The sequence below is a fragment of the Lathyrus oleraceus genome, chromosome 5, assembly GCF_024323335.1.
Source record: "Lathyrus oleraceus cultivar Zhongwan6 chromosome 5, CAAS_Psat_ZW6_1.0, whole genome shotgun sequence".
Taxonomy (NCBI): Eukaryota; Viridiplantae; Streptophyta; class Magnoliopsida; order Fabales; family Fabaceae; genus Lathyrus; species Lathyrus oleraceus.
In genome coordinates this window covers 278,600,955-278,673,043 of record NC_066583.1, presented here as the reverse complement: position 1 = coordinate 278,673,043, position 72,089 = coordinate 278,600,955, and the positions used below count along the sequence as shown (strand labels likewise).

At 34.8% G+C, this 72,089-nt stretch overlaps 3 protein-coding genes and 1 non-coding gene across 5 annotated transcripts; all 4 read right to left on the bottom strand.

Annotated features, from left to right (window-relative positions):
• Positions 1 to 7,169: 7,169 nt before the first annotated feature.
• On the bottom strand, positions 7,170 to 10,189 carry LOC127083869 (wall-associated receptor kinase-like 20). Its single transcript, XM_051024226.1, has 4 exons — positions 9,159 to 10,189; positions 9,002 to 9,064; positions 8,034 to 8,486; positions 7,170 to 7,956 (listed from the first exon to the last, which is right to left on the bottom strand). The coding sequence occupies exons 1-4, from the start codon at positions 9,976 to 9,978 to the stop codon at positions 7,349 to 7,351; spliced, it is 1,944 nt and encodes a 647-aa protein (XP_050880183.1). The 5' UTR covers positions 9,979 to 10,189; the 3' UTR covers positions 7,170 to 7,348.
• A 15,897-nt stretch (positions 10,190 to 26,086) lies between these two features.
• LOC127083867 (ultraviolet-B receptor UVR8) lies at positions 26,087 to 31,353 on the bottom strand. 2 transcript variants are annotated; one of them, XM_051024224.1, is made up of 11 exons: positions 31,042 to 31,351; positions 30,777 to 30,850; positions 30,607 to 30,691; positions 30,309 to 30,440; positions 29,851 to 30,069; positions 29,480 to 29,719; positions 28,944 to 28,987; positions 28,028 to 28,210; positions 27,865 to 27,955; positions 26,671 to 26,714; positions 26,087 to 26,490 (listed from the first exon to the last, which is right to left on the bottom strand). In XM_051024224.1, exons 1-11 carry the CDS (start codon positions 31,229 to 31,231, stop codon positions 26,368 to 26,370), a joined length of 1,425 nt encoding a protein of 474 aa, XP_050880181.1. In that variant the 5' UTR covers positions 31,232 to 31,351; the 3' UTR covers positions 26,087 to 26,367. The 2 variants fall into 2 exon arrangements, with proteins under 2 accessions (XP_050880181.1, XP_050880182.1); XM_051024225.1 differs by lacking the exons at positions 26,087 to 26,490; positions 26,671 to 26,714 and adding an exon at positions 26,742 to 27,628 and having other exon boundaries at positions 31,042 to 31,353.
• A 5,221-nt stretch (positions 31,354 to 36,574) lies between these two features.
• LOC127080196 (zinc finger BED domain-containing protein RICESLEEPER 2-like) lies at positions 36,575 to 48,958 on the bottom strand. Its single transcript, XM_051020527.1, has 7 exons — positions 46,876 to 48,958; positions 46,743 to 46,805; positions 46,333 to 46,441; positions 46,155 to 46,213; positions 45,494 to 45,557; positions 45,373 to 45,406; positions 36,575 to 36,733 (listed from the first exon to the last, which is right to left on the bottom strand). The coding sequence occupies exons 1-7, from the start codon at positions 48,956 to 48,958 to the stop codon at positions 36,575 to 36,577; spliced, it is 2,571 nt and encodes an 856-aa protein (XP_050876484.1).
• Positions 48,959 to 70,312: 21,354 nt separating this feature from the next.
• Positions 70,313 to 70,419, bottom strand: LOC127088377 (small nucleolar RNA R71). Its single transcript, XR_007790215.1, has one exon. It is a non-coding gene; the product is annotated as a small nucleolar RNA R71 (small nucleolar RNA).
• Between the last annotated feature and the right edge of the window lie 1,670 nt (positions 70,420 to 72,089).

Sequence of the window (72,089 nt, the reverse complement as noted above, 5' to 3'; positions counted from 1 at the left end):
CAACTGAGTAAAGAGTGTAATCCTTAAAATATGTTTTACTACTTTAACACAATAAGCGTCGGTCACACGTGACAGTGGACGATATAAATTAGAGAGTTAAATCTGGTTGTGAATACGCGAAAGCGATAGTTCCTGTTTAATTAAATTCTTTTCAAAGTAGAAAATATTGTCCCGTGAAGTAATCTTATTTAGAAATAATAAGAGCACCGTTAATTGATGTGAACGACATTCTAGTATCATTTGTCCGAATTTATTAAAGTTTATTATTTCATCTTTTCCCATTCTTAATTCAATTGCCTTGGATAAACACCGTGACAATTAGAAACGATAGATTTAACCATTGACCTTTGTTGGATTGATATCTTTTAAAAACTATGCAATATACTGTACACTTGCAGTTAGATAATCCATAGACTCATAAAGTCGCGATCAAGTTGCAGGCGAGTTACTTGAGGACAAACAACGATTCAAGTTTGGGGTTGTGATGACAGTCTGTCAATGCATGAATTCGATTGAAGAAACAAATCAAAATAAGTTAAAGAGGAGAAAAATGAAGAAGAAATACCAAAGAATAAGGAAAAAATAGCTAAGTATGAAGAAATCGAACTTAGGGAAAAATCAAGTGAAAAGGGGAGTAAAAGTGTGCAGCTATTGGAATAATCATGCATAGTATCAGGCACGCAATATGGATGTATCAACTTCATCATGCGCGCGATGCAGGTCCTCACGTGCGCAATGACCCATTTTTCTGGGCTTTTCTGACGCATTATGGTCCATTCTTAAGGCTTTTTAAAGGGGATTTGTCACTTTTTCAAGGGTTATAAAATTTGGCATAACAAGTACGAGTTGTACATCATCAGAGGTGATTTGGAGACCATTTGAAGCTATTGGAGGACAATCCTTCAAGGAATCTCATATGCAATTCTTCTTGATTGTTTTTGGTATTGTATTTTGAAATATGAGTAGCTAAATCTCTCTAGGTTAGGTTGTGTTTGATGAACCTATTTCAATATTGTTGGTACACATGTTGATTTGACTTTGCATGAACTCTTTGATCTATAATTCTATTCAACTGCTTCTTGTTTGTAATGCTTTTTATGTAAGATACCTGTTTAATATGATTTTTGACACATAGGGAATACTGACCATTAGTCTATATGTTGGACCTAGGGCAAGTCCCATGCTTACGTTGGTTGACTAGGGATAAGAAAAGCATGAGTAGTGGCTAGTAAATTAACGCTCTGTTGCATCGCCTAATCCTGCTTACACCAGTGGACTAGGGACAGGAAACTCCGAGTAGTGATTAGTTATAGCGATTTTGTTAATTCGTCGTGGGATTATAGTGATAAGATTATTCATATAAGGCATCATACATCAATAATAAAGAAATAGGAGATACTATACACAAGCCGATCGCTTTCTTAATTCTGTCTGAACACTTTATCTTATTTTTGCTTTCAAACCTAAAAACCCCCCATTTACTATTTTCTAAGCATTACACACTTTTTGTCTTGTTAAAAAAGAGTCCCAATGGATTCGATATTTTATTAATACGACACTATCAGTACACTTGCCGAGAAGTCATCACTTACAAACCTCACTCTGATGTCTTTATGTCATTAAACCAAGTAAAAATTGTTTATCAAAATATATTGTTTTGTCATCATCAAAAAAGGGGAGATTGTAAGAACAAGATTTGGTTATGCATTTGGCCTTATGTTTTGATGATAACAATACGTAGATTCATAGAGAACAATTTTGTACCCTAATGATTTTGTTTAGTGTGCAGTTACTAGATATAAGTTCTGACTATAAAGGAATGACGTGTGACGCCATCAGATTCTGAACCTAGTGCATTATGACTTTGGGATGTGTGTTATACAAGATAATCAAGCTCTGGACTACTTTACTCAATAATTTTGAACATTGCTCGTCCAAAGTTCTATGTCTCTGAAGCTTTTGACGCTGTCAAGCTATAAAGTTTTGCGCCCAAATAACTCTGATGAATTATGTCACCAAGCTCTGAAGACCAGGTTTAGATGAACTGGATCAAGACTCTGCAAACCAAGTTTCTCAAGATTCTCTCATACCGACTCTGATTCTTCTCCTATGCATGCTTCATCAACTCTCTATATGAAGCCCCCTAAATATTTGAATATATAATCAAAAAGGTTTTATGTGAAAAAATAGTACACAGTACAAGATCAAATATTCCTTTCATTACACTAATTTTGTGGAGAAAGGATTATACTATTGTACCATTGTGTCTCCCATTTTCACAGACTGTTATGCAAGGATACAATTATATTTATGTATTCCATTTCTATCCTCCAGCAGATCTTTTCATTACCCATATAAAGGAGTCTTGGAAGAATGGAACATTGCTCAATACTAAGAAAATATCATTTACGTGAACATTGTGTACAATGAAATATTTGAGAGAAAAGAAACATACACACAAGGAGCTTTTGTTCACACTCTTCATAGAATATATTTTGTGTGAAATAATTTGTAATTCATTTGTGTATTATGCTTTCTTAGAAGAATTTTATAAACACACTTTGTATCTCAATCTTTATGATTTATTTCCTTGAGTGACTAGGGTTTACTCAGAAATAATCAAAAAGACATTGACAATTAGTCTTTGTGATTGTAATCAAGTTTGGTTATAGTGTATTAAGTCCTTGTGATAAGGCAAAATTATCTTGGTGGGTGGACTGGAGGTAGCTTTATTACTAGTGAACCAGAATAAAAATAATTGATTTCATTATTTTTGTTCTTAGTTTTCTCATTATCTTTTTGGGTTAAAAAAGTTTTCATTCTTGAAACTCAATTGAAACCCCCCATTTCTTGTGTTTATATTATCTTCAATAACCATGTGTCAAGCCTTACCATAGTCGTTACATAATAAATTGAGTTATAAGAACCATAATTACAACCCTAAAAATGAAGGCTCCAATAATTGCGATACATCATAACCTTGCCGATAATTATGATGAGAATATACCATAGAATACCATGGATGAGATAGAAGTCCGTATTATGAGGCTTAAATATAAAAAGATTTTAATTGGGAATAATTAGAAGTGGTGAGACAACTCATCCTTGGAAGATAGAGGTTAAAACAATATCACAAGTTTAGAGTCATGTACTAAAGCATCTTTATGAGGTGCGCCGAGGAAAAAAGAGAGATAAAAAAAGTATGTCACACAATTTATTTCACATATGAAATCAAAAATGAAAATTTCTACCACAGATGTTATGACTCCCTAGTCCTCACTACAAGGGAGTGTGGTGGAAAGATGGATCCATAGGAGTGTCTAATCTCCTTCAATAAGTATAAATGCTTTGAAGTGCCTTGTGCTTTCATGCACCTTGAAAAATGTTTCTCTTCAATGATTCTCACACCTCCCACATAAATCTATTAAGTAATTGAAGCAACTAGTCGACATGTTCATGTCCATATTCACCATAAGTTGGATAATGTAAAAGAGTTCAACATGCCTGGTTGGATTAAGACCGAATATGCAATGACATCACGTCTGAAGCCACTACCATTTTCTGACTCTTTATCATGCAGACCCTCAGAGATACGAACAACCTAGGAAAAGAGTTCGATGATATATAGTTATAAAAGATATAATTATACAAAAAGAGGATAATGTAAAAAAGAGTATCCTCATAATGATCGACAAGTCGAGGAGGAAAATTGGTCGTAGAAAGGACAAAAGAAAGGAGGAATTAACCAACGTCACTTCATTAATGGAGAGACATATGGGAATCTTCTGAGATGTATATTACTCAACCCTAATCAATTTACCTTGTCAAAAAGAGTCAAAACATGGTGTAAATAGAAGTACATATTGTGGATACTACAAAATACATGGTCACTCCACAAACAATTGCCAGAGGTTAAAAGTCTAAACTAAGATGTTGATACAAAAAGGCCATTTGCCAAAGCACAATGAAAAGAAAAATCGACCTAGAGATTCAAGGATGTCTTGACCTCATAGGAGGGGCTCAGGATTAATTTAACCTCAAAGGAAGTTAATGAGTCTTGAAAGAAGATAAGAATGATGACGCAAGAGGTAGGATGTCAAAACCTCAACCTAGAGAGATCAAACTTATACAACAAGGATTCTCCAAGTAACGTAATTCCTACAATGCTAGAAAAGTACACTTTCAAGCTTGAAATTTAATATACACCTTGATACAAAATAATTATCAAGCTAACAATTCATAATAGATAAAAAATTAAATTATAAAATAGATAACTTCTTGACCTAAGTACATTGAACATTTGGGTTTTTGTACAATTGTATCTCCTGTATTTCAGGTATATGTGAAGTTCATAATACATGAGAACTCAACAACTAAAAATCCAATGCACATTACAAATAAAAAAGTTCATAATACATGAGAACTCAACAACTAAAAATCCAATGCATATTACAAATAAAGAAGAAATATTATTAATTACAACTTATCACTGATCCAACTTCTTTAATATTATGTAACCAATTATGTGCACAAATGAGAGTATATGCACCAACAAGATTATACAAACCAAACTTCACTTTTTTACCTTCTCTTCATAACCATTGTATTGTGTAAATTTCTTAGTAAAAGTTCAAAAGGACCAAATTTGATATTGGGTCAAGAACTTTTTCAAGGGCAAGAGTAATTGAATATTTGCTCCAATAGTTATCAAATTTATCGTTCATCCACTTATCCATATATTTGATGTTGATATTGTCATTATTCAAACATTTATTCAATTACATCTCTATAAATACAAATGGCATGAAGTATGAAATTAAGGTTGTGTAAGATGACCAAAAAGTTAAGTTTGTAATGTTATAAAATGGGCCCAAGAAGCTCTACTTTCTTTCTCAATCTTCAATGATTTAACACATCTAATAGTTCTTATTTTTATAGCTCAAATAATAAATGAATGTTGAAACATAAGAGCATTTTTAGGCATTAAATTTGAGAGAGAGAGAGACTATGGTTAATTCACTTTAACATTTATGTTAAACAAATCAACACAACATTTCCCTAGAAGCACAACCAACCAAAACAACATTAAAAAACTTTTAGTAATTTTTAACGAGGCCAACCTGAAGTCCGACTGACCATTTCAATCCATGAAAAATATAGGCTCAGTGGATTGGATAAAAATCTAGTTTTTTTCCATGTTTTTTATGATCAGCACCATGCTAAAGTATAAGCCCGATGAGTCTGACCAATTTTTACAGCTCTAACTGGGTCAAGTTTTATACGTCATTACCATAGTAAGTGATATTAGAATAGATGCACAAGTCACAAGATTCATAAAATTCTTATGACTTTCAAAGCCTACATTAGATCAAATTTGAGTCAGATAAAGTTGTTGGTGATCAAATGGAAGTTGACATACAATCTCATTATTAGAATAATAATACTAAAGGAACTTAGAGCCATTATGTGAGGAGGTGGTTAGGTAGTCTTACATGAACAACCTCAATAAGAATAAAATATAACCAAATCAAGATGTAAAAATCATATAGTCCGAGGCTTACTAGAAAGAATGCAAGTTCATAGAGATAAACCTCATAGAAGATTACAAGACATATCAGAACCTTTGGAGAAGTTGAAAAAAGTGGAAAGTGAAGGTTTGTGAAAGGTTACTATTCCGGATTGGAACCAGAATTATGCATGAATTGAGATGATGGACTTCTGATGTGGTGTTATAAGTCTTTAATGTGGTGAAATGTGGGATTGATGTAACACCTTAAATCCCAACTCTTAATTATAAAAGATAAAATCGCATTTTAGGATGTTACTCCAACAAAACATACAAATTTTATTTAAAAAAAGTCAACATACTCGCAGTGAAATTCAAATTATGGCATAACTTCAAATACTTATTCAATTGAAATACTCAAAGAAATAAACAAAATCCAACATCAACTCAAAGCAAATAATGTCTCATTCTCCGATGTTACAAAATCAGAGTAATATCCATCTAATAGCGAAAGATAAATAAACAAGAAAGAGAGTTACAAAGCCATCTTCCAACTCACAATAGCAATTACTGCTCCTAAGTATATGTACAACATTTCACAAAGCCACACAAATCAAACAAGAAAATGGTGAGAATACACCTTACAAATGTTAGCAGTGAAAATAGACAGCAGGATAGTAATAGTAATTACATAGATCATTTTCACACAACAATAACAACCAAACAATTCATAATGCAAGTCGAATGCAACAACTTCTCTTCCAAGTATGCATGTGGTACCAGATTTTTTTGGGATCAAGTGTATGTTACTAACTGTCCCTGTCTCTGGTTCCTCTCTGAACCATGTCCCTCTCTGGACATGAGACCGTCATGGTTTCTCTTTGAACCCGACCTCACTGGACCAAAGTCCTACCTAACTCCAATATACACGTATGCATGATTATAACATCATAAACTCAAACAATCATACAATCATCAATATCGAATCATAAGTGTGGAAAGAATTTTTTTTTTCTTTTTAATTTTATTTTAGAGTTTTGGATTGGATGCTCTAGCTATAATAAATTCTAGTAGGTAGATTTGAGAGATTTAGATTTGTTGATTTTTAGAATTTTAATTTTTTTAGAAATTGGACGATGATGGTGATGAAGAAGGAGAAAAAGACGAAGATAAAAAATATTAGGTATGGATGGTATACCATAATAATTTTATGATTGACATGTTTCATCTAAGATATTTAAAATTAAAAGTTAACCAAAAAGACCAATTTGATCAATTAAAAGTAGTTTTTTAAAGGATTAAAACTAAATGTTAAGAAATTTATGAAATTTTAAGTTAAGGAAACGCAACACTAATTAAAGATTTATTTTATATAGATGTTATTAATCCGGTATGATATCTCTGGACTCCCCTTGTAAAAACCTATAGGTAGAGTATTCAGCTGGAGATAATTGACTTTCATCGTTACTTGCGTAATACGCAAGGCTTTGTGAACACAAAAAAAGTTGGTCAACTGTGCTAAAAATATTCTTTACTTTAAATTACAGTCAAAGCCATCAACAGTTAATGTAAATGCATATATTAACCCTCCAAGTTGACTTTTAGCTTTTCCCTTTAATTGAATAGCAAGTCATCATTCTGATCATTCTGCTACATAATCATATGAATAAGTGAAAGTATATCATAATATTATTGTAGTATCTTTCAACATAATCAGTAATCTGAATTTCAAACAAGAACCTAAATTTTACCACTCAACAACAACAACAAATATGCACAATCAGTCACAGTTCATAGGTATAGACAAATTAAAATCACAAAAACAGCTTAATACAACTCAAACTACTTCACTCCTTTTGCAGATGCAATACTAATGATATACTCAATCTCCTCGGACACCTCTTTCATCGAAGGTCGATTCTGTCTCTTCTCCTCCAAACAACCCAAAGCCAAAAATGCCAATGCCTTCATCGTATCAAGCTCTATATTACTAGCTCCGTTCTTCAAAACAGGATCAATAACTTCAAAAACTTTCTCTTCATCCATCATCCTTTGCACATAAACTGCTAAGTTCACATCATCAGAAGCCCGGTTAAAGTCTATCGCCTTCTGAGACGTCAGAAGCTCGAGCAACACGACTCCGAAACTATAAACATCACTTTTATCAGTTAGTTGATAGTTTCTATAATACTCAGGATCGAGATACCCAAGTGTCCCTTGAGCACAGGTTGAGATATGACTCATATCCGTTTGAGCCAACCGTGATAACCCGAAATCTGAAACCTTTGCATTCATCTTGAAGTCTAGAAGAATGTTACTTGACTTAACATCTCTATGGTAAATAGGTGGCACTGCCATGAAGTGAAGGTAAGCAAGACCTTCGGAAGTGTCGCGAGCAACGCGAAGACGATGGCTCCAATTAAGTGATGCACGGCCCTTTGGCATTTGACCTGTATTGGAAAGAAAGTTAGTTAAGTTAGTTATCTTGTTACCTTCTTCATTTTCAAATGAGATATTAAACAGTTACCTGTTAAATGATCAAGAAGTGTTCCATTTTCTATGAACTCATAAACCAATATCGGTTGTTCCAATTCCACACAACAACCTAGTAATCCAACGAGGTTTCTGTGGTTCACTTGGCATAATATGCGAACTTCATTAAGGACTTGGTCGGTTCCTTTTGGGTTTCCAAGCTTAGCACATTTAACAGCTACGTTTGTTCCGTCTTGAAGAATGCCTTTGTAGACTTCACCGTAGCCGCCAACGCCAAGGAGTCGGTCGGCGGAGAAGTCGTTTGTGGCCTTTTTAATCTCTTTGCCGGAGAAAAGTTTGGCTGCTTTTCCTCCACCACTTGCGTTTAGAATTCCTTCACGCTCTTTGGCTAGGCGTTGTTGTGCTTCTAATATGCGTTTGTGGCGTTTGTAGAGAAGAATGACAATTGTTGCTAGGATGAGTGCAGCTCCAACTCCACATGTTGCACCTGAATTAATGTAGTTGCCATCAAATTTAGTATCAATCTCGTTTATTATGTTACAAATTATTTGAACAATTTAATGTTTGTGTATTATTATTAGTGTTGTATATAAGTTACTATTTCTAAATGTTATAAAGGATTTTATTTATTTATCAGTCTCTCCTAAGCTTTCTAAAAAAACTGTTTTTTTATGTCTAAATAATGTAATTTATGTCAAACCTTCTTTTCTTTAACTCTCATAAGAAAGGGAAACACGTGGTATGTTGTTGGGATATTTATGTTTGGCATGTCTGTCTACCTTCCCATCCAAAATAAACTTAAATGAATGAGAGTCAACTTGTTTGGTAATGTGATAGCTAGATACACCCAAGGGTCACATGCACAAAAAAAAAAGTTATTTTAAACAATTTTTCTTTCTTTCTAATCAATTTTGCCATTAATATGTTACTCCATCCATATCTAATTATAAAGTACCCAAAAACAGAAAGGAGAAAAAAGTTTTAAAAACTAAAGCACCATACCTGCTATTATAGCTGTCTTATTGTTGGAATCGTCACAGCCATCAGGGTTGAAGCAAGTAATTTCTACATTCAAAGTCAAACCAATATTAGTCAAACATATCCTCCAAACCATAGAGAGAGAAAAAAAAGAAAGGGAGCATAATCCTCTACGACTCACTTTTAGTACACACCCCTTGAACAGGGTCCCACACAAGCTCTCCATTACAGAAACACCTCTTGATCCCATTAGCCGATGAAGCATCAACCCCACAAGTCGACGTGGCAGCATCACAATCTTTCTGGGACCCACAAACGGTTTCTCTAGGCGACATCCACTGAATCTCCAAACCGGGTCTAGACCACCGGTTCACAGAAAGACTCGTGTCAAGGTTCACAAAACTAGAGTAAGCGCTACAACCCGAGTCTCTAACACGGATCATGTAAGAGTTACTCGAACCACCGGTCCGGTACGTGCAGCAGAGCGGACCGGTCTGGCAGGCGGAAACAGAAGCGGTGGCGTTGATGTAAGCGTGGCAAGCGCTAGCGGCGGAGCAGTTGAGCGGCGATTGTAGAAGCGTGCGTGTGCAGTTGAGGTAAACGATGGTGTTGGAGCTCGTGATGTTGAAGGGAAGACTGTTATTGAGTTGGATTCCTTGGTGGACTTTATCGGTGGAAGTGCATGTGTTGGGGATGAGTGGAGCGGGTTGGATCACGAACCGTTGGGTTCGTGGGTTAATGGATTCGATAGGGTAGGTGTTATTTAGTGTGTCGAAAACCAGTGAACCGGAAGAGGTGCAGCGGACTTTATATAACGGGTCACCGCATGTGGTGGTGGTGCTGAGTGGAAAAGGTACGGTGGTGTTGCCGCAGGGTGGGCATGGGGTGGCGGAGAGGACGTGAGTAGCGCATGTTAGCAGGAGTAGTGAGGCTGTTAGAAGGAGGAAGGTTGTTGTAGAGTTCATTGGTGGGAGAAGAGAGCAGTGTGTCTTGATAGTCATGCGGAATATTGCTAAATCAGCAATATTGATTTCGTTTCTTTATATAGTAGTTGTATACTAAGTGTGAACAAAAACAAGTAGCAGTAGAATAATAGTATTGTCTTTTACATATTTCAATAGTTGAACATTTTTATGACAAGTATAACTCAATTCTTATCGTTATACTGATATTTCATCTGTGAATGTTATGGTCAATTGTACAATGTCCTTTATTGGCGGCTTACGTAAAATTCTTAGACAGACAAAAGTCAAAAATATCTTATTTATGTGTTTATAGCCCCACTAACATAAAAAAGTTAAGAGAAAGTAACCACGTTATGTGAGAGCTCCTCAACTTGGATAAAACTAAATGGAAAATATTGTAAAACTAGAGAATCTAGGCAAACGTGAGAGAGCTACGTACCTCCAGTAGCGGAAAACTCATACATCACTTAAGTAAATAGTTAAGCAATACATAAAATTTGTAGTCATCGTCATTTTGACCGGTTAGGACTAATTGTTTGTCTAAAAATTACGACTTGTAAATTGTTTTCAAAACACAATTAAACAAACTATTTTATTATGCATATTTGTAATTTTTGTTTTTGTTTTGTTCTTTATTTTACATTTTATGTATTTTTAATTCACTAACTCAAACATAAAAAAATATTATATCCAAAACTCTTTGGAATGATTAAGAAATCAGAGTTGAGAAATAAAATTCATTTTTTTTACTCTCTCTCTCTTTGACGAGGTCGATTGACAGACGTATATAGATATTTTTTCGATTGACAGATTGTCGATTGCATTGATTGTTTGATCAGTATTGTTTGGATCATAATTTTGAACACATTTTAAAATTGGTGTTGTTGTGTAGATCACAAACCATTTGGTTGTGATTAGATTTCTAGAACAATAAAACCACATAGAATTCCAAACATTATTGATTGCACACTAAATGTTCGACAAATTGCCTTACTTGTGTTTTTGAGTGATTTATCATTGGAGATAGACTTATTTGTATAACTTTGCATTAAACTAGTTATGAGTAGTTGTTGTTAATCAATTTGTGAATCGTTATCATACATTTGCCTTTTATATGCATATCTGAGCTTTTTGATAACGAGTTCGGTTAGACAATTTTTTGATCCGAAATATTTGTAACTTGCTTTCGCGTCATAAACTTTTCAAACTATTTTTTGTCAAATTTTTAACTCGGGATTTATTCACCCCCTCTAAATCTAGGCCTATCGTCTAACAAGTGGTGTCACAAGCTCTGGTTAATTTCATGCTTAAGATTTTCTTATTAGATAATAGCTACCGAACCTAAAAGGACATATAATAGAGCACCAATTTTCACCGGTAAAAATTATGGCTATTGGAAAGCTTGCATGTGTATACATATCAACTCGAGTGATAAAGGTGTATGGGACGTCATCATCAATGGTCCTTATGAAATTACTATGACCAATGGTGAAGGCGTCGTCATACCAAAACTGGAAAACCAATGGAATGATAATGATAAGAAATTGTGGTCTCACGATTGGAAAGCATAAAACATTCTCATATCCATACTCGGTGTTGATTAATTTTATAGTGTTTCCCATTGTGAAATCGCCAATGTTATGTGGGACGCGTTAGAAGTTACTCATGAGGGAACTAACAAGATCAAACAAGCTAGGATCAACACATTGAAACAAGAGTTTGAACTCTTTCGTAAGAAGCATGGTGAAACCATTACCGAAATTCAAAAGAGGTTCACACATCTTTTTAATTGGTTGAATGCTCTAGGTAGTCCTATTTCCAATGATATTGCTACTAATAAGGTTTTGAGATGTCTTAATAGAGAATGGAAACCCAAGGTCACCACAATCAAAGAGGTGAATCATCTTAAAGTACTTGATCTCACTACTTTGTTTGGCAAATTGGAAGAACATGAGAAAGAACTCTCTTGCTTAGATAAACACGAAAAAGAGCATGAGAAGATGGTAAAGAAGGATAAAGGAAAAGACAAGGTTGAATAGAAGAAGTTTATTGCTCTAAAGACTTCAAGCTCAAAGCTCTCATATGGAGAAGAAAAATACCTTCAAACCTGAAACAAAGAACACAACAAAGAATGCACAAGACTATCATCTAAACAACTCTGATAATCCTGGAACTCCACTCGTGACAACATTGTTTAAGGGAGAAAATTTATGCACGTGGGTAAGATCGATCAAGACGGATGTACGTGCGAAAACGAAATTGGGTTTCATTGATGGAAGCATCAAGAAACCATCAAGTGAATCTGAAGTGTACCATGATTGGGAAAAGGAGGACTCAATGGTGACAAATTGGTTGAATAATGTGATAAAACCAAATCTACACAACAATATCTCACATGCTTCAGCGACTCGAGATATGTGGGTAGATCTTGAAGAACGCTTTGCTCATACCAGTGCATTACAAATCCATCAATTGTGGAGAAACTTGTGTTTAATGTAGAAACAACCAAAAACAAGTGTAACAGATTACTACACTCAATTCAAAAGTCTTGTTGATGAACTGAGTGAATTGCAAACACCACCTGAATGCAGTTATGGAGCTGCTAAAGTATTGACACAAAAGGAAGAAGAACAAAAGTCCATCTTTTTCTTGGAGACTTTGATAGTGAACAATACTCTCATATCAAGGCAATCATACTTAATATTAATCCACTACCCTCTCTTAGGCGTGTCTTTAATCAAATGCAAAGAGAAGAATCTCATTTTGCAGCAGGTAAGGAAAGAGATTCCAAGGTGGAAAATCCATGTGTTTTACTTAGGTGCAGATAGGAAAAGAGGACAGGAATATCATTCAAGATTAAAGTGTAATAATTATGGGGAAATTGGACATGTTAAGGCAAAATGCTTTGAGATTGTTGGATATCTAGGAAGTTGGGAATCACGAAGAACTCAAAGGCGAGAACCTAATAAACCAGGATGGCAACAAGTAGCAAAATTTGCTCAATCTGTTGAGAGAAGAGTATATCCAGAAGCAGCAACATCATGACATGCCCTGCATGGAGTTCGTCCCAAAATCATGCAAACACACATGAAAACATGACTTGTAAATTTGATTATTGTTTCAATTGGATACTTGATAGTGGTGTTTCACACCACATGTCTCCTTTGACCTTAATATTGAAGAAAATTAGAAAATTAGATAAATATTTCTACATAACTACACCAACAGGGGTTTCAACCTTAATTGAAAAATATGGGAGATCTGAATTTATTAAGTTCCCTTACGTTAAAAAATGTTTTATTGGTTCCTGACTTTAAATGCAATTTGATTTCAATTCATAAACTAACACATGATTTAAATTGTTATGTGATTTATGATCAAAATTCTTACACAATACAAGACCAAGCCTCGAAGATGAAGATTGGATCAGATGACCTGCATGAAAGGGTTTATGTGTTCACAAAGAAACATTAACAAGGCTTCACGTGTGCAGCTAAGAAGGACATGGCAACCTCATGACACATCAGAATGAGACATTCCTCAAATCAAGTCCTTCGATATATTTCATATTTAGTCAAATGCAATTTTGATAGAGCAACCTTGTTGTGATGTATGTCACAAGGAAAAACAATGTATAAACTATTTTCCCTTTAAGTATTAATAAAGCTAAAAAGCATCTTCTGAATTAATTCATCGTGGCTTATGAAAGAAATGTCATTCTGCCACAAAAAATGGATTATATTACTTTATAACCATTATAGATGACTACACTCGTAGCACATGAGTGTACTTAATGAAACACAAGACATAGACTTTACAACATTTGATTAGTTTTAGCAATCTAATCAAAATACAATTTAATATGCATATCAAGAGGGTTAGGAGTGACAATATGACATAATTTACTAACTCCGACTTCAAGTGCTTTACTAAAAAAGAATGGATCATGCATGAAACTTCTTGTGTTGTCATACTCAATAGAATGGACGTGTGGAACGCAAGCATAAACAACTTTTGAACATAGCACGGGCCTTGCATTTTAAAGAAAATCTTCCATTGCATTTTTGGGAAGATTGTGTATTGACATCAGCGTATCTAATTAATAGAACCCCTATAGTGGCAAATAAGAGAATCACTTCATACGAGTTACTTTTTAAGATAACACAAAATTATGAGCACTTGAGAACTTTTGGCTGCTTGTGCTACAAGAAAAATGACTCAAAGTGAACCAATAAATTTGATCACAGAGCTGAAATGTGTATTTTAATTGGTTATCCACAAGGACGAAAAGGATGAAAAGTTTACAATCCAAAGACTCGTGAATATTGCATATCGAGAGATATAGTGTTTATGAGCATATCTTTCCTTACCATGTGCAAGACAATAATAGGTCTACTAATTTAAAAATAACTCATCAAGTGATAACCTCAATGATGAGTCTTCATTTTATAATGATGCATAATTGGAAGTACCAAGCCTTGGAGAAATTCTTCATAATGACCAAACAACATGTCCTATAGAAAGTTTACCTATTAAGGAGTCTCCATACAAAAGTCAAATTGAGAGTGAACCTATAAAACAAAAATATGTATCCATAGATGATATAAATGAAGAAGTCACCAATGATTTTAAAAAAGAATCATAAGTAAAAGTGAAGGAGAAGTCTCAAATGAGGGGAGCCTACAACATACTACCACTACGCCAAAAAGTGCTTTTGGCAGCACCAAAAAGAAAGCGCTTTTTAAAAAAGCGCTGTAATAGCTTGAAAAAAAATTCGCCTATGTAAAGAAAGCGCTTTTAAGGTAAAAGCGCTCTTATAGGTCTCCACTTATGAAAGCGCTTTTAAGGTAAAAGCGCTCTTATAGGTCTCAGTCTCACATCTATGAGTTTCACACTTATGAAAGCGCTTTTAAGGTAAAAGCGCTCTTATAGGTCTCATGGGTTTCACACTTATGAAAGCGCTTTTAAGGTAAAAGCGCTCTTATAGGTCTCAGTCTCACATCTATGAGTTTCACACTTATGAAAGCGCTTTTAAGGTAAAAGCGCTCTTATAGGTCTCATGGGTTTCACACTTATGAAAGCGCTTTTAAGGTAAAAGCGCTCTTATAGGTCTCAGTCTCACACACTTATGAAAGCGCTTTTAAGGTAAAAGCGCTCTTATAGGTCTCATGGGTTTCACACTTATGAAAGCGCTTTTGAGGTAAAAGCGCTCTTATAGGTCTCATGGGTTTCAGACTTATGAAAGCGCTTTTAAGGTAAAAGCGCTCTTATAGGTCTCAGTCTCACATCTATGAAAGCGCTTTCATGGTAAAAGCGCTCTCATAGGTCATTTATAAAAATTATAATAAATCTAATATTACAAAATCCCTGACTTTCAGAAATCCCTCTTTCACTCTCTCTCGTTCGAAGCTCTCGCTGCCCTGGAAAAAATTCCACAGAGTACCTGGAAATCTCAACGATAAACACTGCAAATTTGAAAGAGACTGCATTCGAAAGAGAAGGATTCAATACCTAGAAATCTCATTGCGTTTTAAGGTTAGGTTTTCGTGTCTTTCTGTTTTGCCCTAGAAGTCAAAGAATAGGTGGTCGATTTTGGTTTGAATGGACTTGCATTGCTACATTATGGGTTATTTATTTGTCAGTATCGATTATTAGAGTTTGTGACTATGTTTGCTTAATATTCTGTAACTTACCGAAAGTTTCATCTTGTTCTGATATAAATGATATTCTGTAACTTGCATCGCCATTGACTTAGAAATAATGTTGGGAGTTCTAATAGAATCAGTGCCTTTTCAACATTTGTTTAAATTTGCTGAGAAAGTAGGAAGGAATGAACTGATATGTTTGCACCATTGTATCCTCATATTCTAACTATTACTGAAATTTCAGAAAGTGATTTTGATGTTAAATGTTGGATACTCAAATGGAATAACTTTGTCTGCTACAGTGATATATGTGATATGGTTTCAAGAACTTAGAGCAATGTCTCATATTTTGGCAATCCTATTACATGTTGGTTTGAATGAACAGTTAAACTTCAAAATGTACATTCATATTTTGGCATAACTTTGTCTGCTACAGTCATATTTTGGCAATCCTATTTAATGTTGTAAAATGATGTTTTAATATTATGTGAATTTTTAAGATGGTCACTGTAGTGTAAAATGAACCCTGATGGACTATATGTACATTTTTCATGTGCTTGTCTGCAGGTTGTTGAGTATCGTGGTGAGCAAATAGGAGGTCTTGAGGATCTGAGGGAACCATATATGTTGTTTTCTTCCTTTATAGATAAATTCTTGCTTAGCTTTTATTACATGGTTTGCGTCTAATTGAAAACTTCACGTCTTTGCCCATTTCAGGTTCTTACAAAATCGGTACTGCGTCTGAATCTGTTAATGCAGCTTACATATTTTCTAGAAAAGATCTTTCTCGGTATGTCTTTCAGCTTAGATATTATACAAACCCAAAGCATGTGTTTAATCATTTAGTATCTAGAATGAATCATTATGTTCAATTATTCATGTTAAGCTAATGAATCAAGTTACCAAAATATGTTAGTTATGTATGTTGCTTTATTATTTGACCTTGATATGCAGGCCTGCTATACAGATTCCCTGCGCAAGCAAAGCTGTTGTAGCTGTCCGGTTCTGTCCTATATTTTTTAATCTCAAAGCGACAAACTCAGGTACTTGTGCACTTAGTATAGTTCTGTTTACAACCAGTAACTATGTACAACCAGTTATATGTGGTACTGTTCCAATTAAACTGCCTGTGTGGGATGTATTCCGTCTTAAATCTATATGACCTCTTACTAGTAAAGATCATGAGTGGTGGCCTAGAGGTTCAAAGTGATTGGTCTGAGCTAATTAGACAGTTTTATATTATTTAGCTCTAGTTATGCATTAGGAAGCAGTTATGATATTTGGAACTGTGTTTTGGTCGCAACAAGCTCTTGAGTTCTTGGAAAGGAGACAGACAAAAGACTCAAAATAGTGGGACTTAGACGAGTTTCACCCAATAAAAGAGTGTTAGAGTTGGTATTGTTAGCACTAACCTTATATCCCCATCGAGTTGCATTAGTCCACGTAGTTTAACTATTGATATACCGGTTCGTCCATTGACACACTAACCTTATATCCCCATCGAGTTGATAATTTAATAAAATTGATAATGTGAATTGAATTTCTTGGTTCTTGAATTTCTTGGTTCTTACTTGTGAATTGAATTTCTTGAATGATCGATTACTTGGTTCTTGAATTGTTCATGTGCATCATATAAGTTTCTTGAATTGTTTTATACGTTATGACTTATCCTTGATGTTGTTTTATATGTACAGCGCTCATTCCCTGTGTTTCCGTGAGTTTGACCTTCTCGACGTTGCTGTTCGGTAAATCCGAGGTAAATTTCTTCCTCAAATTACTGGTACACTGTGATGAATTTGTCTGAAATTGCGTGAATATGTTGTGTTTTCTTGCTCCGTATTCATTCCGTGTATACTTTGGGTTTTGACAGAAACGCGTTATACCGTTTTGTACCCTAATTACTTTGCGTTAAAACCATGGATAAGACATGGATGTATTCCAATCGATTGTCGAAAGAGTACGAGAATGGGGTATCGAAATTTGTTAAGTTTGCTATTGCGCACGCCAAAGACCCCAATCGAATGACATGTCCTTGCTTGAGTTGCTGTTATGGGAGTCAGGTTGACGCGGTTCAGTTGGCATCGCATTTACTACGGTATGGAATTGATAGAAGTTATACATGTTGGAATTTGCATGGTGAGAAAAGTAACGAGAATGTTGAATCGGGGTATAATACGACCTATGCTTCAAACGACGACTGCACAGATACATATGATTATGATCGAGTCGAAGAGATTGCAGAAGCGCTTGAAGAAGATCTTAAGGACTGTCCCAAAATGTTCGAGAGGTTGGTAAGCGATGCAGAGAAACCGTTGTATAATGGTTGTACAAAAGTCACAAGATTGTCTGCGTTATTAAAGTTGTACAACTTAAAGGCGGGCAATGGATGGTCGGATAAAAGTTTCACAGAGTTATTAGCTCTTATGAAAGATATACTACCAGAGGATAATGTTCTTCCCAATCGAACGTATGAGGCCAAAAAGATGTTGTGCTCTATTGGCATGAGCTATGATAAGATACATGCCTGTTCAAACGATTGCGTTTTGTTTCGAAACGAGTATGCATCGTTAAATGAGTGTCCTAAATGTGGTGCCCCTCGATATAAGAAAAAGTTGTCTCCAGCAAAAGTCTTATGGTATTTTCCTATAATTCCGAGATTTAGACGCATGTATCGTAGTGAAACCGATTCAAGACACTTGACTTGGCATGCAGATGAAAGAATTATTGATGGAAAGTTTCGACATCCGGCAGATTCACCCCAGTGGATGAAAATTGATAATGATTATCCTGAATTTGGAAAAGAAGCAAGAAACCTTCGCTTGGCATTGTCTACTGATGGAATGAACCCACATGGTATTCAAAGTATCTCGCATAGCACATGGCCTGTGATTCTTATGATTTATAACCTACCTCCATGGCTATGTATGAAGCGTAAGTACATGATGTTATCTATGTTAATTTCTGGGCCTAAACAACCAGGGAATGACATAGACGTATACTTGACACCCTTAATCGAAGATTCATGGCCAGCAGTACAAACAACTTGTATCTTTGGCCGTATAATTCAGGGTTAGATTTTAATTCTAAGTTTATTCTAATCTTTAATTGTTTCTTTTACGTAAAAAAATTCCATATAAACTTTTGTTTTAATTTATAGGTGTCACTGGTTGTTGCTTGCTATTGATCCTTTAAAAGAAGTGGTATATTTTCTGAATTCGATAGATGGTGAATGGACAAATTATCCGGATATGAAGCAATTAGTTGATACGTAAGTGAGACTGTTCTAAATATTCATGTATATTTATGTGAGATTGTTCTAAATATATGTTTTTATTTTGTTAGATCAATAAAAGTGTTCCGATCTCAAAGACAAGCTCGAGTACCACGTACTAAATCCAGCAACATTACGTGGATAAAAGTGCAGGTACTTTAATTTTCACAATTTTGCTTATAATAGTGATGCTACTTGATAAGAAAAGATAACTATACATTCTTATTTATTTTTCTATGTAGTGTCCTCTACAGCGCAACGGTATCGATTGCGGATACTTTGTAATGAGGTTTATGAGGGAAATCATTAATATGAATCAAATAGAGATTCCAATCACGGTATGGATTTATAACTTAGGATTTGTTTTAATATTTATCGAATATTTCATATTATTTATTACTTTTAACTAAATCATGCATATTATGTTTTGTTATGTAGTACTTTGATGAATACAAGTGTGCTCATTACACGAGACTGCAGTTGGAACAAATCAAGGAGGAATTGTGTCAATATTTTATTGAGAAAAGATTAATTAGTATATAATGGTTTCAAAATAACATGAATACTTTGATGAAGAATGGTTTCTGGTTGGCAAGTGTATAGTTCTTTATATTTTTAACAGATTAGTTATGACTCCAAATAGGCCGTATAACATATTAGTTTTGACTTGTGTATAGTTCTTTATAATTTTAGTGATATCTTTAATTTCATGGATAGATTAATGTGTTCATTCTTGTGTTGGTTTGCTTTAAAAAATTACAAATGCTTGAATTATGACTCCAAATGTGTTCAGTGCCTATCTATCCTTGTGTTGGTTTGCTTGAATTATGACTCCAAATGTGTTCATTCTTGTGTTGGTTTGCTTGTGTTGGTTTAAAAAATTACAAATGCTTGAATTATGACTCCAAATGCTTGAATTAGAGAGGCTTGATTTACAGGTTTATGGGATTATTCCCAAAAAATATTACAGGTTGAAATGGTAGGCTTAAACTGAAGGTAGAGTTTTGTTATTTTACTAGAGGAAAAGACAGCGCTTTTTAGTAAAAAGCGCTGCTAAAGGTTGTCAATAGAGAGCGCTTTTTACTAAAAAGCGCTGCTAAAGGTTGTCAATAGAGAGCGCTTTTTAGTAAAAAGCGCTGCTATAGGTTGTCAATAGAGAGCGCTTTTTACTAAAAAGCGCTGCTATAGGTTGTCAATAGAGAGCGCTTTTTAGTAAAAAGCGCTGCTATAGGTGGTATATAGACAATCTTTAAGAGCGCTTTTTACTCAAAAGCGCTGCTAAAGGTTGTCAATAGAGAGCGTTTTTTAGTAAAAAGCGCTCTTAAAGGTTGTCTATATACCACCTTTAGCAGCGCTTTTTACTAAAAAGCGCTCTCTATTGACAACCTTTAGCAGCGCTTTTTAGTAAACAGAAAGCGCTGCTAAAACCTATAGCAGCGCCACCTACGGCAGCGCTTTTAAAGGTCAAAAAAAGCGCTCTCATAGGTCTTTTTTGACGTAGTGTACACATAATATATATATATATATATATATATATATATATATATATATATATATATATATATATATATATATATATATATATGATTTTTGATGTTTGATTTACCTTTGACTTAAAAGATTTCACGTCTTAAATTTATATTCAACATATTTATTAAATTTTTCATGATATGATATGTATAGGTGTAAGTGATCATTAACAAGTTAATTAATTTAGTAAAGCTATTAATCAAACACAAATTAAAATGAACTATATCTTCAGTTGATTACCTTTTTCTCACGCGTAAAGCTAGTTTGACTATGTAGCTTTGTTGAAAAAAGTTGCATATCTCTTTCTTTATGCATCATAAAACTAAATAAAATAATTGCAGCAATTGACGTGCTTTGTTCAATGCGCAATAGAGGGATAAGCTTCTCTCTTGGTAGACATTGACTTCAAACGTTTGACTTGAGGGCAACAACATATTTAAAATACAATATGACGAGGGTGGTTGCTGGTTTTGAAGACCCGTGACTCCATAAAAGGAAAGGAAAATGAGAATCTCTTGTTGTTCTCATTTGGCAATGTGAATTCTTACATTACATATATTTTTACTTATATGTTTTGGATTATACCAAATTCAACCATAATTCAAACATGTCTTTAGTACTTGTTTATGGAGAGTTGTATTTCTCACTTTTTCTTCATTTATTGAATTTAATTTCGGAGTGTTTGTTTATCAGTCACATTCTTATTTCGTTTTAAGATAATATAATATACATTAATTTTCAAAAATATTTATCTGAATAATGTATAGTTCACCGATTCGAATTAGTGACATTTCATGTAGGGGTTCAAGGTTTTCTTTCTTTAGAAAAAAATCTAAATATTTTTAATGACTCTTTGAGAAAATATTGTTGCAGGTAACACCATTTTCAACGACGAACAATTGTTTCCCATCGCTAGAACCTACAATTCAACTTAAAATGACACTACGAATGTAACTAGCAATAGCACTCCAACGACCAATGAATAATTATCCATCCAAGATCCGATGATACTAGTCTAAATAGGTTGAGACTTAAATGATCGTTGATTAGAACTGTCACATCAAACAAATGGAAAACAATTAGAATGGATCATCGACTACTTGTCTAGATGAATTTTTTATTGGAATCATGTATATTAAAGCGTCTCATCAATTTATCTATGTATATACTCTGATTTAGACTAATTTATTATTGTAATTAATCTCTATAGATCTTGACTCTCAATATATAAGTTGATTCACTAAAGTCTTTGTATAAAAGTATTTCGCTAGCTATGTATTCACTTGTTGCAAGGTATGAATGAACATAGTTTTCAATGAGTAATAAGTCATTTATATATAATATCATAAATACAATCATCTAACGATTGTAGTTAGATTGCAAATAGTTGTACTTGCACTCACAAAAATCCACAGATTTTATTGAGTTCACACATCACACAAAGTCGAAATCCAAGTAAATAGCCACTTCAAAGTGATTTGATCTTTTCTATGTGTGCATGTAATCTTTAATGCATTGTAAATATATAAGAACCTTTTTTGTGTGTTTCCAGTAATCCATTCCACGATCACTTTGATAATGATCCTACAAACCAACAGTAAAACTAATATTCAGTAAAACTAATATTCAAATTATTCCATGTTTGGTCATACATCAAACTCCACACCAAGGAGTATACTCCATTTGTTTTCTTCCGATTCATTTTTGGGACATTGTATTTAACTAAAATTGTTCCTTTTTTAAATAGGAATTATCTCTAATATTTTACTTATAGACTTTTTAAAACAATCTCAGTTATTCTTATTCTTGTGATCCATTTCAGAATATTTATATTCTTATCACCCATGATGATTCACCCATATCTTTCAATTTAAACTTATTAGGGAGAAACTTCTTTACAACATATCAAAGCAACATTATTGATTCGAAGTAAAATATCATCATTATATAAGATCAAAATTATGAATTTGTTCCCACTGACTTTCATATTGATACGTTGATCTTAGATGTTCTTTACAAAACCATATGACAAAATAATATTGTTAAATTTAATATATCATTGCCTAGAGGTGTGTTTTAGTCCATATATTGACATCTTAATTTACATACTATGATTTGTTTTCCTATAGAAACAAACTTTTTAAGTTGAATCATATACACTTCTTCCTCTAAATCACAATTTAGAAGTAAATTTTTTTTTTTACATTTATTTGGTGAAACTCTAAGTCATATTGAATCACCAAAATCAAAACAATTCTCAAAGAATCTTTCTTTTAAAATAAAAATTCACGTTGACTTTAACTAACATTATCCCAATGACCATTACATTAAACCATATTGTATTTAAAGTCAAATTATTATTCGCATGAATTATATTTAATTGATTAATATAATAATCCAGCAAACACTTAATTCTTAAGCGTAAACCCAAAAAAGTTTCACCTTTTGGTCACTTAAAAATTCAACCCAAAGGATCAGATGAAAGCTTATATTTGCTTTAAAATTCAAAATCTACTGCCTTGCATGTGCCATATGCGCCTCACACCCCAGTATAACGGTTCTCCATGCGCCTCACGCTTGAGCCCATCCGCCTCACGGTTGAAGCTGTGGCAAAACCCTAAAAAAACATTCTAGAATTCACCTCGTGAATCATGCAGAACCAAAACACCCAGAAACATTCTAATTGAAAAGATTTAAAAACATGCTCAACATTTATACCACAGACTAGAAAATTTAGAAAAAAAGCATTCAATTGACAGGATGTGAATCCAAATGTGTTTCCCTCAAACATATTCAACTATACTTTCACTCGATGAAAGTTATTCAAATATTAATGGCAGAAAATATTTGGCCAGCTAAAATGATTATATCCAAATGTTAGCTCACACTCCATATAGGAGAGTTGTTGTTTATTAAAGAAGGGAATTTCTTATCCCATCATATGGGGTGGAAAAACACTTTATGGTGAAAACCTAAAATGCCTCTTAGATTTTGAAGATGCATCTTTGGACGCACCTTATCTTAAATCAAAACGTTAATTAATATAGTGATGCATCTCTGAAATATTTTAAAACATACACAATATATCCCACTTTGAAAGGTATTTTACACGTTTATTGTTTCGGAGATGCATATATGTTTAGGGTTTACAAATTGCATCTCTGTACCCTATAAGAACAGTGTAGATTATGTTTATTTTACGATTTACGCAGATGAAAGTGGTGATTTATAAATGTTAAGAACTCTCTTATGTAATGAGATTATAACCATACAATCGATATGCAAAAAATGGCAATGATCCATTGACATATATAAATGAAGTCAAAATGATAAAGAAGAATGAAGTGAAAATAAAATACAATCCATAATGAATCTAAAGTACAACTATTATATACTACTATGTATGTCGGACTACAGCTCCTCGACCTCCACTACCCATCGTCCTCCGACGCTGTCTCTGTTACATCAATGTGTCTCGTGCCTCCGTCATAATGGCATCTAGGACCTGCCTTACATCAGACTCATCAGGGAGGACACATCTATCAATGCTTGCCTGTGCAATATCCATTATTCGACAACATCTAGGAAAGACATCATAAGCATGATCTAATTGTGTCAGCTCCTCCTCTATCATAAGCATGATCTAATTGTGTCAGCTCCTCCTCTATCATAAGCATGATCTAATTGTGTCAGCTCCTCCTCTATTGTCTTCTGATAAGCTAGCCTCGGTGGATCTCCTGGAGCAGTCTGCACCGTATACGAATGTGACACTCTGAAGAACCACTTGATGTACCTGTCGACGTAGCTCCGGTCACTTTCAGCTATGGTATTTCGTGTCTCCTCTGGCACCAAATTACTAAGATAATCGTCAAACATAACATTCATCTCTATATGTGTCATAGAAGAAGGAGCAGAGACAACATGGTGTGTGGGAATACTCTAAGTGTGGCCGAACTACCGCATGACGCGCTCAAGAAGATGAGGAAATGTGAGGCGTGAATTGTATGCCAATTGTCCTGAGTATAACACCATGTCGTTAAATGGACGCGTTTCACAGTGATCGACATAGTTGTTTAAATGCATATCCTCGGCAACCAAGTAGTCAAGATATACTCTGAACGGATCTATCGTTTGGTTTCCTCTGAGCGGCACAAATGCAGAAGCATGCGGCATATCCTTAGTGTAAGTTGGTACGCACGACCAACCGGAGATGCACGGGAAGTGCTAGAGGATCTAAGCCTGAAAAGTGTTGGAGCACATGAATCATTAGTAAGGGCGTTGTAAAAATCAATGAAAATGACACAAATATTAAAAGACAAATAAATATTATCGTCAGTAGTGTGATGTTGTTTGTGATCTGTTTCGTCTTCCACCTAGTACCCTCTGATAACTTCAAGTACAAGTAAACCAAACAAACGACATCCCAATTGTCCTCATGGATCCGCTGGAAGTCCTCGAAGTACCGTAGGTAGACGACATATGTATAAGTGACACTCTTGTCCACAAACATCACAGTGTCAATCAAATATAACATGTATGCTCTCATAGCATATGCTCTATGGAGCCTCACCTGCTCGTCATCGCCTCTAGCCTCATCAGCTCTAAGGATCTCATATGTATATACCTTTTTTAGGAATTCAAATCTAACATGAGCCCCTCTAGTTTTTTCAAACTCACTCATGGCATCCTCGGATCAACTCCCAGATAGTCTACCATCATCTCGATTGCCTCGTCCCTGGTAATCCTCCCATGATCTAGAAATTTTCCCCTGATGTCAGATATAAATGAGGGTTGACAAATTAAATGGGATTGACAAATTAAATCTCCGTATATTTTTGTTGTTACTTCGCAGTTGTAAGAACTTTTATTTTTATTTTTATTACTTTAAGATAACACAACATTTAAAATAATAATGGCATTGATAAGAAATAAAAATTTATTAAAGATGAACAATAGAAAACAATGCCTAAGTTGACCTTTAACCAAGCGCCACCAAGCATCTAGGAATGGCCTGGCCATCACAAATAATTTTGGAGACTCTTGTTGGCCTAGCTGGAGATTCATTTCCTAAAGTAAGTACGAATTACCTCAAGTGATTGATTACAAGTATTTAGGATGAAATAATTCTAGTGGCTCATTTTAGAGTAATAGTTGTAATGTTTATCTTCTATACAATACAATATCTACTATGCTGAGTCGTATGGTTTGTTGTTAGAGCCAGTAACGATTCATTTATATGTAACCATGAATGATAAGGAAAAAGAAAACAGGGCATTGTATAGAGTTTTAGCTTTAATTTGGAAGGAGGATGCTTCCATATAAAGAGATGTTATTTTGGTATATTTTGGAAATAGAAAACAATGCATAATATATAATAATCTATAAAACCTACCATAGACCTAACCACTTATTAGTTCCGAGGGACGGGTAGGCTAGATTACTGAAAGATGATTATCGGTTCAAGAATATAGGTGTCTCTGATACTTCAGGATAAGAAGGGGAAGAGAAAATGCATCAAGCCAAAGCCAATGTTTGTGAATAAGGCGCTGTGACACCGAAGTAATTGATGTGTATTACTCACAAGAAAAGCTCGAATGAGCTACAACAAAAGGGTACACTACCCAAAACCAACATTGGTGGATAGGTAGAGAATACCTAGAGGCGCTAGACACTGTTTCATGAAAGGATTCAGGATATCTAAGTAATTATAAACTTAGATATATACTTTGAAATATAATGTTACATAGATGAAAAGGATCTAAAATCTCCTTCCCACAAACCATAAATTACTATCTGTGTTGTTAATAGCTAGAACCAGTCATGGTAATTCACACCATGAAAGAATACAAGCATATACATTCCACTACTGTATGTACATATACATATATATAACTTAGTGATGATTTCTCCTTTTTACCAATAATAGAAAGAACAACTAGCTAACAAAATTGGGTCCAAAGTTTTGGGGAAGCCATGCCATCAAGTGGGAGACTCGGCCAAAAGAAGAGTGTGCCACCAACCACATGCAACGTTTTTGCCTACGCAGCCTTCTACGGTTACTTCAGAAGGAATGTTGCGGTCAATCACGTCCCCGAGGCCCAGCTGACACAACCAAAAATTACAACTTAGAGAACAATAGAATACAAGACCATGAATATATTATCACTAATTCACCATACTGCAGCCTTATCACTTAAATGCTATATGTCAAATAGAACTTTCAATAATATTAATTTTTAAAATAAAGAAATAAAGTGGAGACGGGTAAAAATGGCAATGCACCTGTCCATACTTGTTCCATCCCCAGCTGAAGACTTTTCCGTTATCTTGATGAAACAAAAACAAAAGGATAATTTATTAACAATAGGAATGCAAGTGACAGTATGTATGTAATCAAGAAGACACGAAATTGATTAGTTTATGATATCTATGAAATCTAGCAATTTATGTAGTAGCCAACCTTCCAAAGATTATTCAAATAACTAGCATGAATGTCATTGTTGACTTTTGAAGTTTTGATATATTTAACTGGTATTAAGAGAAAAAGAAATAAGAGAGTAAAAGAAACACGGCAAGGATAATTGTATTAGCATTGCTCTTCAATGTAACTATAGTATGACTCTTCACACATCTATTGGGTTTCATAGATCTCGTTTACTTTGAGAAAACATTTTATGTTATCAGATTTTAAAATGTGTTTATTTTAACTTGCTGATAAGATGTGAAATTCTTAAAATGAAAAATTGTGATGACAGAATGAAATACAAGTAAGAGATGGTGCACTTTTTAAAATAATGAAAACAATCTTTGCCATTTTCATTTTTTCAAAAAAATACACACAATTGTTGACTTTAAGAGTCTAGTATCTATTTGTTAGCAAATAAAATTAACACATTTTAGAAAATGAAAATAAAAAACATTTTCACAATGTAAACGTGCCTTAGAGGGTACCCAAAACAAAACTCTTTTCACTTGGTTGTTACTTCTCCACCCCTAACTTCTCTTTTCCCTTCTATCTATAATTGCCCTCTTTTGCTTCCTATATATGTTCCGTAACATTCCAGTCTGTTAGTTAATAGTTAGTAGTTGAATCATTATTAACTACTCTCTCCTTTATCCTTTTTTAAGATAGACCCTCTTGGTGTGATATCACACCACAAGATTAAAGAACATATTCACCTCCACATTTAACTGAACTTGAGGAGGAAAAAACGTCTCTTTTGATGATAGCCATTTAGAACTAACAAAAACAAAAACAAAAGGAAGATGTCAAGTGCCACGATTTCAGTGCTTGATTGAGAGTCCGGTCTAGATTCCATTTTATAAAAAGGATTTTATTAAGAAATCAAATCATACATGAATTCAAATAGCAACCTTTAAAGATGCATTAGATGTGAATTAAATTGTGGATGGAAAGATTGTTTTGCATGTGAAGATAACAAAATGAAATACGCAGGTCTGATTGTTCTGGCATACCTGTTACTAGAGCAGTATGACGAGCCCCGCAAGATATGGTCTTTACGTTAACATTTTCCAAGCTCGGACAATCCAGTAGTCTTGGTAGAGTCTGCACCATAATTCAAGTTAATAATTACAAACTAATATCACATATTACATCTGTGGGATGTCTAAGGGGTACCTCAGCTTGATCAGAACCAGTTCCCAGCTGCCCAAACTGATTTCCACCAAATGCATATACATCACCATCAGCAGATGTACAGACAGTATGCCACAGGCCAGCAGCAACTACCTCTATTCGAATACCCAATAAGGAAGACACGCAGGTCGGACTTAGTTCATCATCGGTACTTCCTTGCCCACACTTTTCCAAAACAAGATGACATTATTTTAGTATAACAAGCATAAGCATGCTTCAACCAAGAGAGTGATCAAAAAGATAAATATTGTAAAAGAATGGAACAGATAATCCCTTGTTAGAGTGAACCTCATCTTCAACATCTACATAGCTTTTGGCCTCTCATATTCTACTTACCTACATGTGGACCCTAAAGAATGGTTAAAAGAAACAATAAGTCTTGTTGTATGCAAATTTATTGCAACTGATTGAAGTATAATTCAGTTAAGCAAGAGTAAAAAGATGTAGGTGACATGTGAATTTAAGCAATAAAGATAACACCAATAAGGAGATACTTATGACAAGGTCTACGAGCAAGGGCTGATACATCTCATATCAAGGTAACACATGGAGCCCACTGATAAATTATCATTTAATCTTTGTATCTTATTGAGATCCCCTGGTGAACTACATTGTCTTCCCTGAGAGAATTTCAGAACTAGAATATGCTCTCCAATATTAGGATCCAAGCAAACTACCACAGGTAAAAACAAACCAGGGAATTTTATTTACAATTAATACTGCCGGAGTTTGCTTAAAAAAGAGCGATATGCATGTGTAATGCCGGTTAACAATATACTTAGTTAGGTAGGCAAAAAAAGGAGAGAATATGCAGATAACTTGAAATGATTTACATTGCCAACTAGGAAATGCGGGTAGAGAAAAGGCTCCAAAAATATCCGTAGTTCACTTAAATCACCTGTCCATAAAGTCCCCAACCAAACGCAAGCACAGCTCCAGCATCTGTCATTTCAGTAGTTAGATATTAGAAAATCAGTTTGTATGAACTTTGAAATGACCAAAACTAGATTAGAAAAATTCTGGGATACAACCGGCAACTATGGAATTTGCTTAATTTCCTATATCTTAACTATATAGTTCTTAATCTAGCATCAAGAAATACACACCATTTATTGATATTTTTATAAATGTAAGGACTTGTTACTATACAGTTCCTAATCAAGCATCAAGAAATACACACCATTTTTATTTATATTTTCATAAATTTAAGGACTTATTATTGTTACTCCCTCTCATTAAATCACACAACTACATAAAAAGTAGACGCATTCTCACTTTCTAAACACATTTAATCACAAATCCTGATATCAGTCAGGTGAATTGCTTATAAATTAAGCAAGTGGATATTCTCACTGATGGTTCCCTCAAAGAAACGACGAATGCAGGAATCCTAAAAGATTATTTATGATACTGAAAAGACTGACACACATGTACCTGTGATGACTGCACTATGTCGACCTCCACAGGCAATACCCTTTATATAACTTCCAGGAATCCTAACAATCTGTCCCTCTGAACTCGTGCTTCCTTGAGCCAGTGATGTTGATATATCGTTGCCATACAAAGAATTATCAATACATGGAATAAGATGGGGAGAGGACACCATACGTATTCTGGAACCTAAACCAAGCTGCCCTTCACCTCCGTATCCCCAGCCCCACACCTGTCCCATATCTGAAAAACTCAGAAAGTTACAGTTAATCACATGCTGTGACTGATCTTCAGTAGCACAAAAATACTGCTTAAACCAAAAGATGGCCCCATAGATAAATTTTAAATTAGATAGACTGTGATGAAGTCAATACCTGACAATATTAAGGTATGACGCCCACCAGCAGCGACGCTTGTTATCCTTACTCCGGGATTTAGTGTGACAAGACATGGCATTGCTGTTAGAATATCATCACCAGATGATGAGATTTCAGCTGTTTGCTTTGCTGAAGATACCTTCCTTCTCTTCGTACTTTCTTCTCCACTGGAAGCAGTTCCTCCGATGGACTTTGAGGCTTCTGTACGAGAGCCCACTGTTGCAAAACCACTCTACATCAGTTTGTTAGATAAAGCCTAAGTATCCTTCTTTGATGTCATAAAGTGGCAAATCGCTTTTCTTCTTTCTTGTTGGGATTTCAAACTTTGTATATTTTATGATAGCAGTTCCCTGCTCTCCCAACTCCTTTTAGTAGACCTTGGCTAAGCTTAGACCACCTCCAGAGAGGGGCAGGTATCTGTATACAAATGTCCACTGTAAAGAGGTTAGACATACCTTGCTCTGTCAAGAATGAACTCTGCTTTCCTTGTGCAACTTTTTCAGAACTTACCCCTGGCAAAGGTTCCCCTAATACCTTCCCCGAAGGAATACATTCCTTCCATCCCCATGTGTAAACTTCTCCGCAATCTACAACACAACAGCCAAATTTAATCATATTATGAAACTAGAAAGACAAAATCTCTTACCCAGATAGAAAAAAATTCTTAAATTTGTCTTGGTTTTGATATTCATGAACTTAACAGAAGACATTTCCACTGATGCAAATTTAGTCACATCGTATCATAAAGCTTACCCGTTACAGCAACACAATGTGCCCAAGCAGCAGCAGCTTTTACAATAGAAACTTCATTCGGAAGAGGGAAAGGCTCTGGAATTTCCTTTACAAATAAATTATAAAATGTTAGTTAACCGACAAAGAAATCGAGCGAGAAAGCATCACTCGATATGGTTAGTATGCATTACCCCGTGCTTGCCAGAAGTTACATAACTTTGGCCAAGATCATCGGTTGATCCCCATGTTATGAGCTTTCCTTGTTCTGATTAACGAAGAAAGTATGAGCAATAGTGAATCATTTTCAATGCCAACAAAACCACAGAATCAAACACACAAACACATATAATACACAGAATAATTAAAGAGAATTCAATGAACTCTTCACTTAATTAAAAGGAAAAACATTCAAAATCAACAAATGAAGTGAAAAATAGCAACTGAAAAGGTTAGCACCAGATATAGCCATGGCGAATCCACAACCACCACCAGAAACATCTTTCCAGTTATAACCATACGCCGGAGCCCTAACTAGAACCGGCGTCAACAACGGCGTCCTTTGCGGCAAAGCTCCCGGTAAATAACCCCACATGTAAACCAATTTCTCATTCACTCTTTCCATTGTTTCACACTCCTCGCCATTCATGACGATTTTCCCGAGAAAAAAAAAAACAATGCAGTTAATTTCAAAACTACTTTGTGGCGGTTTCTGAAAATTTTTGAAGAGCGAAAGAATCAAATTGACCTAATGTGTTGTTTGTGTTGGTTGCTTCGTTTAAAATAGGTCGTATCATTTTCAATAGAATGCGCGTGCCACGTAGGAATCTCACGTGGTTTAACTTCCACGTGGCGTTATGCTAGCCGCTATTTAGTTCGTTCGTTTCTGGCCATTCGTTTTGAAGAAGTTTCTGGAAGGTTGAAAAGTCCAAGCATTCTAGGGCCGTGTGCAGCATGAGCACCTATGTGGGTGTTTATTTCTATGGACGCGTGTTGTTTGGTCCAGCAAGCACCAATCATTATTGACTATTGCGCTGTGACACGTCAGTATGGGTCCCACGAAGGAGCCAATAAAATATTGAGTTTGTGTTATGGTGTGATGAGAGTATTGATGGGATGGGACTATTGTTGTTATTTATGGCAAATTTTGCATGATTTATTATTTGGACATATTGAGCTAAGATTCATGTGGTTAAAAGAATGGGATGTGTCGTTATTTTCCTTTATGTAAAGAGGATGTACGTTTATGCAAATGTTTTTATCATTTACAAACTTATCTAAAAAAACTTAAAATATCTTCAAATAGAGATGGTTTTATTTATCCTAAACTCCCCCTCCTTCCCAAATAGGCTAAACATAAAATATTTCTTTTAGTTTATATATATATATATATATATATATATATATATATATATATATATATATATATATATATATATATATATATATATATATATATATATATATATATTACTCTAATTATGTTTTAAGTTGATTCAATTTTAATATTTTATCTTTAAAATTATATAAATTTTACATCACAAGTGTTTAAAATACACATTATTTAATACTTTTAACTCTATTTTTAGGATTGTCTATAGTTTGATTGTGAGAATATTCGTACGTTCGTCTCCAAATTTAAAAGTTGAAGAGGTATTATTCATTTGTTTGAGCAACCATTCAAATACCTTTAATTTATATAATTCACAAATATTCATGTCATGATGTGAAGCGTGATCCTTTGTACTAGACTAAGGAACGATTTGCATCATCAAAAAAGAAATTAAGACTGTCATTTGTCTACTTTACGATCTTTTCAAAGACGTTAGTCGGTAAGTCGACAAGTCTGTTGTCGTCTTGGAGTATCAAGTTCCTACAAATGTCAATAAAGATTCAACTCAAGTTCAATATATCATCATTGAAATTTGTCGTAACAAAATCGTTGAATCCGCACTGCGACTCACCATAATAGTTTATTCAATATATAATCATAAAACTCAAAAGTGCAATGTGCTGACATGGAAGAAATTGAACCAACTTCCACTTTTTCCTTAGAGAAATGTTACAAAGTTTTTGTTTATCTCTTGTTTACGAGGTTGAATCTAGGAAATGTAAATTGAAGTATAGATATAGTCATAATGGTTTGACTACGATTGAACCTACTTATGACATTACTAAGAATTCTTGGGACTTTGTTGCTTCTAAATTTTTTTAAGTTGATGATTCTTTGAAAGCTTATTTTAGACATCAAGCAAGTTATTAGAGTTTGAGTGGTTAAGGAATTCCAAACAAATTGATTGCTTAAATGTATATTGTCGACCACATCAATGATGAAGTTGCCATTTTATTAGAACAAAAGCAACATAGAAGGAAACATACACCTCCAAGAGTTGGAGTTAAAGAAAATGATACAATATAAATATATCAAAGTTTTATCTGATTCAAAAGTACTTCATCGCACCAAACAGTGTCATTGACATCATCGATGTTTAAGTTTCTTAATATTGTAAAATAGTGATGTTGTTTTATATAATAAGTTGCATTAAACAAATTACAATACATATATTTAGGTTTAAATTTTTTGTTTCCATACATTTGATACTCATCACGCCTATAGTATGAGTTTGTCCCACAATATTACTCCCTAGAGGGGTCATTCTTGAAAATGGAGTTCAAGATACATTCCAAACATGTCAACAATTAGGGAACAAATAAAATCACCATTTTAATGAACTTTAGATAACTGAATGTGTAATATTTTCCTTTGATAGTAGCATGTTCCCCTCAAAGGATCTGTCATACGACCTTTTTTTTTTTGTGTCTTTTAGGTATTACTACTTTTATGATATTTTTTAAACAGGATTGTTTCATACATTATCATTCATTTCTTAATAAGGTATGTCCATGTATGAGAATTTCATAAAGTATAATTTTATGGTAGTTTTGTTTCATAACTCTGATAATGATTGTGTAATAACAAAGTTGTTCTGACATAAAGAGCATATAATATGTACATTAAAGTCATTAGCTTTTAATCCGTAACCTTAAAAATAGGGCATTAGTCTTAACACTACTACAAATTATATATTTTATGACGATGATTTCATCTCACGTATTGAAAAATCGAGGTCAAATACCTGGAAGTATCCTGTTTTTTTTATTTAAATATACAATATATTTCGTCGGTTATTTGGAAAACCGATGGATAAACATATTCAGTGTACATGCTTCTAATCCCAGCAGCTTCGGTTTATATTTTTATCTCATTAAAAGTGGCGCATTCTTGAATATTTTATTTTTAATTTACGCTATTTTCACCTCGATTTCTTACCAACCGAGGTGAACATAATTTTCTGATATATATAGTTTTAACTTGTAGCATTCAGATTCATTTGTCTAAACAACACAAATAGAATCCTAACGATGAGCCTTAAACAACGAGAGTCATAAACACATATCATCTTCAATACGAAGATGTTATGTGTTTAGTGCTCTCGTTTCTTCTTCAGAGATCCAAATCACTTTCTTTTACTTCTTCTTCATAGATATGGTACGTCAAACATCATTACTAAGATTGCTGCCATGTTATTGTTGTTGTTATTATTGTTGTTATTGTTGTTGTTGTTGTTATGGTGGTGGCGGTGGTGGTGTTGAGATCCAAAATCCTAGAGTTTTGTTGTTATTTAGGTTGTTGTTTAAGGTGTTGTTATTGATGTTGTTTTTGTCGATGTTGTTGTTCTTGTTTTTGAGACCCTAAACCCTAGAGGTTGTTTATTGACGTTGTTGTTATTGATATTGTTGTTGTTTATTGACGTTATTAATCTTGATATTGTGTTTGATGTTGTTGTTGTTTTCTTGTTGTTGATATTGAGATTTTTTTTTGTGATTCTTTGTGCAACTCTCATCTTGTTCCATCTAGTTGAGTTTATTATATCTAATGTCGATTGTTTGTTTCACTAACTCTTCTTTGAACATATAACCTAGTAAATTGATTTTGTAAATAATCATATGCAAAATTATATTGTATCTGAAACTTATCTTACACGGATTAATGATTTTCTAGCATTCTATAACTCATCATTCATCTCACATTGTTTTATTGTTAAAATATCTCAAATACTTACAGTTTTTGTTCAACTTTCTTTCATATTTGTTCGTTTTTCAAAGCATAAAATTTTATGCTTTCAAGAATGAATTGGTAGAAAAGGAAGTGTTGAATAAAGAACTTGAAACATTGGAGATATTTTAACCATAAAATTGTGTGAGAAGAATGATGAGTTGCAGTAGCAATAACTTCTCCCCACAAGGTGTGAGACAGATTTTTCTCCTTCAACATGCTCCTTGTCATATCAAGAAAAACTTGGTTTCTTCTTTCAAGCAAGACCATTGTGTTGAGGAGTGTAACGAGCAATCAACTCATGCTCAATTCCATTTTCCTCATAGAAATTTCTGAACTCTGTAGAGTTATACTCACCTCCACCATCAGTTATGAGAACTTTCAACTTTTGACCACTTTGTTTTCCAGCCTTCACCTTGAACTTCTGAAACCCAGTAAACACCTCATGCTTAAACTTGATGAGTGTTACATATGTCATTCTTGTGAACTCATCCAAAAATGACACAAAATATTTGTTTCCTCCAAGTGAAGGTAATTCAAATGGTCCACAAACATTAGAATGTACTACTCCAAAAGCATGCTTTGCTCTTGGGGCTACTTCGGATGCAAACGGAAATCTAGGTTGATTGCCCTTCATGCATATCTCACATGACTTCTCAGGCTCCACAATCTTGGGAATACCATATACTAGCTTCATAGAATTTAGATGTCCTAAGCTTCTGAAATTAAGATGCCCCAACCTCTTGTGTCACATCTCACTCTTACCTTCAGTGCCTTCTGCACTAAGGCATTTAGTTTCAGTTGTGTCCATATTCACCATGAATGTTTCGTTGCTTCCTTGCTCAGATTGCATAATCATTTTTTGATCATAATCATACAACTTCAAGAGATTATTCTTAATATTAACTGAGAAACCTTCCTCAATGAGCTAAACTACACTCATTAGATTCTCTTTATGCCAGAAACATACCAAATATCCTTGATCAGAACCATTTTACCATTCTTCACCTTGACTTTGACATTTCTCATACCATCAGTGTTGAGCTATTTATCATCATCACGCCTGATCTTTTTCCTCTTTCTAGAGTCAAAATCAATCAGTCATTGTTTGTTTCCAGTTAGGTGATTTGAGCAGCCAGTGTCCATACACCACCAATCTACCAAATGCGCACCATTAGATTTAGAAGCCATCAATAACACAAGCACATCATCAGAATCTCCTCTAGCTATATTTGTTTCTTCTAATTTCCTTTCCTTGTTTGACCAACAGTCAGCAACAAAGTGGTCAAACTTCTTACAATAGTAACATTAAACCTTCTTCTTGTCAAACTTCTCTTTTCCCGTTTGATGTTTCTTCTCATCAGAATTAGAGGCTTCTGACTTCTAAAAACCACCAACATGTCTCTTATTGGCTTTTGACCAAAAATGATTTTGACTCTTCTTCCCAAAAGACGCCTTCAGAGCCTGTTATACCTCTCTTTTAGAGGTTCTCTCAATCAAACACAACTCTTGTGCCTCTAGACAACTCTGCAGCTCTTCAATCCTCATTGTGCTTAGGTCTTTAGAATGTTCAGTTACTACAATAATGTAATCAAATTGAGGAGAAAGAGATCTCAATACCTTCTCTATGATTACTTGTTCTAACAAAGCTTCTCCACAAGATTTTATCTCATTGGTGATCAAAATCACTCTAGAGATGTAATCAGGTATCTTCTCATTCTCCTTCATGCTGAGATTCTCATATTGTTTACGTAGAGACTGAAGCTTCACCTTCTCGATTGATGCATCATTGTCGTAGCACAGTACCCGTGTGTCCCACGCAGCGTTCGTCGTCATCGAATCAGCAGTTTTCTCAAACATGTTCGAATCCACACACTAATGGATGTAGAACAACGTATTTTGATCTTTCTTCCTCGTTTCTCTTTGTGCGTTTCTCTGTGCTTCCGTCACATCCGCCTCAGTCGGAACATAATCGTCGTTGACGAGATCAAGAACGTTTTGAGCTCCAAACAACACACGCATCTGAATCGACCACTAATTCCAATTATTTCCATCAAACATTAAAAACTTTGTATTCAAGCTACCGTTTTTGCCATTTATCTTTGATTTTGTTCATTGAAACCACAGATCTCACCAAACACTCGTGTTTCCCAATACCGCAAAATTAAGAAATGTGATTCTATTACAATTCCGACCGTGAATTCAACGTGAATTGAAGAAACGAAATCAATCACACACGCCTCACTATACACTCGTGTTTCCCTGTAAATCTTCCTTGTGAATCGAACCGGAGCTCTAGATACCAATTATTGGTGCACAAGGTTGAAGATGAAGATGGTAAAGATGGAAAGAGAGAAGAGAGAGAAAATAGATCTAACTAATTTTGAAGAAGAGAGAAACTATATTCACGTTATGAAATTATGTTACAAGTTTGGTTTATATACACAAACAAAAAATGTCACGTAGGCAAAATACTAACCTACACTAACTAGATTAAGTTTAACAAAACTAAACTAAAAATTCAGAAGTTAAAACACACTTCTGGAACAACAATTTCAAAAATTCCCACTTCTGAGTCAGAATAGGGCTTCTGAATATGAATTACTTCTTTCAAATATTTGATCATTATCATTATCATGATGGACCCGTCGCATTAAATGTTAGTACAATGGTTAGATTTATTAATGTTATCAATTAAAACTTATACATACAAAATATAGTTGAATCCAATTTAAAAAAAATAGTTCGGCTCTTTTATAATTTTGTTTGTTTTTAATTTACATTTATATATATTAAACTTTAACAAAAAAAATTGATTTAATAGAATATTTACGTAAGAGATTAATTACTATACACTGTCAGTGTAAAACATTTTACACCGTCGGTTCATCACCATCACCCATTTGTATTACTTTATAGATGTTTAAAATAAAAGTCAAACTTCTTTTAATATCTAACGTCTATAATTGACCGACGGTGTAAAACCCTTTTACACTGACAATATATTTCAATTAATCTCTTTACGTAATTATATTTACGAGATTATACAACATGCTTCAAATTCTAAGATCCGAGCCTAACAATCGTTGAAATTCAAAGAAGCTTGAGAGAAAAATAATTCCATCTGAATTTAATTTTATTGATTGGACTTGTTAACCATCGGTTTTGAATAACTGGGCCTTGTGGTTGAAAATAGCAGAGTAATAATTGGTGTGGTCGGGTCCACGATGGGTAAGGAACTCGTCACAATCAAAATTATGTGAACCATCCAGAAGAACTCGTGAACAGTTAGAACCGTTGGATGTTTGTTTTCACACTCATTGGTCATGTGGTGTAAAAGAGAATCGTTTGATCATTGATGTCGGCAAACCGTACGATTCTTTATCATTGGTTGATACTTGATGGTTGTCAATTATATTATAAGAATTCAGAGTCTTTAATAATGTGTACTCCATGTTTAGACAAATTACTCGGACGTAAATGCAATAAATTGTATCGTCATCCTTTTTAGTTTTAAAACGATAATTCTATTGTACTTGATAACAAACTATCGTTAGTTTAATATATAATATAAATATATTTGTATTTTATAACAAATTACTATCATTATTAATGTCTTTTTAAATTATTTAATTTTAAAATGAATGTATTTATGTTTAAAGATGGACTATTATCAATTTTTGTAAGTATATAAATTTATTTTAATGGCAAATTATCATCCTTTTATTATTTTAAATATATTATATAAATAATTTAATTTACAAATGAATTTATTTTTATGGTGAATTATAACATTAAAATAAATATATTTGTATTTTATAACAAATTATTATCATTATAAATGTCTTATTAAATTATTTAACTTTAAAATGAATGTATTTATGTTCAAAGATGGATTATTATCAATTTTAGTAAGTATATATTTATTTTAATGGCAAATTACCATCCTTTTATTATTTTAAATATACTATATAAATAATTTAATTTACAAATGAATTTATTTTTATGGTGAATTATTAGAATTTTTTACAAAAATAACCCAAAATTTCAAGGAAAATCCCAAAATACCCCTGGTTTCAAAAAAAATCCCAAAATACCTCACTTTTAGGAGGAGACGCCAATTCAATTGGCGACTCCTCTTAAAAATTGAATGGAAGCGCCAATTGGATTGGCTAGGGCACATGTCCTAGCCAATCCAATTGACGCCCATGTGTATTTTTACAAAGGATGCGCTAATTGGATTGACACCTCAATGTAAAATGCAATTTTTTTGTTATAAATAGATGTGTTGTGTGAGTCACTGTTTCACATCTCACTTAATCATTTGGCAATCATGTTTGGTGTTTGTCGCCGATACGGAAAGGTGATTTATGCGAGAGACAAACCTCAGATGTTGATGCTCTTCTGGAACATCACTACGTTCAAGCAACTGAAGAGGGAGCTGGTTCGTTGGTTAGATGGAAAAATACCAGAAGGGAAAAAAATTAGAAGTATTGAGAGACTCGATAGTATCTTTGGTTGGGTGCGAATGAAGACTGATAAGGATGATAGGGAAATGATGTTCGATCGAGATGACATCAATTTGATTGTTGTAATCAGTTAGAAATATTTCTGTTTTCAGTTAGCTTATTTTGTACTGATGTTTGCTGTGAACCTCATTGTAACAAAAACTTTATGATATATAATGATTGAAGGTTATAGAAATACAATGTTACAAAAAGCTTATGACCCAGATGATGCTCCTCGATTGGGACAGTTGTTCTTGTTGTGTCCTGGTTGACGACAGATACTACATAATCTTATCATTTCATCTGTCGAATCCATTTTTGTCCTGATACATGTGTTGTTTGGCCTTTCTTTTTTCTTTCTATGCATCTCGTCGTTGTGCCAAACTATATCACCTTCATATGGAGGCTAGTATTCCTCCATTGGTAGTACCGATAAGCTTTTATTATATACATTCATGACGGTGACGGCCTTGTACACGTCAGATAAATGGTTGTAAGCGTCTTGACAAGTATATGCGCATGTTGCAATGACATGGGAACAAGGAATGCGGAAGACCTGGAATTTTCCACAGTCGCACCAACTTCTGTTTAGTCTAACAACATAGGCTAAATTTGGTCTCCCCTTGTTGTGGTCCATTATTTCCTGGACACTGGAATTTTGCCTATGACAGTCAAAGACTGTTACAACGTGTGTGCTAGCTTTGATGCTCTCCTCTTTCATGACTTTCATGCAACACTCACTGAATACTTGCCCAGACATTAACACCGCACTCCATCTTTCACCTTTGGTTACAAACGTAGAAGTCAACCTATAATAGGTCGACCTTACTAAGGTAGTTATTGGCAGATTTCTAATTCCTTTGAATACCCTGTTCATGCATTCCACAAGGTTTGTTGTCATGTGACCCCATCAACAACCTCTGTCAAATGCCCTTTTCCACTGCTCTAATGGTATGTTATTTAGCCATCTCCTTGCGTCTTTATTAGACAGTCTAATTTTATCACGCTAATATTGAAATGATGGATGAGTTAGAGCATACCCATCATTCACCACCTTCTTACGAAGATTCTTATCTTTTATTGCACGCATGAAGTTTTGTGCAATATGTCTAATACAATAGACATGGGTAGAAGGAGGATCATACCATCCGTTGTCATGATTGTTGTAGGCACTCTCAATGGCAGCATGTCTATCAGAAATCAAACAGAGATTGACTTGTGGAGCCACATGCGTTCTGAGATGTCGAAGAAAGAAACCCCACCCACTAGTCGTTTCACCTTCAACCAGAGCAAAGGCAATGGGAAAGACATTGTTGTTGCCATCTTGTGCAACCGCCATAAGCAAAGTACCCTTGTATTTTCCGTATAACCAAGTGTCATCAATTTGAATAATAGGTTTGCAGAATGTGAAACCTTTGATGCATGGGTCAAACGCCCAAAAGAGATGGTGAAAGATTTTATTACCTGTAACACAGGTTCCGTCAGACATTATTGTTGGCAATGTCTCCATAATTGCCACAGTTCCTGGGACATATGTTTTTAGTGCCCATAAAAACCGTGACAATTCTTTGTATGAATCCTCTCAGTTGTCGAATACTTGTTCAACAACCTTTGTCCTTGCAATCCAGGCTTTCTTGTAAGATGGAGTATAATTATATGTTGTTCTGATATATGATATAATTATACTCACCTTCACTGATGGATCTTTATTAACCAACAGCAGAATGTCTTGACATATCAATGCAGCGCTTAGTTTACGGTGATCTTGTTTAACGTTAGTTGCAATGCAACTGTGAGGTGGGTCTATTGAAGCGATCTTCCAAGAGTCATTTTTCTTTTTGTAAGACGCAACCAACCAAAACTTACAAAGGATGTTAAGATATTCGATGACATACCTTCTCGAATCAGTGTGTTTCACTGTAAAATCAGCAGAGTTGTTCATGTGGAATTTTTTGATAGCTCGCACACATTCTTCTTTGGTATGAAACATGTCTCCCACCTTTAATTCGCCTTCTGATCATGGATACGGGTTATAGAAGACATTGTTGGATGTTTCATCGTCATGCAAATCCATCTTTGTCATATGTTGAGGCGGATTGTAGACATGACTAGGAGGTATTGTCGGTGGTTGATCATCATCTTCAATGTCGTTGTTCAACATGTGATCAACCTGTATCTTGGTCTTCTCTTCTTCATCATCAACGACGTCCACTTCTGCTTCTGCTTCTGGGTTGACGTCATCTGACCATTGTGGATCAAATTCACCAGATTCATCCTGACTGGTTATTTGAGACTGCTGAGATGGTATACATGGTTGAAGAGTAATATACAACTCAATACAGTTGCAGCCTGAATGTTCATGACTAACAAACATGTATTCAACATCTTCATCGTCCCATACCTTAAGCGGGAAAAACTTGCATTGATTGTTCTAAAAAAATATTGGATTTTGATACGTGATCTTTGACACAATACCCAATCCTATACATGATTGTATTCTTTTTTTCAAATGCAAGAAGGTTGCATTTCTCTTGATCGTAAGTCTAATGGTATCGGTGTTTCAAAAAAAATGTATAACTTAGACTCGTATATTTCACCGTTGCAGTGAACGTTGACACTATATTTTGGTGAAGATGATATTGTGTAGATGAAAACTATTTTCTTACGGCAGATGAATGTGGGTTGAGTCTTGGATGTTGATAGTAAGACACTTAAATAGGTGAGTGATGTGTCTCACATGCAAGCTAGTTCGAAGTGATGTGTCGCACATGCAAGCTAGTCCGAAATGATGTGTCAACCATGCAAGCTACTCATAAGTGACATGTTCAACATGCAAGAGAGAGGACAACCATGTGTCATACATGCAGACACACATTCCAATGAACTGGCGCCCCCATTCATTCCTCGCACATGGGCGCCAATCCATTTGGTGACACCTTGTCTTGCATGCATGTAGACCTCGAAACCAAGTAATAAGACCTAGGTGTATCATACATGTCCCTATGGAGGCGCCAATTTGAATGGTGACACCATGTACAAAATGCACATGGGCGCCAATTCAATTGGAGACCACATGCAAACACAACTTTTCATGCTCTAATTCATTTGCCTATAAATACATCCACACCATAAACACTTCTTCTACACCATCACTCACTACTTCTTCTACAATACTTCTTCTACAATTTCATCTGCAACAACTTCTTGTAGTTTCATTTGTACCAACCGCTTTCATCCCCGACAAAATGTTTATCCTCACAATGGACGAATTGCATAGAGGAACGGTTGCAAAGATAGCAACTTATGTAAGCGTTTTATTGTTTTGTTATTTGTTTTAATAGAGTCCCTTTTAATAACATACCAACTTAGTAAAGTTTTTTGTTCTTTCTTTTATAGGATGTTTCAAGGTTCCGGACTCGGGTCCACGAATATGTCCATATGGACCCGATGATTCAACTTTATGTTGAACTCGCCGGTTTTGGTCATGTAAGCAAGATTTTATATTGGTCGGTAGATAACAAATTCATTCTTGCTTTATGCGAAAGATGGCGTCCCGAGACACACACATTCTGGTTCCCAACCGGTGAGTGTATCGTGACATTAGAAGACGTCCACATGCTTTTGGGACTACCCAATGAAGGTAAGGCTGTAAATGGTAAAACCAACTATGCAAATTCAATTTGTATGGATCTCTTGGAGACTGATTTGTTAGATGATAACTCAAGAGGTCAAGGTATACTCCTTTCACGCCTTAAGTCATACTATAACAGTTTATACTTAGATGAGCACTCTACCGAAGATGCTCGAATAATAAAAACTAGGTGTTACATTATGCTATTAATTGATTCTTTTTTATTTCCCAAAGGTAGTGATTCTAGTATGCATATTATGTATTTACCTTTACTTAGACATGTAGATAGAATAGGAAGTTACAGTTGGGGATCTGCTTGTCTAGCCTATCTCTATAGCTCCTTGTGCAAAAACTCACACAGAGACACATCTACATTTTTTGGATGTGTTGTTTTGCTCCAAGCATGGGATTGGTCAAGATTACCGTCCCTAGCACCCGTAAACAACAACCCTTTTACATTTCCGTAGCAAAAAAGTAAGTTGTTTAAATTGCTATATATTTACTTACTTCTTTAAATATTATTATCTCTGACTAATATTTTTACCTTTTTGGTGTAGATGGTCTGCACGTGATATGAGTTATAATAGATGTCCTAGACACTGTATTACTCAGTATCGCAATCTATTGGATCACCTTCGACCGACATACGTAAGGATAATAACCTCATTATTTCGTTATAATTTGTTAACTTCTTCTACCTAGATTATAATCCTATTTTCTTTCACATTTCAGTTCATTTGACGTCCATACCTTAATTTGGATCATGACCATGAGGTCAACGCTGAAGACGCGACCGTATGGAATGCATGCACACCGATAATACGATTCACAAATGTGGAGATACACAATAGTGATCGTGTGAAGTTGCAGTTCGGTATGCCCCAAAACATCCCAGATCCCCCAGCAAGCCTATGAGAATGACATATGCGCAAAGTTAACGACCAATGGAACTTCAATCCATGGCAAAGCTTCGCAAGATCGAAGTGTCACAAATGGAAGCACCGCCATGACCATGTCTTAACTGACGCAGTCATGCCAAATGAAGAAAAACCAAGTCGTACTTATATGGCTTGGTACAGATCGATTAATTTTCAGTTCATTGCCGAGGATATGTACCTGTACGACCCACGCCAACAAACTTACACACCTGACACCTCAACATCAAACCCCCAACAACATTATCAGACCGGATACACACAACCCCCTGTCCATCAAACGCTCTGTTCAACCAACACACAAACATACAACCAAAATATGCCTCGACCCCAATACCAAGAGCATACCACATACCACCACCAACAAATTGACCATCAACCTGAGACCTAACATCGCTTCGCACCTAACACATCACCCTACCAAAGCCGCCTTATCCAGAACACCCAATGATCATTCAACATCAATCACCCCTCCTCCTAACATAGCCAAGAAGCCCAAACCTCACAAAACCAAAACCTTCAACAACCTTATCTCTACCAAACATCCCAACAACCTTTCCAACCTTTCATAGACGCATCATTCACACCCATGTCTCCCTTCAACCGTCCCGGTCGCCCACCAATGAGTCAAACACAACCCAACTACTCTGGCATGGGTCATGAACTCAGCTACGGCGGTACACCCTCGATGGATACTGAAGACTATGCCGACTTGTCTGACTACCTCAACAGGTCATCTCTTGTAATTGGTAGTGACGCTCCTAGCCCCTCAGATGCTCAAACACCAGTAGTGAATCATCAACGTGGGTTAGAGCCACGGGTTAGGGTAGCTAGGGGATGTGGGGCCAGAGGGCGGTTAGGTGATCCCGGTCATCACCATTAGGCTTTTTTGTGTAAACGGAAAATTTTATTAATATCAATTGGTCTTATTTCAAAATTATGTATCACGTAGACCATTTAGCCAAAAAAATTACATTTTACACGTGTCAATCCAATTGACGCCTCATTTGTAAAAATACACATAGGCGTCAATTGACGCCTCTAGGTCTGGACAACGGGCCGGGTTGGACGGTTTCGGGCCCAAAAGCCTCACCTATCCCAACCCACGGTTAAGCCATATAAGCCCATTTTCGCCCATTTTGGTAATCGGTTTGGACGGGTTGGGTTAGGACGGGTTGCGGGTTATGCAATCGGTTTAATCGATTTTATTGGGTTGATATTATTTTGAGTCCAATAATACATTTTGATAATATTTTGAGCTACAAATTACTACAACTTAGATTCAAAATAAATTCAAAGTATCAAAAACTTCAATCCAAAATAACAATTGTTATGCTACTTCCACACAGACCTTAAAAAGAAATTAATAAATTACAACCGGTGTATCATATACAAAAACTCAAAATACATGAGAAACAAGAGAACTTTTGAAAGTATATCAAACAGTTGCAAATTGTCGGTCTTTGGATGATAGGACTCAAAATATCTGTGTCAAGTTTTGGTTCTTGAATTACAAGTGCTTCCACTTCCACCTAAGCCAGACCATAACATTATCGATAAGGCAGACCATAACATTATTTGTGGGAGTATGGAGAATACCATACCTTCATCTTTAAGAGCTTTTACAGACAACCTGGAATTATGAAAAAAATTTAGTTTAAATCATAAGCAAATGCTTATCATACCCATAACAAGACAATATAAAAATAAGAGAACTGACTTGATCCTATCCAATAATAACTTGAGCTCTCTTTCTAGTTCTTCAACATGCATTCCTCTCTCACCTAACATACAATTCAAAACCAATTTCAACATTTCTCAGTATAAGGTAAAAACTCATAAAACATACCCAAATCAAAACTACAATATCAACCTTAATTAATAAATATAAATGTTGATTAACACTGGTAGAAGTTAAATCATTAGAGTCAATCTACCATTTAGCTTTAGTGAAATAGCATTGTAATTATTCTAAGCATCACTAATTGAGTTTAACTTGTTTTATAACCAATCATGTCACAATAGCAACAAATCTTATTGAGTTAACGTCGATTCCAACAAGTTCAAGTGGCAAATCCTAACAGTTCCGATACAAATGAAATTCTACAACATCAAATGGATTTCAATTTAACCCATATGTGTCAAGAGTGAATATTTCATTTTAACAGAATATCTATCCCTCCCACCATTATCTTTAATAATCCCATGGAACATAGCTTTGTTAAACCAAAACCAGATGCTTGAGAATCCAATGAAAAGATGATGCCAAGCTCTTCAAGAAATGGGAAACAATAAACTACCACTATCATATGGCTATAATGAAGAGATAGACAATGCTTAATCAAATCAAAACCGTTAACCCTACACATGTAAAGGCATACCGATATAAAGTAAACACACATCAATTTTGAAGGTCTTGGTCAACTGCATCATTTTCAGCCTGTAAGAGAAAATTAAGAAATAATGAAAAAAATAATAACATGACACCATTTTTTAACCAATAACATAACACTGTTAATTAACATAGCGTATGTTGCTGCTCATTTACCAAGATGTTACAAAATGTATCCATTGATCCTGGCTATATAGCGTATCGTCACAGTTTTACCAAGTTGTTCCTGCATGGCCTCAAAATGTTCTATTGGACAACCGACCATGACATTACCAACTTCAGTTCAAAATTAATTAGTATTAAATCCAACTAATAAACCACTAATGATAATTAACACAATAATATATTTTTTGATGCATACCAAAATTTGGCTAGCTTGAATATCTTCAAAATCCACGGGACAAAATATATATTGTTTGGCGATTGAGTAGTCACAAAATATAAGTCACATATGACTTAAAAAAAATAGTTGAACTGAAAAATTAAACAAGAAAAATATTAAGCTTTAAAAAGGAATAAAGTAATAAGTAAATCAAATTAATAAACTAAATATACCTCCATATTTTTCAAGCACAACCAGAAGGTTGTGGCTGAAACGGTAAAGATCCTCTTCTTGCTGCTGAAGAAATTTCTTCAAATTCTGAAATAATGAAATAAACATTTTTTTAGAAAGACATAACAATTATGAAATAAAGATATAATAATTTTACCTGCTATAATATCTTCAGAAAGCTCAAAATCTTCCATGAGGTTCAAGTCTTTGAAATAGGTAAAAGACGGCTTTAACCAATTCTGGGTGCAAATTAATGCCTCTGCCATTTCAGGTTTTAGGGAGCTCCTATAAGTTTCTAAGACTCTCCCTCCTGTACTAAAGGCACTTTTTGATGCAACCGTAGACACTGGTGTGGCAAAAATATCTTTAGCTATTATAGATAAAATAGGATATTGTGTTGAATTGTGTTTCCACCACACAAGAAGGTCAAATTTAGGATCCCTTTTGACACACTTACTAGAGTAAAAACCCTCAAGCTCATTTTGTTGATCAATCGAGTCTTGTTCCTCTAAATGTTGCTCAAAAGCATCGGCTCTAGCCATTAGTGAAGGACGGCCAACTATTGTTTCATCATTGGAAAAATTGTTTTCACCACTACCAAGAGGTTGTCTATTATGATTTTGGTCATAAGCTTGCTTATACCAATCATACAATTTTTGTAAGCTCTCTTTTATAAATTTGATCAACCCAGTAGCAAACACATATCCAACTCCATATATATCCTTAAAAGTCCACTCAATATAACTCAACTTGTATCTTGGGTCTAAAATAATTCCAAAATAAATCAACTTGTTCATCTTACTAGCACACCCCCAATATCTATTATACTTTTCCATCATGTCCCCACCCACACTTGCAAAAACACCATTCAAGTTCATAGTAGCTTGCTTTAGCTCACAATAGATCGCAGACACTTTGTGAAAAGCACTATGCAAACTCACACTTTGAGAGGTGGAAAAAACATTAGTTGCTTCATAGAATAACTTTAAAAAATAGATAAAAGCTCTAACAATGTCCCAATCATCACTACTAGGAGGACTACCTTTTCCAAAGAACTCCCTATAGCTCGACTCTTCATACTCAAGCTTATCAAAAGCAGCTTGAAACTTCTCTGCAGCCTCAAGCATCAAATATGTCGCGTTCCAACGAGTTGAAACATCGAGACATACTAGTTTTTTACAAGTTATTCCAGCAAATTCAATGCATTCTTTAAACTTGGCTGCCCTATGAGGTGAGGACTTGACAAATCTAACAGCATCCCTAACACTAGTAATAGACAAATGCTTATCTTTTAAACCCTCATTTACCACCAAATTCAATATGTGAGCAGCACACCTCGTATGAAAACATTTTCCATCCCCCATCATCCCATTCATAGTTGATATTTTTCTATGCAAATATGCTACAGCTACATCATTTGAAGTTGCATTATCAACAGTTATGGTAGACACAATCCTAACTCCCCAATCCCTTAACACCTCTTCAATCTTCCTACCTACCGTGTCACCCTTATGGTTTGGAATAACTGTGAAGCTTATAATTCTTTTTTGATAGTTCCATTCGTTATCAACAAAGTGTGTCGTAAGGGTTAAGTAGTTTTGATTTTGGATAGAAGTCCAACAATCAGTAGTAAGTGCTACTCTATTGCAGTCGGACTTAAAGAAGGCTTTTAGTTTTTGTTTCTCATCCAAGTGTAGCTGAAAACAGTCTCTAGCTACTGTACGCCTAGATGGGAGAGTAAATTGGGGCTGCATTACTTTAGAATAGTACTTAAAACCTCCCCCCTCAACTGCACTAAATGGTTGTTCATCTAGAACCACAAAAATTGACAAAGCTTTTCTACAAGCTTGCTTGTCAAATTTGGAGCTAACATGACCCAAACTAGATCCTTCTACAGAGGGGTATGTAAGAATAGTTTGGGTGGGATCAGTGGTTCTAGGCTTCTTTGCACATTTTAAAATGTGATGGTTCATATTGGTGGTGCCATGAGTCCTAGGGTCACATAGGTATTTTTTGTGGCAGTGTTTACAAGCTGCAGTTGGTGTATCAACTAAGTCATTTGGTAATCTAATAAAGTGCTCCCAACAAGCAGATGATTGCCTAGAACCACTTGCAATAGCTTTCCTCTTCTTTGTAGGTTGGGTATTAACTAATTCTGGTCTAACAACTTCAGTTGTTGCTGCTGAACCAACATCATTCATGACATATTGAGTAGGTATAGTTTGATTAGGCTGATCCATCACTGAAAAATGAAGGAGCCATAATCAACAAATCATCACAGAAAGATAATTAAATAGCTGATAATGACACATTTTACTACTTGGCCAATGCTGACAGTATCCTCACAATATACATTAAATAGCAAAATTAGCATGATCCATTAAAACTAATATGTAGTGAGAATAATCAAAGTCATATTGTAAAATGAGTACTGAAGACCAAAATAATAATAAATCAAGCCTTATCCTATGGAATTAGTTGCATGAATTTTATCAATATATCAATATTTAAAAAGTTAATAAAATAGGAATTAATGAATTTTATATATAATGTAAAATATAGACTGCACTATTCAAATATCTAAAATAGTGCAGTAATATAACCCTTCCAGTAATGAATTTTATAAATATGGACTATTTTATAAATATGGACTATTAAAATTCCTAATATGGATTATTTATAAACAATAATAGTACAGTTAGTTTATATTGCACTATTACTGCACTAAATATCAATATATAATGTAAAATTTATAAACAATTAATGGAAGAGTTATAATACTGCACTATTTTAAAACCTATTTTGCATACAATTCAGTTTCAAATGGTATTCAGAAAAATTCAATTTCAAGATGGTATTAGAGGACAATGTAATAGAGAAACAAAAGGTAGCATTAAAAGTGTCATCATTTGGTAGCACTAAACTAGCACATAAGCAACAACAATATACCATACATTTGGTATGCACTAAACTAGCACATAAGCAACAACAACATACCATGCTAAAAAACTTATGATTCTCTGTTATACCAAATTTTGTTTTAAGTGCAATGTGTTGGACTTGTTACAATAATACATGGCACACCTCCTTTTTCATGGACAGCTTGATGGAAGTGGGTAACCAATACACCATATGAAGTAATGAGTAAGACTTAAATTGTTTTCAATCATATGAGTTTATTAAGAATTAAAAAGAAACATGTAAGACTTTTGGTAGAAACATGTAAGCCTAAGATACCTTATTTGTTTAATTTGCCAAGGCAAGACTAGCCACTGATATAAGAACTGAAATATCACCTGCAACTACAACCAGTTTAATTGTTATTAATAGCGGATCGCAGAAAACCGGATACATGAAATATCAGATAACATAGCAGGAAAAAAAACTGACATAAAACTCAATATTTCTAACATAAACCAAAAAAGAAACCGACATAAAACTCAATATTTCAAACAACTAATAAAGCATAATGTATAGTAGCTTATGTTGCGGGAAAGAGATGAAGGAACATAGTGAAAACAGAGCAAAATCATGAGTTGTATCTTTACGTAAGTTCCAAAAATCACGGTTCATGTAGGGGTAGCAAAAGTCACATTCCAGTTTCCAAAGATCAATCAAAAGTAATCAAATATTATGCACAAATCAAGTTTCTAAGTTAGAGAGTTAGAGAGAAAAAAGAGATTCATCGAAACAACAACAATATAAGCAAAAAAACACAAACTCTAATCACCCGTAGAGTGAGAGAACTGGTCCAAAGCCTTTAATCACCTGTAACAACAATAATCATCATAAACCCTAAATTAAAAACCTTAGATTCATAAACCCTAATTAAAAAAATCCTAACTAAGAGTGATAGAACTGAGAGTGTGTGAAAACATTAGAGAATATGGGAAGGAAACAATTAATCACATTGTAACTGGAATGAAAGAGTGAAAGATCTGGGAACGAGAGGAGTGAGGGAACGAGAGAGTGAGAGAATATGAGAAGGAAAAACGAGAGTGAGAGAAGTGAGAACAAGAGGAATCTCTGAGCCTGAGGTATTATCCATTCCCCTCATCGGACAAAACGCTGTGTTTCGCAGATGGGCGGGTCTGGGTACCCGTGAGTCCATTTTTGGTACCCGACCCGTTCTTTTGAACCCCCTGTAACCCGGTTTGGTAACCCGTTTGACCCGTTGGCCCGATCCAACTCGCCCAAATTCCTTTTTTTTTTCCGGGTTTCACCGGGTTGGGCCGGGTGGATGGTTTATGTCCACCCCTAGACGCCTCCATTCAATTTTTAAGAGGAGTCGCCCATTGAATTGACGTCTCCTCCTAAAAGTGAGGTAGTTTGAGAATTTTTTTAAAACCAGAAGTATTTTGGGAATTTTCTTGAAAAATTGAGTTATTTTGATAAAAACTTCGAATTATTATTGTTTTGAATATATTGTATAAATTTCTTTAATTTTAAATATCTTATATAGGCTTATTTAATTGAGTATGTCATAGAAATTTATTAATATCATTTTATATTCTTTAAAAAAATAAAGAGCAAAATAGTTTGTTTAAAAAATACTAATAGTTTGAAAAATATGATGGCATAAAATACTATTTAAAGAAGTGTTTCAAATTGATCAACTAAACCGAATCAATCCGATAAATTTGGTTCAGTTTCATTTTTAACACACTAAAAATAGAACCAACTCAACGCACATTTTTTTTATTTAAAATTAATCCATACTGAATCATTACAATGTTTGGTTTGAATTATGAGACAATGAGCAGAATAAGTAATTCTAATAATCCTTATCCTTCCATTGAACAAGAATATGCATCAACGCATAGGATATTTATATCATTACACGACCCGTCAAATCTCAAACCTGAGGTCTGAAACATCACTTTTTTTTTATTTAAATATTTATGATATTTTATAAATATATATAGATTACCAATGTTTTAAAAATCAGATGGACATTAAATCGATGAAACTCCGTATCAAAGTTCAATCGATTCAACCAATTCAACTGCATTCGAACCGGATATAAATAAAAAAAAATTAAAAATTAAAAAACATAATAAATGATATTAAAATAAAATTTAAATAAATAAGAATGCATCTTTAAATATTTATGATATTTTATAAATATATATAGATTACCAATGTTTTAAAAATCAAATTGGACATTAACTCGATGAAACTCCGTATCAAAGTTCAATCGATTCAACCAATTCAACTGCATTTGAACCGGATATAAATATAAAAGATTAAAAATTAAAAAACATAATAAATGACATTAAAATAAATAAATGTAAAATAAAATTTAAATAAATAAGAATGCATCTTTTCTCTATTAGGCCCAATAAAAATCTGGTTGAAAAAAACCCAATACTTGAAGAAGCTCTAACTATGATATTCTTTTCATTTACTATCATTGTCCACATGTATCAACAACCGCTTCCTCTTCTTCATCGGTTTTTTTTTTCCGGCATTGTTTTCAAAGTCGCTTATTATTCTTCATTTTTCTTCTTTTTTTTCAGAATAAAGAGCGAAACGTGAAAAACAAAACTCAACCATGAACTGACTATTATATTAAAATCGGATGCGGTCTCTTGTTAAGGCCGGTTCAAATAGATTCAACTGTTTTTTTCCCGCTCATTCACTATCCAAGAAAAGGAAGAGGCGTTTCTGCATTTCTTTGGTGAGAGGTTGCATTTCAAAAAAAAAAAACCAGTTATGTTTACGGGCAGAGAGGTGTCCGGTCAGTTACCAGCTGCTTCTGACCATTTGATAAGTTGTATTTTCTTCTTTAAATATAAGAGACAAGATGAATTTCAACCGACACTATTCACATTCTCAGAAGCATACGCAGAAGACCAGAGACCACCAGAGACCAGAAATGGCAGTTTTCCCCATCATAGTACTTTCAATTTTAGGGTTTTTCTAGATCCGAGTTTAATAATGTTTAAAGATAGATTATTTTTGATTTTATGTACGTTTATCTTCAGTTTATTCTTTCGATTTTATATATGTTTATCTTCAGTTTAATAATGTTTATATATGTTTAAAGATAGATCCGAGTTTAATATTGGGCCTCGGTTGAGGTGCTTGGAGAGGCGTTACGACGATCGACTTCTTGAGCTTCAGCTTCCCCAACATTGACCTCTTCATCACCTGAAGATGTACTCCCATATTGGGCCTCGGTTGAGGTGCTTGGAGAGGCGTTACGACGATTGACTTCTTGAGCTTCAGCTTCCCCAACATTGACCTCTTCATCACCTGAAGATGTACTCCCATATTGGGCCTCGGTTGAGTTGCTTGGAGAGACGTTACGTCGATTTTCTATTATTATCTTTACAGAATTGGAAGAATGGGAAGATAATGCACTTTCTTTTCTTTTTGAAGCATGATGATGCTGGGGAAGTTGAAGCTGAAGAATTCCATGATGATGCTGGGGAAGTTGAAGCTGAAGAATTCCATGATGTTGGGGAAGCTGAAGCTCAAGAAGATAATGCACTTTCTTTTCTTTTTGAAGAATTTGATGATGATGCTGGGGAAGCTGAAGCTGAAGCTGAAGAATTCCATGATGTTGGGGAAGCTGAAGCTCAAGAAGTCAATCAGCGTAACGTCTCTCCAGTCTCTCCAAGCACCTCAACCGAGGCCCAATATGGGAGTACATTTTCAGGTGATGAAGAGGTCAATGCCGGGGAAACTGAAGCTCAAGAAGTCAATCGTCGTAACGCCTCTCCAAGCACCTCAACCGAGGCCCAATATGTAATACATCTTCAGATGATGAAGAGGTCAATTCTAGGGATTATGGTGCACTTGTGAAACTATTTTCCCAAAAGATTCATCATAATATGTTCAAAATCTTCAAGGTACTCATTGAACTATTCAATTATTTGGAGTTGTTCTTGTGAATGGATAGGCATGGATATTGAGATTGTTGAAGTACTATTGGAGTTGTTCTTGTGAATGGATAGGCATGGATATTGAGACTGTTGAAGTACTATTGGAGCCATTCTTGTGAATGGATAGGCATGGATATTGAGACTGTTGAAGTATTATTGGAGTTGTTCTTGTGAATGGATAGGCATGGGTATTGAGACTGTTGAAGTACTATTGAAGCTATTTACATACTTGTAAATGGATATTGCATTGGATAGTTATAAATGGATATTGCAATGTATAAACGGATATTGCATTGTATAAACTGATACTGCATTGTGTTGTAAATATTGAGAGCTGACATAAGTTAGATATATGTTCCCTCTTTTGTAATAAGACAAATATGTGGGTCTCTTATGCTTACCAATGTTTCTGCATTTGCTTTAAATGTTACATTACTCGCTCTTTCTCTGCTGCATAAATATCTGGTGCCATCCCTCATGCTCTTTTATATGCTCTTTTATGCTTTAAATGTTTCTGCAGAAATGACTGTTTTTGATTTTTTGATTTTTCTTATCACACACAAAATTAATGTTTAAATGTTTTATTGGTCCTCTTATTTTAATCTTTTTAACTTTTAATCCTTTTGTTTCAAAACCTAGTTTTTGATCACAACTATATCTCCTGTAAAATTTATCAGGTCCCTTTCACTTTTACACACATGGCACACTCACACTGACGTGCATTGCCACTAAGTAACCATTTGTGTCTTTTCATTTTAAATAAACTAAAAAAATGATTTTTTTAAAAAAATATTTTTAAAATACAAACTTATTAATATGTTAACATTAAATGAGATATTTAATCATCGCTTTCATCTTTACATGTCCAGAAAAATTAAAATTTAATAAATATAACATTCTCTAAAAACTCGGAAAAATAAAACACATGTTCATCAATGCAAGACTCACTCTCATTCTTAATAAACCTCCATTTATTTCTATTGTGAGGATACTAATGACTACCCACATCAACAATGAAACAATTTTGAATTTACCAAACAAGTTGTTCAGATGGAAACAACAAAACAAACATCTTTTTAATTCAAAGAAGTTCCAAACAAGTTGTTCAGATGGAAACAACAAAACAAACATCTTTTTAATTCAAAGAAGTTCCAAACAAGTTGTTCAGATGTTAAGGATCCACTAAAACAACAAAACAAATATCTTTTTAATTCAAACCAGTTTTAAAGAAGTTTCGAACTGAGATTTTCTTTGTCTCAATCATTTCTTTTTTGGATTTCATTTTGCATCTCAATTTAAAATTTTGGTTTATAATTGAGGATTAAGCTGAAATCTAAGATTTTATTACTCAAACTAGTATGTAATCCGTGCGTACGTATATAGAGTGGCGTTACCACTTTTTTTAATAACAGACCGATATTATTAGTCAAGTGTAAATATATCCAGTTATATATTGAGAGTGGTGTTGTCGCTCTCAATCTTCAGAAAAAATTTATATTAGTTAAGTGATTAAACAAAAATAATCTTTATGTAATTCAAATGGTTAGAAATAAAAGATGAAAGAACATATGTTCAACAACAGATTTTCGTCCATGTATAGGAAAATAGAATAGCCTCCAGCACACCTCTCACAGAGATATATATCTACAGTTAAGACATTGTTTAATCTCATCAGTTTCTTCAAGTTCTGAATTTGTTTTTAGATTTTTGGAACTTACGGTTGCAGTAACTGAAGGTGTGAAAAACACAAGAAATTAAAGGTTTGAATTGGGTTTTAAAAACAAAAGCTTTTATACCAACTCAAAAACACCACACAATACTAAGAATAAAGAGATAAAGACACAAATATTTTTATCCTAGTTCGTTTGAAATCAAAGCTACTCCAGTCCACCCGCCATTGTGACTTCGCGTTATACCCAAGGACTTAATTCATTATAACCAAACAGATTACAGAACAAACACAAAGAAAAACTTTCTTTGTCTTCTCAAGGATCCAACTAAAACCTAGTCTCCTTTAGGAAAATACAAACAAACAGTTTGAATAAGAATTTGTGTGTTATAAGTCGCTTCTACAGAAGCAGATTTTACACAAATGAAATACAAAACACTTAAAAAAACCGTGTACACAAATTGATAGCTTTTGCGTAGAAACAAACTTGTCAAAATATTGTAGTGCTTCATTGTTTCTTCAAGTCTCAAAGTCCCACTTATATGGCATAAGAAAGAGACCAATAGAGTGATTGCTCATTGTTGGATTGGTACAGGAATGGTACATCGTACAGTCCTTCACCCATAATTCCAGTGACATGTGTGATGTATAGTACTGTCATTCATCCACGAAATAAGGAGTGGAAGGAATATTAATTTGTACCATGTACTATTTGATCACGTATCCACTTGATCTTATCTTTAAATTCATTGGCTTATGAGAAATAGTTGACGAAGCATGAAAAGAAGAAACACAAGGCTGAAATCAGAATCTTCAATCAGAACCTTGACCACGTCAGCGTTTGGCTCGAGATCTTCAGAATCTTTAGTTAAGTAATGAAACTTCAGAAGCTTGCCATTCTTCAGAAGTTTGACAATCAGAGTCACATCCAGAAGTAGAAGTGGAGAGAATATTACAACAGCAACATAACATCTTTCTAGAACTTCTCAAGAGTGAATCAGTACAAAAGCAGAAAGAGCATTGCAGCAACAACCTGGCGTCTTTCAAAACTTCTTATGATTAGTGCATAAGTGGAATTTGGAACACAATATTCAGAAACTGATGACGTTGCATGTCATAAGCTCAGAATCAGAACTGCCTGTTAAAGCTACACAATAACAAATTATTAGGGTACCAAAATTATTCTCACACAAATACACCATTGTTATCATTAAAACTCAAGGTATAAATGCAAAACCAAATATTGTTCTAATAGTCTCCCCCTTTTTGATGATGATAAAACCATGTATTTTGATGAGCAATTTTGTACATGGTAATCGCAGAAAGATACATCTTACAGAAGCACAAAGCTCCCCCTGGGATGTACAATCCTAGAAAAATAAAATCAGAATGAAAAACACTTTCCTGATTAACCTTTTTGAAGAACTAGAATGATCTTCTATCAGAATTTGGTTTGTCTTCAGGAGTTGCTTGAACATATCCAAAACACTGGTTGTCAAAGTCAACAATATGATGAACTTCACTTCAGAAGCTTGGTTGAACTCTTTTTGAAGGAGCTTCAGAGCTTAGTTCTTTGTGATATGCCTGGTTGGAAATCTTTGTCACATGGTGAAGTTAAATCTTCAGACTCAAAGAGTAGATAATTTCTTCAGAAATTGGTAACTTAAGTTCTGATTTGATAAACTTAAAGAGCTTCTGACATTCTTGACTTTCCCTGAAAAACAATTACAAACAATTCTTTGAAGTAGTTGTTAGCAGAAACAAAAATATGTTTGGGTTCTGATTCACAAACATAGGTAAATGAAAGTCAATTATGTTTCTCCCTAATTACGTTTCTCCCCTTTTGTCATCGATAAAAAAGACATAGACAAAATAAAGTGAGAAAACAATAAAATTTCATTGATAATTCCAGAAGTATAGAAGTACAAAAATTTGTAAAAGTAGAAACATAAACACTTAGACAAAATAAAAACACAAAAGTGCATAAAATTTAGAAAACTAAGGGTTTGGTCGAGTAAGGAAACTCATATCCAAATAGTCGAGGAGAGGAATCGAAGGATCTAGATCATCTCCTTTTTCATCCTTAATTGCAAAAGGATTTGATATAGTTAAAGTATTTTAAATGGATGACAAATACTCAAATGGATGAGTAAGGAAACTCGTATTCAAGTATTCGGGAAAGAGAATAGAAGACTCTATACCACTTTCTTTTTCATCTAAATTATTATGAAAATAGGTTTGTGTATGGTTGATGTTTTTTAGAAAAATGACAAATGCTCAAATGACTTAGTAAGGCAACTCATATCCAAGTATTAGAGGAGAGGATAGGAAGCTCTAGACCATCTTCCTTTTTTCGTTTAGTTTATTATGAAAATGATTTGATTTAATCAGATTAGAACTTTTTAAAAAAATGACAATTGTTTGACGAGTCGAGTAACGAAACTCATACTCAAACAATTGAGGAGAGGAGTCAAATGCTCGAAACCATCCCCCTTTTCATTTCTAAGTAATGTTTAAGTATAATTAGAGTGTTTTAATTTTGACTTAGTAAAATACTCGACATTGAATCTAGGTTTTGAATTTGCGTTTACGGATGACTTAAAAGGGTAAATTGGGTGAATTGATCGTCAAATTAATTAAAACTGGATATGCCTCATTGTAAGAAAGCCCAAGATTAAGCTATGTAAAAAGGCAAATTATTTAGAAGTGTTAAAATGGCAAATTAATTAAAACTGGATCGTCAAATTAATTAAAAGAAATCGACTTACAAAGGTGTTAAAATGGGCTCGATGTTGAATCGAGAATTATTTGATTTTTAAGTGGTTTAATATGGTTTTAATGCTTGAAGTGATTAAAACTTGGATATAATCATAAAAAAATAAGACCCATTACATGATTTAAATAATATGAGAAATCGCATAAGTGAATAGATCGATCAAGTATAAGATAAATAACTCAAACAAATCTCACTCAAACAAATGAATAATTAATTAAAATAAAAAGGAAATTAATAAAATAATTAAAATATTATTTAATTAAATAGTATACGAATTATTTAACTTAATATTAAAAAAAATTAAACATTTATATGAAGAAAAAAAATGTATAGTAGAAAATAGGAGGTGTATGGAGGATTGGGCGCATGCCCAACTACACTGTAGCCCAAGTAGAAAGTCAAAAAAGTTGACTCCATCCACAACCTACTAATCTGAACATAAGAAAATTCAAAGGCTAATATGGGCGCATGCATGGAAATATGGTGGGGGGGACCCACATGGGATCCCGTAGTTGACCTAAAGTCAACACCGCATGGGGGAAGGCCTGAAGAGGCCAAGTGGTGCGCATGCAAAAAAGAAAGGCCAAGGTACTTAAGCCTGGCCCATAAGAGAATGAGTTCATTTGATGAACTCGTTTCTCTCTCTTCCAATCAGAGCTCACACACTCTCTCTTTCTAATTGCATCCGCTGGAGAAGGAACCACCCGCGGCGGCCGATAGTGGTTTCCGCCTTCTTTTCCGACGAGACATCACCTGAAACTTCTTAAACAAAAAAAACTTCCTATACTAACCCTACCTAAAAATATCCCATGAGTTCAAATCTGAACTTAAATTTTTTAGCTGAAACTCCAATCGGCCTGACGAAAACCCCTAACGCCAACTCGACCTCATCCTCACTAAAACTCTAACCTTACAACATAAAACCTAGGTTAATTCCCCTTTTAAACATAAATCTAAACCGAAAACCCACAAAATCACAACAGAAAGGCCACAAACCACAAGTCAGAAATCGAACCCTAAAAGTGAAATTTAACTAGTTACATCAGGGGTTTCAAGAAATTAACAATGGGCTATCAATTAAATCATCACAGAGAGGAAAACGATGACAATAAAATGAATAAAAAGAGGCAACCTTACCAAATCGGAGCTAGTCTGATGACTTTTACGGCAAAAATAGATAAGTTCCTTCTCCGATCCTTTTATGCCTTTCAATGCCTTCTCCTTCTTTTCTTTTTCTTTGCACTGCGTTGATGTGTTGTTATACTTTGTTGTCACTGACTCAGTATTAGGGTTTTGCTCAAACTATCTCAGAGATTTCCAGTAGTCACACGGGCTATCACGTCATCAAACTGTTCGACTATGATATCTCTTGTGATGTGAGCAACACTCAAAACCCTCATTAATGAATCCCTATGCGCCCTAGAGCTGAGTAACAAGGACAATATGGATATCTTCGAAGGAGTTTGATTCAATGAACTGACCACCTTGTAGTCACTCTTATTGATTATCTTTAGGAATTCTTCATCTTCTTCTGGAGTAATTGCGGATTTTGGAGATAAGTGCACTTCTTGAGATTCAGTGCTTGGAGTAGGAATTTAAACGTGGCTATCAACTTCCTTCCCCTTGGTTTTAGTAGATGTATCAACATTTCTTGGTGTAGATACTCGGCCACTGCGTGTCATTCCACTTGGCCCTACAATAGAAGTTATATTTGGATCATTAATAATCAGAGGTTGGTCCCCTACCCCTTCTTAAAAGCTTTGTGCTGATATATCCATGGAACAACTTTTTCATCTTCATAGGAGAAAGGTGCTGGAAATTCTATCACCAAAAGGGTGATGGGAATTTGCACATTAACTGCATCATAAGGAATTTCTACTATAGCCACATCTTTCCCTTTCTCATCTTTATTATGATGTTCGATTTGAATTATACCTTGATCCATCAGTTGATGGATGCAACCCTTCAACTTTTCAATGGTATTTACAATAGAATCAATGTCATCTTCATCACCAAGGTTTACTGGGATCAAACCATTCTTCAATAATTATGCCCTTATTACAGTAATAGGGGTTTGAAATTCCTCCACCTTCCTGACTAGTTCCTATTCATAGACTTCCTCTATGACACTGACCGATGCCCCTTCTTGAGTAGGAATAGGGTTAGTCTTGACATTTGGACCTCTTGGAGTGAAAGTGATAGCTTTATCCTTGACCAGATCTTGCACACGATTCTGAAAAGCATAACAGTTTTCTATGGTATGTCCAGGTGCACCCATGTGAAATTCACAATGAGCATTAGTATCATACCCAGGAGGATAAGGAAAGTGGTTGGCCTTAACTCCCTTAAAGTTAACATTCATTCTTTCTGCAAGTACGACAATATCTGGCTATAAGGTACGGGCAAAGGGTCAAGATGACTTTATGGTGGTCTTGGTTTGAACTGCCGTTGTGGATGGGAGTTCTATTGTTGTCATTGTTATGGAGGTTGTTGTTGATAAACCTGTTGTTGTTGTTATTGTTGTACTGGTTGCTGGTATGGTATAGGTACTACATCAATGACTTGGTTGTAAGGGAATTTTTGCTTACCCTTATATCTTAAGACGACATTTGCCTCACCTTCTTTTTTCTTCGGAAAGCCTCCAAAATACTTCTTCTATGCATTGGGTGCTCCAATAGTGCCTTGAATTTTTCCATCCTTCAACCCTTTCTCGATTTGATCTCCAATTGTCACCAAGTGAGCAAAGTATGACGCCACACTTCTCACTAACTTATCAAAGAAGGGGTCCTTCAAAGTATCTACGAATATTCCAATCATTTCCTTCTCGGATTATGGAGGTTCCACCTGAGCGGCCAACTCTCTCCATCTTTGAGCGTATTCTTTGAATGACTCTCTCTCATTCATTGCCATACCATGTAACTTCCTATGATCAGGCGCCATATCGAGATTGTATTTGTATTGACAGCGGAAAGCATCAACCAAATCTTCCCCACTCCGAATTCGACCTTGTTCCAAGCTCATATACCACCTTAGAGATTCCCCACTTAAGCTGTCTTGAAAGCAATATATAAATAGCTTATCATTTTCAGTGTATGCATCCATTTTTCTAAAATACATCACCGAATGACTTCTTAGACAAGTTTGGCCTTTGTACTTTTTGAAATCAGGAGTTTTGAACTTAGTCGGTATGACCAAATTCGTAACCAATCGCGTGTTCATGGCTGTTGAGCCAAAGATATTGTTACCCTCTATAGCCTTGACTTTTTTCTCCAAGCACGAAGTCTCTCTGTAGTAGGATCCATAAGAACTTTTGGTCTTGGTGGATCAGGTATATAAAAAGCGTCGTACTGGTCATCTTCCTTAATCTCAGAACCATGTTTAACAGATGAATCAAAAGGTTCTATGTGATCTTCATTACCCCTATTTCCCACAGGTATATGAACAGGGACCCTTTAGCACGGGTGAAGCTATTATCTTGATTGACCAAACCTGAGGTGCCAACCTGACTTGAAATCCTTTTAGCCATAGCTTTCATTTCAGCAACTCTATCCCTCTGAGCAATTGCCAACATAGTCTCGAGTAACTAGTCCATCTTCTTTTGGATGGCAATGATATTTGTTCTCATGGTGACCTAATTGGCCTCAACTTGTTCCAGCATCATCTATAGTTATTGCGCGTCTTGTATCGGTGTTGATTAGTCAACATTACTGGACAAAGGGTAGAAGGTGGTGTAAGTTTTAGATTTTCTGGTGAATGACATGTATGAGGATGCAAATGGTATGCATGTTCTTTTTATTTTCAGGGAATCGTTTGAATTCATTAGTTGTAAGTTATTCAGAAATGTAAGAAATATAAAGACAAGATAATAATGAAGTAACTTAAACTTCATTCATTCAGGTACATATTACAAAGGCCTAAAAGCCCAAAGTCAAACACATCCCAAATAAAGAAAAGTCCAAAAAACGAATATCAGACTGCAGGTTTTCTTGCTTTGATCTCTTCCAACTCCTTTTTGAATCTCCTTAGCATATCTTTGTAGAGCAAGATAAAGCTAACCACAACAGGATGGGTGTTGTCTTCATCCAATTATTCCATTGCATCCCTTAGTTTCCATGGCATATCTTTAGTTGACCAGTTGCAGAACTCTACCATCCCGTTGAACTTTGCACGGTACTTATCCATATCCCCTTGTAGAAAGTCAACGGTTCTCTTGAAGGCTTTATAATCTTCAATCATATGCTCTCTTTCTTTCATCCATATCGAGCTATCTTGATGCAAAGCCTTTAACTGGTTCTTCCAGTAACTGGAGGATTCCTTAGTATCCCTTACTTCTTGACACTTTTCCTCCCAAATTATGGGTGCAACTCGAGAAGCTTATGTGGCTATCTCCTTGATTCGTCCCTCTCATTCTATACCTGTTTTTGAGTGACGAAGTGAAATGGTAAGTTCTTTTATCCGAGCTTCGAGTGTGTCTCTTATTGCTTTGTTCTCTTTAGTAGCAAGATACCATCAATGCTTGTTCTTTTGAATGTAAATGATAATATGGTGGTAGTGCACTTTAGTTAAGACCAAACATGTAATGAACTTCCAAAGCAAATTAGTTTGTAATTTTGAAATTTGAATTTTGAGTTTTTGGATGCAAGTAAGATTGTTAGTTGATATGTAAAAACATGAGACGGGGTTGATGCAAATGGTCTCAAGTAAATCCAAAAAATGGTTTGGCCTTAAAAAAAAATTCAAAAGCTTTGCTTTCATGATTTTCTACAAGACTTTATAATTTGGTTTCAATTGCTTTAACAAATCAAATGTTTTTTTCTCAATCTAAAAAATCAACTCAACTTAAAAAGTTTCTAAATTGAATTGAGGCTAAAACGAAAACAAATAGACTATAGAACTTCAAAACAAATCAATCAAATAATCAAAGTGTTTGACCATGAATTTAAAGTGAGATTGACTTGTACTACCATTTTTTTTGAATTTTGAAATGCAAGTGATAGAATAAAATGATGCATGAGAATTGATAAAAAATGAGAACCAAAATAATGCAATGGTTGATTTTCTTCTAAAACATCGTATTTCTACCTAAGGTGTAAGATGAGGAAATTGTGAAGTCATGGCTTCTTGATGATTTTGATGATTACAACATCTCTCAACAATTCTCATGTGAAAAGATCAAAAAGCTGACAAAGACTTAAAGTGAATTGAAGTGGAGTAAAGATTCAAGTGAAGTATATCATTTCAAAGGATCAAGTATCATCATTGGTATATCTAAAACTTTCACTAATATGATATACAAGTGTTCAAATATTTATTCCATGATATCTTGGTTCATATAGAAAATTAGGATGTATTGCATTTCATTTTTCACATTCTGCCAAATTCTATTTTTCAAAACTGGGCTTCAGTAACCGGTTACCCACCGAGCAGTAACCGGTTACCACTGTTGTTTTCTAAATATTTTTTGGACGTTGGAAGCGAGTAACCGGTTACCCACCGAGCAGTAACCGGTTACCACTGACGAATTTTGGCAGATTGGTGCATTTCTTCATTCAAATGTTTTCTTTGCATTCCTTTGAATCATGGCATCCTTTCATTCATCATACTCTTTCAAAAAGGTGTTTGTAGCAATATATAAACATCATTACTCATTTTTTTATGACCACCTCCTTTCTTGCAAACACTTTCAATTAATCATTCTTATAAAAACTCAGATTTTTATCAAGTGTCCAAAAACTTTCTTAAAAAAGTATTCTTTGCATTAAACCTTCATATACATTGCTAAGAATACATATCATTTGGTTTGAACACTTGTATACTACATTGAGTGATTGATATCCAAAGGGGAAGATTAATCCAAGTGATTAATATATTCAAGATTCATCATCAACTTTTTAATTAAGTTCAGATTTTTGTATCATACCTTGTTGTCCAAGATTGTTGGAAACAAGTGAAGTGTTGAAGAGGATTGTTCTTCATACACTTGATTACCTATAGGTTAGATAGTAAGCATCACCATTGGTGTGAGTAGACTGTACAATAATTCTAACTATAGTGAAATCTCTTTCGATTCGAAAGGGGAGTGGAGTACCTTCGGAGTGTGAAAAGAACCACTATAATTTCCGGTGTCCTTTTACTTTCCGCAATTTATTTTTCAGCACTTAAACGAAAAATAACCAAGAACCGGAAACAAGATCGAAGAATTTTTTTACCACCTAATTCACCCCCCCTCTTAGGCGCATTTACAACTTACATTTGGTATCAGAGCAAGTTATAGGTAACGTGTTCCTAAAGATTCAGATGGCTTCCGCAAACAATGATCGTGTATTTAAAGATGGTGGTAGTAGTAACAAGCCTCCTTTGTTTTCCGGTCAATATTTTGACTTTTGGAAAATCCGTATGAAGGCACATTTAGAAGCACAAGGAAGTGACATATGAGAGGCGGTTCAAAATGGTCCTTTTATTCCTACAACGGTTGTCAACGGTGCTAGTTCAACAAAGCCACAAGGATCATGGGATGATGATGATAAGAAAAGGGTTCTCTATGATAAAAAGGCGATTAATATTTTACAAAGTGCACTTGGAATGGATGAATTCTTCCGCGTCTCAACATGTACAACGACAAAGGAAATATGGGATACTCTTGTAGAAACTCACGAAGGAACGGACGAAGTCAAGAGATCTAGATTGAACACGTTAAGTCAAGAGTACGAGTTATTCCGAATGCAACCGGGAGAATCAATCCTTGACTTGCAAAAACGATTCGTGCATTTTACAAATCACTTGAAAGCACTTGGTAAGACACTAACTAATGATGAACTTAATCTTAAAGTGCTTAGGTCTTTAACAAGAAAATGGCAACCCAAAGTGACGGCGATTTCCGAAAAGAAAAGTTTATCAACAATGACATCCGCTACTTTATTCGGAAAGCTTCAAGAATATGAGACGGAACATGGACTATTGGAGAAACATGAGGTCCAAGAGAAGAAATCCAAGAGCATTGCCTTAAAAGTTGATTCCAAAGTCATGAAGAAAGAAGACAATCCCGAAGAGGACGAAAACTTTATGCTTCTTGTAAAAAGACTAGGAAAGTATTTTGGTGCAAAAAGTTCTTCATCGGATTCCGATAGTGATCAAAACGCAAATCTAGCATTGATGGCATCACATCATTCCGACGATGAAGACGATGAGGTTAGTAGTAACTTTTCAATTTTTGATAATGATGCTCAAGGAGCAATTGATGAACTTTTAAGTGAATGCAAAATTCTATACAAAACCATTTCATCTCAAAAGAATCAAATATCAACTTTGGAATAAAATATTGAGAAAATGAAAAATAATCTCAAAGATGAAAAGGAAGAATTAATCAAGAATTTTGCATGCACTAAATGTGAGTCACTTGCTTTTCAAATAGTTCAATTGAAGAGAGTTATTGAAAGATATGAAAAAGGTCAAATCGGATTGGAACATGTTCTTAGTAGTCAAAGATACTCAAATGATAAAAGTGGTTTAGGTTATTCAAATTTTGCTAAACAAACTTCTAACAAGACCATTTTTGTAAAAGCTAAAGAACAAATTCCTTTAGATAAAAGTAACAAGCCTAAAGTGGTTCATCAATATAATAATAGGAAAAGGAACAAATCTTATTATAAAAAGAAATCTTATTCCCCTAGATATAAAAGAAACTTTGAGCCTACATGTTTCTATTGTGGTATTAAAGGTCATACTCCTAATGCATGTTATGTTAGAAACTTTAGTGTTGCTCAAGGACATTATGTATGGGTTAAGAAAGGAACTAACTTTGAAGGACCCAAAGCAATTTGGGTACCTAATAAAACTTAACTCCTTTTTGTAGGTATGCTTGAAGACCTCCTCAAATCAATGGTATCTTGATAGTGGGTGTTCAAGGCACATGACAGGTGACTTAAACAAATTTTCACATCTAACGCTTAAGGCCAAAGGATATGTTACTTATGGTGACAACAACAAAGGAAGAATCCTTGGCGTAGGCATCATTGGTTCACCTCCTTCAACAACTATAGAAGATGTCCTATTTGTAGAAGGTCTAAAGCATCGTCTCCTTAGCATTAGCTAATTGTGTGACCGAGGTTTCAAAGTCAACTTCACTAAAGATGAATGTTTGATTGAAAATGAAGTTACTCATGAAGTTATGCTAAATGGTAAAAGAGTTAATAATATATTTCAAATCTCTTTAGATAACTTGTCTTTGAATGTTAGGTGTCTCTTGGCAAACAACAATGAATCATGGTTATGGCACAAGAGGTTTGCTCATATTCATATGGAGCACTTGAATAAATTGATCAAGCATGACTTAGTCATTGGATTGTCGAAGATCAAATTCATCAAAGATGGGTTGTGTGGTGCTTGTGAAAAAGGAAAGCAAACTAAGTCAACTTTCATTTCCAAGAATGTGGTGTCCACAACTAGGCCACTACAATTGTTGCACATGGATCTCTTTGGTCCATCGAGAACAAAAAGCTTCGGAGGTAACGTTTATGCATTAGTTATTGTTGATGATCTCTCTAGATATACTTGGACATTGTTTTTAATGCAAAAAAGTGATGCCTTCAAAGCATTCAAGAAGTATGCCAAGCAAATTCAAAATGAGAAGTCTCTTTCAATTATCTCCATTAGAAGTGATCATGGTGGAGAATTCCAAAATGCCTCATTCGAAGAATTTTGTGAAGAACATGGAATCTCACACAACTTCTCCGCACCAAGAACTCCACAACAAAATGGTGTCGTAGAAAGGAAGAATAGGTCATTAATAGAACTTGCAAGGACAATGCTAAGTGATTCAAATCTTCCTAAGTATTTTTGGGCGGATGCGGTGAGCACAGTATGTTTTGTAAGTAATCGTGTTAATATTCGGCCTATTCTCAAGAAAACCCCTTATGAACTTTTCAAAGGGAGAAAACCAAATATTTCTTTCTTTCATATTTTCGGGTGTAAGTGCTTTGTCCTCAACAACGACAAAGACAACCTTGGTTATCATTTTTGTGAATGAATGCTTATTATGTTTGTGAATGTATGACTGTTTTTTATCAAGTCTTTTCCCAACCTTTTTGCTAATGACAATGGGGGAGAAGAATTGCTTGTTGTTTTTATTTCTCTAACATTTTGTAGGAAAGATACACATTTCCAAAGCTTTGCTCATATTCCAAAAGAAAGGGGGAGCACTTGCATAGGGGGAGATATCCTTGGATTAGAGAAACAAGTTTGGAATCAACTTTCAAGTAGTGAGTTGTCATCATCAAAAAGGGGAGATTGTGAAGTCATGGCTTCTTGATGATTTTGATGTTTACAACATCTCTCAACAATTCTCATGTGAAAAGATCAAAAAGCTGACAAAGACTTGAAGTGAATTGAAGTGGAGTAAAGATTCAAGTGAAGTATATCATTTCAAAGGATCAAGTATCATCATTGGTGTATCTAAAACTTTCACTAATATGATATACAAGTGTTCAAATATTTATTCCATGATATCTTGGTTCATATAGAAAATTAGGATGTATTGCATTTCATTTTTCACATTCTGCCAAATTCTATTTTTCAAAACTGGGCTTCAGTAACCGGTTACCCACCGAGCAGTAACCGGTTACCACTGTTGTTTTTCAAATATTTTTTGGACGTTGGAAGCAAGTAACCGGTTACCCACCGAGCAGTAACCGGTTACCACTGACGAATTTTGGCAGATTGGTGCATTTCTTCATTCAAATGTTTTCTTTGCATTCCTTTGAATCATGACATCCTTTCATTCATCATACTCTTTCAAAAAGGTGTTTGTAGCAATATATAAACATCATTACTCATTTTTTTATGACCACCTCCTTTCTTGCAAACACTTTCAATTAATCATTCTTATAAAAACTCAGATTTTTATCAAGTGTCCAAAAACTTTCTTAAAAAAGTATTCTTTGCATTAAACCTTCATATACCTTGCTAAGAATACATATCATTTGGTTTGAACACTTGTATACTACATTGAGTGATTGGTATCCAAAGGGGAAGATTAATCCAAGTGATTAATATATTCAAGATTCATCATCAACTTTTTAATTAAGTTCAAATTTTTGTATCATACCTTGTTGTCCAGGATTGTTGGAAACAAGTGAAGTGTTGAAGAGGATTGTTCTTCATACACTTGATTACCTATAGGTTAGATAGTAAGCATCACCATTGGTGTGAGTAGGTTGTACAATAATTCTAACTATAGTGAAATTTCTTTCGAGTCGAAAGGGGAGTGGAGTACCTTCGGAGTGTGAAGGGAACCACTATAATTTCCGATGTCCTTTCACTTTCTGCAATTTATTTTTAGCACTTAAACGAAAAATAACCAAGAACCGGAAATAAGATCGAAGAAATTTTTTACCACCTAATTCACCCCCCCCCCCTCCCCCCTCTTAGGCGCATTTATAACTTACAGACATGAATGCTAGTGACCATATAAAACAATTGATTCTAAAGACCATACTTGATTCTTGACATATGCATATGGAAATTGAGACGGCATATATACGAACCAAGTGTAAATGATATGCAGATGAATGATTTTTTTTCTTTAAAAACTAAGGAAGGCAATACATGACCAGATGAAATGGTCATGTTGATGCAGATGAAAATGAATTGAAACAGACAAAGTTGTGCACATTAAAGGTATGTCAATTTTGGGGAATGATATATTGGAGTACCCGAGTCAAAGAGCGAAATAGTTGAGCGAGAAACATGTATGATTCCGCGCCCACTCTTTTTTCTTAGTCTTTTTTGTCTCCTTAAATGGAACATGTAATTTTTCTTTTGCTTTATTTAATGTTATTTAATGCATTTTACCTTATCATTTATTACAAGTTGACTTCATTTAGTCTTTTTGTTATACTGCATTCAATTCACTCGCACGTGTGTTCACACAACTTATTTGCACAAATTGCTTTGGATATTTTTCGAGTTAATCTCATAGACTTTCAAACTTGTGATTGTTTATCAAAAATGATCACACTAAAATTTACGTATTTTTGACTCCGATTTCACATGCATTCTAGTTGTTTTATTATCATTTTATTGTGTTATTGCTATGTTTTTCTTTGTTTTATAATCTTTATGATCACATTAGGAGTTTTTAACATCAAGAAGAAAAGAGATTTTAAAACTATTTTCGGACGCACTTATAAGTTTAGAGTCTGGTTCGTAAGAACCTCTTTTGGTTAAGAAATCCAGGTTATAATACTTTTCAACTTAGTCAAGATACTATATTTCTTAAAAATAGGTTTACTACTCTAACGCAATGCGCGCCTTTTTATAAGTGACACTAAAAGGGTTTGATTAGGGAGTACAACTCGGTTCTGAATACGTGAAAGCGACAGTTCCTGTTAAATTAGTTCTTTTCAAAGTAGGAAGCATTACCCATAAGTAGTTCTATTAGCAAGTACTTGGATTATCAATTGATTACGTGAATTACATTCGACCCTGTCTTTATTAATTATATTCTATTTCAATACTTTACTTTTTATTGCACACTACAAAACACTTATTTTGACCGCCTTTGATAAACACCATAACGATAGATAATGATAGATTGACACTTGGTCTTTGTGGATACGATAATCTTTTATATTACTTTGACGCATTCGTATACTTGCGAACATCAAGTTTTCTAACGCATCAAGTTTTTGGCGCCGTTGCCGGGGACCAATTTCGTCAAATTTCATTTTCCTGTTGTTATATCGTTTAGACTTAGGTTATTTCCCGCCGGTCGATGCGAAGAACTCGCAGCATCGGAAGTTTTAGCTTAGTATACCTTCTGGCGGAACCTGAACGTTACGCTCGCGCACATTTATTCTTTCATAGAATTAAGAAAGTTATGACCGAAGATCAAAACCAAAGACCTCTTAAGGACTTCGCTCAACCATCTAACAAAGAACCTAGTTCTAGTATAGTAAACCCAATCATCCCAGCTAATAATTTTGAACTTAAACCATCCCTGTTGCAACTAGTGCAACAGAGACAATTCGCGGGTCTCGCTACCGAGAACCCTAACCAACATTTAAAAATATTTCTTCAATTAGCAGATACTTTTAAAACCAATGGAGCTTCTCCTGAGGCAATACGTTTAAGATTATTCCCTTTTTCCCTCAGAGATAAAGCCCTATCATGGTTAGATTCCCTTCCACCCAATTCCATTACGACTTGGGATAACCTTAGAAGAGTTTTTCTTGCTAGATATTTTCCCCCGAGTAAGACCGCCGTTCTTCGAAACCATATAACTAGATTTACCCAAAACCATGGAGAATCGCTGTTCGAAGCTTGGGAGAGATATAAAGAGTTGTTACGAGCATGCCCACATCATGGTTTAGAAAACTGGTTAATCATTCAAACCTTCTATAATGGACTTCATTATAACACAAAGATGACCATCGACGCTGCCGCAGGCGGTGCTCTGATAAACAAACCTTATCCTGAAGCTAGTGCCCTCATCGAAGACATGGCTCAAAACCATCAATCATGGGTGTCATACCCCAAAATTTGCCCGTTGATATTACAAAGCATTTCTCAAGACCCTCCGACTTGTTTTGCAAGGCACTAACTCTAAAGGAACAAAAGCCCAGCTCACAACAGACCCAATCCAGAAGAGGCCCAAACTAGCTTGCTCGCTAGGCGAGCAACTCCTTCGCCTAGCGAAGCTTGCGATTACCAGAATGGTTGGGCTTCGTTCTGAGCCCATTAGGTCATAAACTGCATGCTCGCTAGGCGAGCAAATCCTTCGCCTAGCGAACCTTCGAATATTATAATTTTCGGGCTTCAGTCTGAGCCCATTAGGTCACCACTACCACTATAAATACCAGCTCTTCAGCCACGAAAAGGAGGAGGCAAACGGAGAGACCAAGACGGACAGAGAAAGACAGAAACCCTGCTAACCCGGAGAATTCAGAGTAAGGAAACCCTGAAGGCAGCTCGTCCGCACCGAAGCTACCGCCGCCCTACTCAAGCCGACATCCAGAGTGATCAGTCCCTTTCGACATTGCAATCCAACATCGCAATTGCACACAGGTTTGCTATCACCACTGTTTTGCGTTTCCGATCGATATTCTTTACATACATGATGCATTACGATTAAAGTTTTGATATGTAATTTGATTTCATATGTGAATCTAAATACGTCTGAATATCCTGTATAATTGTCTATGCTATGCCTGTAATCCAATGCCATGAAAGTTCAGGTTCCCGGCGATCATGCTGCCATCAAATCCAAAACCCGTGGCCACTCGCTAGCACATCGCTAAGCGAGCCTGCAGCGAGCATTCGCTGAGCCTTCGCTAGGCGAGGCAGGAGCGAACGAAGCAGTGGCTGTTTTGTTTCTTTGCTGCGGTGCCTTATGTTTGTCCGATCAATATTCATGATAATTCTGCATTATTTGGTCTGATTTAGGGTCTGTTATGTTGTGGTGCAATTTCAATTGTATTTTACCTCGATACTCTAACCCGTGTGTTGAATTGTGCAAAGGCTACATATTCTCGAAGAAACGGCTGGCCAGGTGTTCCACCTTATGTGTGGGATACCCTTATGGAAATTCACTCTGGATTACTCAATTAATTTTAATATAGTACTTTTAATGTATCATTGTTAATGTATTGATGTTAATGTGGAGATTCGCCTAATTAACTTTAAAATATGGACTTTAAATAAATGATATCGGACCTCTCTTTTGTGACCCCACGATTACGGTATTACGGTCATGTCCCGCGAATGTGGGGATACACTTAGCAAAGACCCTTCGGTTAAATCATCATAAAATAAATCATGGTCCCTCGGACGTTGCCTTCGAAAATACGATTTTGTCCCTCGATGACCCTTCGGTGTAGCCTACGGTTAAATGATGATAGTCCCTTCGAATGCTAAGGTATCCTCACGACTGTTGCCTTCAATGACCAATTGATGACCCCTCGATGACCCTGTAACATCCAAAGGATAAAACTACTTACTTCTCAATAGTAAGGACAGTTTTACCCTCATGAGGATGGGAA

Excerpts from the sequence above, each read along its gene's own strand:
- LOC127083869 (XM_051024226.1), bottom strand. The coding sequence starts at position 9,978 with ATGACTATCAAGACACACTGCTCTCTTCTCCCACCAATGAACTCTACA. Across the intron at positions 8,487-9,001 it reads TAAGACAGCTATAATAGCAG|GTGCAACATGTGGAGTTGGA; the intron begins GTATGGTGCTTT and ends ACATTAATTCAG. Across the intron at positions 7,957-8,033 it reads ACTTCTTGATCATTTAACAG|GTCAAATGCCAAAGGGCCGT; the intron begins GTAACTGTTTAA and ends TTTCCAATACAG.
- LOC127083867 (XM_051024224.1), bottom strand. The coding sequence starts at position 31,231 with ATGAATGGCGAGGAGTGTGAAACAATGGAAAGAGTGAATGAGAAATTG. Across the intron at positions 30,070-30,308 it reads TTCATTCTTGACAGAGCAAG|TGGGCTCTCGTACAGAAGCC; the intron begins GTATGTCTAACC and ends GTTTTGCAACAG. Across the intron at positions 28,211-28,943 it reads GTTGGGGACTTTATGGACAG|TGTGGGCAAGGAAGTACCGA; the intron begins GTGATTTAAGTG and ends GTTTTGGAAAAG.
- LOC127080196 (XM_051020527.1), bottom strand. The coding sequence starts at position 48,958 with ATGGATCAGCCTAATCAAACTATACCTACTCAATATGTCATGAATGAT. Across the intron at positions 46,806-46,875 it reads TTCTGAAGATATTATAGCAG|AATTTGAAGAAATTTCTTCA; the intron begins GTAAAATTATTA and ends TCATTATTTCAG. Across the intron at positions 46,214-46,332 it reads AGGATCAATGGATACATTTT|GCTGAAAATGATGCAGTTGA; the intron begins GTAACATCTTGG and ends TTTCTCTTACAG.